Genomic DNA, 72,089 nt, shown 5'->3' with positions numbered 1-72,089 from the left:
TTTATATGACATTATGGAAAAGTAAAAAAGTGTAAGACAGAAAATTGATCAGTGATTGTTACGGATTAGGAAACAGGAGACTCTGAATACAAAGGGACAGAAAAAGAGAATTATTCAGGGTGTTAGAGTTGTTCCGTATCCTGTCTGTCATGAATACAGACCGATGCATACTGATCGATGCATGTGTAAGAATACACATAATTCTCTGTAAGCATAGTACAATACAACATGTAATGCTTTAAAAATTAAAGTAATAAAAGCAAACAAAACAAAACTAAGTGGTATTTAAAGCTGAAAAATATAACTGTAGTATAAGTGGAAAAGAATCTTTTGACTCTCCAATTAAGAGGTGGTCTTAGCAGAAGGGTTTTGGTGAGGTTGGTAAGGGTGGCAAAGTTGAGCCAGTTCTCTAGGATGTGTAGTGAGCTCAAGTTAAGGACAGTGAAAGTTAAGGACAGTGAAACTAGGACCTGTCCTGCCCTTTCTGGAGTATATAATACTATCCTAGATCTTTGATTTATAGGAAGACTATAGAGGATAAGTAGAGACATAAAGCAGCCCCTCCTAACAAGGCTGAAGACGGAGTAGAATAGGTAAATGGCTTTGTGCTGAAGAAGTCAGCCCAGTGTGGATCCTGGATTAGCCAATGGAGGACATTCCCCATGGCAAAGGCAATCAGAAGAATTCATGCTGTACACACAGTACAATGCATGCTCTAGTCTCTCTCAGGCATCTGTTGTGCAGCCCCAGGAAGGGACTCTAAGACACGGTTATCAGGTTGTGGATTACCAAGCTGTATTTTTCAGAGGTGCATTCTTAGGTGGTCTCCATAGATCCCATAACTCCCATTTTAGGGCTCTTTCCATGAAGCCATTTGGTTGCCCTGCTCCCTAAGTATTACAGAGGCTAGAATTGTTCTTGAAGCTTCTGTGATCTGTTGTCTGGAGATAATCATGTTTGTTCCAGGGACTTTCTAAAGGATTTTAAGCTAGGGTGGATCGTACCAGAGAAATGAGTCAGCCTTTTCCAGGATCATGGATTCATCACTGGGTTAATTGCTGTCCTAGGTTTATCATATTCTGTATTCCATTCCTTTTCTAGGAGACCACTTGGAGACACATAGGACAGATGACCAACAAATCACACATGAAGTCAGGAGGTTAAAAACAGAGATTGTGCTTTGCAGAGGATGGAAGTATCAAAGGTAACCTAGATCTTCTATTAAAGGGCTACAAGTCAAAAAACTAGGCTAAGGAATGAATCAAGCCAAGTGTGAGGAGTAGTGGGGGAATGAATATAAGGCATGGTCCTGATCAATTTTGGAGGTAAAATTCCATTTCCAAGATTGGGTCTTTTTGAGCCCCATTCTTCATCAGCCTGGGGAAAGCAAATCATTTAGAGATTCGTGAATGAGACAGATGCAAACAGCTGGGAGTATGGATGGTGAACTAAAAAATTCCAATGGCACCATTCACATAATATTTATATAAATGACACCTCTGCAGTGATGTTTCAGTTGTGTAATACTCCCCTCTCAGTAGATGCATTTCAAGAACATATGAGTAGTCAAGGCAAGAAATACAGAAGCAGGAGAAGAGAGAGTGAGGACACTTAAGTAATACTGTAATCGAACAGTTTATTGTCAAACTAGATCATTTTTTCAAGGAAAAGAAAAACTATTATAACTACACAAGAACAACATTTAAAACAGGGCTGTACTGCACAACCGCCTACCTCAGCTGTCCCCACTAAACAGGGCCTGCCTTCTGTGTCAGGCCACTCTACTCCTGTGTGTGCATTTTGGTTATGACCAGGCATTCTCCTGAGAACTCAGCTCCCTAAGTGCCCCTGCCACCCCCTGGGGCACGGAGGGAGCAGAGAAAACTGGGCACCTTTGTGTGCCCCCAACAGTGAAATCCACCATTGGTCTTGCAGGAGGGAAGTACAAACAGACCACCCACCCCATCCATGGCTGCCAGCCTCCATTGCTCCAGCTGAGGAGTTCTGCCTTCCCCAGTGAAAGGCCATCAGCACAGATGCCCTAGTTTCGTTTGACTGGACTTGCTGATGGGCTCTAGTAGCAGCTACTAGAGCCCATCAGCAAGTCCAGTCCCCACAGGCCTGTAATGTGCCCTGAGGCTCCGACCACGTGAGCATTCTGCTGCTGTCTATGTGTTCTGCCGGCTCCCTCCTGAGAGTTCTGTGGGTGACCCAGGGACCAGACCGACCCTCCCTATCACAGCTAGCACCTGAATTCTGGGGACCTGAAAACAAGTCTACTGACCCACTCCTGGTCCAGTGCCCTGAGGACTTGTATACTGTCTAGTGGGCCATCTAGGGGCCTGGAGATTGGAGGTTTGCCTAGCCCAGTCCACCATGGCGGGCATCTGACCTCTCCCTTCTGGATCTGAGCTCAGGCTGACCCAACCAGCTGACACCCACTTACATGTGCCCAAAGGTGGAGCCTCTCTTCCTCTTTAGAAAAACAGCAGTGTAACTGCATTGGAGAACAGGCGAGCCACAAAAGATGTCTGTATTGGAATGAGTGAGGAGGTTGAACCCCAAAACCACTCTCACAGAGAACTGTGGGACAGGCATGTTCTGTGGCTCTCAGCTACACTGTGGCTTAGAGATGGATGACAGTGTGCATCTGTCGTGAGTCGTGAGTTCTGGGACAGGGACGTGATAGGGAAACAAATGATGTTTTGCCTGTGTAGGACATAGAGTTAGTGCAGCATCCTCACCCCCTGAAGATACCTTGGTGCTTTTCACCAGGAAGTCCTCCAGCCACCCCTGTGAAGGCTGATACCTGTGCTCATCATTGGGGTATTTATGGGCAAGTCAGCCTGTCCAACTCTGTCCAGCTGTGTGTACCCTTCTCCCTGCTGAACAAGAAGTTCAGAGCACCACGCATTCTACTTTCCAGCCCATTATCTGAAACAACAGAGAGTGTCTCATAGTGAACAAAGATCAAGTGCGTACCCACCTACTTTTGCCATGGCTGGCTCTTACCCATAGACACTACCTACTGGCCTGTAGGTCAAACTGCACAACCCAATATAAAACCTAAAGTACACAGGGTTACAGAAGCAAAGCTGGAAGACGCAACCCAACACACTCTATAGCCACACTCTCAAGGATGGGGTGGGAAAGCCCATCCAAATGAAAATAAATTCAAAAGTAAGAAGTGACAGCTTGGGTTGGGCATGGTGGCTCATGCCTGTAATCCCAACACTTTGGGAGGCCATGGCGGGTGGATTACCTGAAGTTAGGAGTTCGAGACCAGCTTGGCCAACACGGTAAAACCCCATCTCTACTAAAAATACAAAAATTAGCCAGGCATGGCGGCATGAACTTCTAATCCCAGTTACTCAGGAGGCTGAGGCAGGAGAATCACTTGAACCTAGGTGGCAAAGGCCGCAATGAGTCAAGATCGTACCATGGCACTCCAGCCTGGGTGACAGAGAGCGACTCCACCTCAAAAAAAAAAAAAAAAAAACTAAAAAAAAAAAAAAACAGAGTGACAGTTTCTACAAACAAGAAGAAACAAACACAAGAACTCCAGCACCTTGAAGAAACAGAATACTATCCTAGCCAGAATGAAAATTTTGAAATGACAGATAAAGAATTCAAAATATAGATTGTAAGGAAGCTCAATGATATCCAAGAGAAAGCTGAAAATCAACATACATACACACAAAAACCAGAAAAACAGTCCAGGAGATACAAGATGATGTAGATTTATTTAAAAACAGCAACAACAACAAAACCCCCAGAAATGAAATATTCACTAAAGGAACTTCAAAACACAGTTGAAAGTTGTAACAAGAGATGAGACCAAGAAGAAGAAAGAATTTCAAAGCTTGAAGACTAGTATTTTAAATTAACAAAGTCAGATAAAAATAAAGAATAAATTTTTGGAAAATGAACAAAGCCTTTGAGAAATATGGGATTATGTAAAGCAACAAAACCTATGACTTACAGGCATTCTTAGGGAAAAAAAGAAAAAGTAAGAAGTTTGGAAAATATATTTGAGGGAATAATTCAGGAAACTGTCCCCAATATTTTTAGAGACATCGACATCAAGATACAAGGAATTCAGAGAACAGCTAGAAAATAAGATGCAAAACAAACATCATCAAAGCATATAGTCACCAGACTATCCAAGGTTAATGTGAAGGGGCAACTCTTAAAAGCAGTGAGAGAGAAGTATCAAATCACCTATAACAGAAATCCCATCAGGCTAACAGTGGACTTCTCAGAAACCTTGCAAGCTAGAAGACATTAGGGGCCAACTTTTAGCCTCCTTAAAGAAAAAAGTCTAAGCCAAGAATTTTATATCCTGTCAAATAAAGCTTCATACATGAAGGAGAAATAAAGTAAGTTCAAGAGAAGCAAATGCTAAAGGAATTCATTGCCACTAGACAAGACCTACGAGAAATGCTCAAAGTAGTTCTATACATGGACATGAAAAGATGATACTCAATGTCATAAAAGCACACATAAGTAGAAAGCATACAGATCCTATAAAGCCTTGTTAGCTGGTTGCCTTGAAGTCTCAAATACACAACTGAGACTTCAAGACAATCAGCTAACAAGACTATGATAGGAACAAAACCTCACACATCAATATTAACATTGAACATCAAAAGCCTAAATGCTCCACATAAAAGATATATACTGGTCAATTGAATAATAAAAAAACAAGAGCCAATCATCTTCGGCTTACAAGAGACCCACCTATTGGCTAAAGACATGTACCGACTCAAATAAAGGGATGGAAAAATATGTATCTTGCAAATGGAAAACAAAAGCAAGCAGGAGTAGCCATTCTTATATCAGATAAACCAGATTTTATTTTATTTTATTTTATTTTTTTGAGACAGAGTCTTGCTCTGTCAAACAATAGTTTTAAAAAAAAAGATACAGAAGGGCATTATATAACAATAAAGGGTTCAATACAACGTAAAGATTTAACTATCCTGAATATATATGCGCCTAACACTAGAGCACCAATTCATAAAACAAATGCTACTAGATCGAAGAAAATAGACTAACAGCAATGTAACAGTAGTAAGGGACCTCAACACCCCACTGATAACACAGAAAGTCAACAAAGAAACTCTGGACCGTAACTAGACTTTAGAACAAATAGACCTAGTAGATATGTACAGAGCATTCCATTCAAAACCCACAACATATACATTTTTCTCATCTGCAAAAAGAACATTCTCAAAAATGACCACATGCTTGGTGATAAAACAAATATGTACAAATTTAAAAAATTAAAATTATGTCAAACATCTTCTCTGACTGGCCATGGAATAAAATTAGAAATCAATACCAAGAGGAACTCTCAAAACTACAAAAGTCCATGGAAATTAAATATCTTGATCCTGAATGATTTTTGGGTAACCAATGAAATTAAGACAGAAATCAAAAAATTTTTGAAACAAATGAAAATAGAGACAAAACATACCAAAATATCTTGGATATAGCAATAGCAGTGTTAAGAGAAAACTTTACAGTGTTAAATGCCTACATCAAAAATAAAGTTATCAAATTAACAAGCTAACATCACACTTCAAGGAACTAGAAAAACCAAGAACAAACCAAATCCAAAGCTAGCAGAAGAAAAGAAATCACAAAGATCAGCACAGAACCAAAGGGGATTATGAACAACAACAAAAACAAAAACAATGATACAAAGTATCAACAAAACAAAAAGCTGGTTCTTTACAAAGATAAACAAAATTGATAGAACACTAGCCAGTTTAAGTAAAAAGGGGAGATGATTCAAGTAAGCACGATCAGAAATGATAAAGGTGATATTAAAATTGATACCATAGAAATGCAAAAGATCATCAGGGTTCATGATGAACATCCCTACATCCACAAACTAGAAAACCTAGAAAAAATGGATAAATTCCTGAAAATATACCTCCCAAAATTGAACCAGGAACAAACTAGGCATCAAAGGATTATAACTCAAAATAATAAGAACCATATATGAAAAATTATAACCATTATCATACCGAATAGAGAAAAGTTGAAAGCATTCTCCCCTATGAACTTGAATAAGACAAAGATGTGCACTGTCACTACTCCAGTTCAGCATACTACCAGAGGTCCTAGCCAGAGCATTCAGGCAAGAGACAGAAATGAAAGACATCCAAATTGAAAAAGAGGAAATCAAATTATCTGTATACACTGATTACATGTTCATATACCTAGAAAATTCAAAAGACTTCTCCAAAAGATTCCTAGACTTGATAAACAACTTCATAAAATTTCAGGATACAAAATTTACATACAAAATCAGTAGCATTTCTATACACCAATAACATTCAAGCTGAGAACCAAATCAAAAGTTCAATCCCATTACAATAGCCACACACACAAACACACACACACACACACACACACACAAAACATACCTAGGAATACATTTAACCAAGGAGGTGGAAGATCTCTACCAGGAGAACTACAAAACACTGAATAAAGAAACCATAGATGACACAAACAAATGGAAAAACATCCCATGCTCATGATTTGGAAGATCAGTATCATTATGACCATACTGTCCATAGCAATCTTTAGATTCAACACAATTTCTATCAAATTACCAACACAATTATTTGCAGAATTAGAAAAAAGAAAACCTAAATTCATATAGAACCAAAAAGGATACTGTATAGCTGAAGCAATTTTAAGTAAAAAGAACAAAGCTGGAGGCATCGCATTATCTGACTTCAAATTATATTACAAGGCTAAAAATAAAGTTATCAAAAAACAAAAACAGCATTATACTGATGTTTTAAAAAAGACACATAAACCAATGGAATGGAGTAGAGCACCCAAAAATAAAGCCACATACCCACAACCAGCTGATCTTCAACAAAGTTGCCAAAAATAAGTAAATAAATAAATAAAAGGGAAGAGGACACCTGTTCAATAAACAGGACTGGGAAAATTGGCTGGCCATTTGCAGAAACATGAAATTGGATCCCTATTTCTCACCATATACAAAAATTAACACAAGGCAGATTAAAGACTTTAATGTAAGACCTTAATGTATAAAGGTCCTATAAGAAAACCTAGGAAAAACTCTTCTGGACATTGACATAAGTGAAAAATTTATGACTAAGGCCTCAAAATCAAATGCAACAAAACCCCAAACAGACATATGGGGCTTAATTAAACTTAAAGCTTCTACACAGAAAAATAAATAATCAACAGAGTAAACAGACAAAGTACAGAATGGGAGAACATATTTGCGAATGATGCCTCCAACAAAGGACTAATATCCCGCATCTACAAGGAACTGAAACAACAAGAAAAAAAAATTAACAAGTGGGTAAAAGACATGAACAATTTCTCAAAACATACAAGTGGCCAAAATAAGTATGAAAAAAATGTTCGACCTCACTAATCATCTGGATATTGCAAATTAAAACCACAATGAGATAATCATCTTACATAAATCAGACAGCTATTATTAAAACGTCAAAAAATAACAGATGTTGGCAAGAATGCAGAGAAAACGGAACACTTACACACTGTCAGTAGGCATGGAAATTAGTACAACCTTAACGGAAAAGAGTATGGAGATTTCTCAAAGAACTAAAAATAGACCTACCATCCAACCCAGCAATCCCACTACTGGGCATCTATCTAAAGGGAAAAAAAGTATTACATTAAAAACTTACCGGCCGGGCGCAGTGGCTCACACCTGTAATCCCAGCACTTTGGAAGGCTGAGGCAGGCGGATCACCTGAGGTCAGGAGTGCGAGACCAGCCTGACCAACATGGAGAAACCCCATGTCTACTAAAAATACAAAATCAGCCAGGCATGGTAGTGCATGCCTGTAATCCCAGCTACGCGGGAGGCTGAGTCAGGAGAATTGCTTGAACCTGGGAGGCAGAGGTTGCAGTGAGCCGAGATTGAGACATTGCACTCCAGCCTGGGCAACAAGAGCTAAACTCTGTCTCATTAAAACAAACAAACAAACAAAAATTGCCTGCACTCATATGTTTATTGCAGCACTATCCACAATAGCAAAGTCATGGAATCAAACTGTGTCCATCAATGAATGAATGGATACAGAAAACATGGTATATATACACTATGGAATACTACTCAGTTATAAAAATGAATGAAATCATGTTCTTTGGAGCAACCCGGATGGAGCTGGAGGTCATTATCCTAATTAGAATAATACAGAAGCAGAAAATCAAATACAGCTTGTTCTTCCTCTTATGTGAGAGCTAATAATGGGTACAAATGAATATCAAGGTCAAGATACCAGGGACTCCAAAAGTCAGAGTATGGGGTGGGTTTGAGGGTTAAAAAATTACCTGCCAGGCATGGTGGCGCGCACCTGTAATCCCAGCTACTCAGGAGGCTGAGGCAGGAGAATTGCTTGAACCTGGGAGGCACAGGTTGCAGTGAGTTGAGATCAATCACTGTACTCCAGCCTGGCTGACAGAGCGAGACTCCTTCTCAAAAAAACAACAAAAAACAAACAAACAAACAAAAAAAACAAAATTACCTGCTGGGTATGTGTGAACTATTTGGGTGATGGGTACACACCAAGCCCAAATCTCACCATTATGCATTATATCCATGTAACAAACCTGCACATATACCCCCTCCATCAAAAATAAAAAATAAAAAGTAAAATAAAATGAAACAGGATTGTTCTGGGCAAACAGTAATTGCAGAAAAATGTTTTCTGTGCTGCATCTGGCCCAGAAGATATTTTTTTTGCTACTTATCACCACAGAAGGTTATAAAATGTCATTCAAAGCAGCAGCAGGACTGGGTGCGGTGGCTCACACCTATAATCCCAGCACTTTGGGAGGCCGAGGCGGGCAGATCACCTGAGGTCAGGAGTTTGAGACCAGCCTGGCCAACATGGCGAAACCCCATCTCTACTAAATATACAAAAGTTAGCCAGGTATGGTGGCACGTGCCTGTAATCCCAACTACTTGGGAGGCTGAGGCAGGGAAATTGCTTGAACCCAACAGTTGGAGGTTGCAGTAAGCCGAGATCGTGCCTTTGCACTCCAGACTAAATGACAGCTTAAAAAAAAAAAAGAAGCAGATGGCATCTGAGAAGCATTGCAAGGACGTGACTAGAATCCTCAGTTCTTGTTCTTTCTGCACTGCACATGTGAGCCCGAGTGATTCACTCTTCTCCTCATTTCTCATAGGTGTGGTTTGCAGATCTTCCACTATCCCCTCACTACTGGGACGAGCTGTAATTTAGCAAGGCTAGTAAAAGTCTGATGCCCAGAATATGTGTCCTTGATTGTCCCTCCCAGGCTCAACCACAAATGGATTCTCATCTCTAACCCTGGGATGCTTAACCTCATTATGAAGAATTGGTGATACTTTTGCCATCACTTCTCTTTTCTGACGTTTTTAAAATTGGGATTTATAACTGGCAAACAGGTTTGTTCTTAATGACTTAATCATTCCAATGCTGTTTTGGCTCAGGATACTTCCCAGTAGGTGATAACCAGGGCTGTCTTTATTTACGGGATCAACCAAATGTTGTTTTAATTTAATGTGACTCTTGCATGCAGCATTTTACTAAATACATGTCAACTGACTGGCATATCATAGGGACTTAATAAAGGTTGCTTGTCATCTGACATGTGATAGGGCTCAGCTGGCTTTAGATTTAAAGTGCCTACTTACCGGCAGGTGAGAGCCATCGAAATCATGTGTGAGGTGCTGAACAAATTAGGGCAGTGGCTCTCCAATTTGAGCGTGTATCTGCATCACCTGGAGGGCTTGTTAAACCATAGATTTCTGAACCCCTGCTCCCAGAGATCCTGATTTATTAATTCTGAAAACGGACTTAGGATTTTGCATTTCTAACTGGTTCCAAGGTGAAACGAATGCTGCCGTTCTAGGGAACCCTACTTTGAAAACCACTCTCTTAGAATTGATGATTCAATAACAGCATCACTTGCCCAGTGTGACCACAGCAATTTTTTTCCTCATTTTGAAAATAATCAGCAGTCATTTTGTTTGAAGACAGCAAACTAAATGATGAGTTAAACGTATTATTTACTATAGTATCAGTTTAGTAGTGGCACCAACATTCTGCAATATCATGCAATTTCTGCCAGGTTAGTTACTTCATGAATGAAATAAAAAAGCTGAATGGGCAAATTAAAGTCAATTCGAATATTTGAGAGCTTACTCTGAGCAAGGCACTATGGTATGAACCCAGAAAGAAGTAAGACCCTGTTTGCTCTTAGGAAAACTTACAGTGTGGAGACCTTACCTTATGGGTCCTCTGAGAGTCACACTAGTAAAATCCTCACCCAATGGATGGGATTCACACCAGCTGTAGGAGGAAACCAAGAGATCATTCAGGACCAAAGGGGCAAAGAGTTTGAGAACATTTGACACTGAATCAGTATGATACGTTAGCAAAGGAGACAGGTGATAATATAGAAAGTAATGCCCTGATCCACTGTATAATCTTCTGTTGGGAGAAAGACCACATGGACAGAAGAAAGATGGCCAGCACAGACAAGGAAGTTCAACAACACTGACTTCCTAACTCCGCCCACAGAAGGGTCTTCTCTGCCTCTGACAGATAAGGCCCTAGAGTAGAGATGGATCAATTTGAGGAGCCTTTGCTAATGCTAGTAATACATTTTGTTAATTTACCTAGTAATTCCCATCTCTACTCTTGATTCATGCAGACTTCTGAGCATACTAGTGTCTGAGCATGCCAGTGTATAATTTATTAATAACTTGCCATTCTGCTCACCTTTTAAAACTTGGTGGAATTGACTGTCATCAGAAAGCATCCTTAAGAACTATGTGGTCTAGAGTACTTAGAAAATTCATTTCCTGGGCCTCTGAGGCTAAGAACCAGAGTCTAGAATGTGGTGACCTAGCTCAGTGTGTAGAGGTGGCAGGTAGACTCAGGTGGCAAGTTGGCAGCTGGCCTGCAGACTGATAATGTCCCAACCTGCCTTATGCTTCTTGAAAATGAAACCCTATTCATAAATAGAAGACACAGACACAAATAGTGATAAGCATCATAATGGATGTTTACAAGTAAGTGATACAGGGGCTCAATAGGAGATTCAATTGTTTCAGAGTACCTGCAAAGACTTCCCATAGAAGATAGCATTTGAGATGTACTGAAAAGGACACAACAACTCTCTATAGGCAAAGATGGAGCTGTTAAGTTCCCAGACAGAGGGACCAGTCGAGCTCTTATAATTCCATTTGCATACTACTTGGTTAGTACAAATGGTTATTTGGCCAGTGTCACACTATGTTCTGGAGGACTTGGAAAGCTTTCTGCTTGAGGGCTACTGGTTTTATCATGAATGATCTCAAGGGGTCTTTTTGAATACCTGTATTTTTCCTTGATCACGCCTCACTCCAGCATGATTTGGAGTGAGGCAGAGAAGGAGAATCTACCAAGAAACTAAAAATTATACAACTCAACTGAGTCATTTAGGAAATTGCAGCCACATTCCAGGAAGTAGATATAACAGGAAAGATTTTAACTAGGAACAGATGCAGATGTTCGTTCTTTATTATATTTCCAACTACAGGAGTTCAACTATGATGATAGGTCCCTGGAGGTTTGTGTCAACTTAGAGAAAGCACAAAACCATTCATTAAATTTCTCTGGCTTAATTTTTAAGAAATTTGGGGACCTCAGCTTGGATCTGTGTTAAAACCAAGACTTGAGGTGTGGGATTCGTTGGAGAAACAATTTCCAAACTGAATGAAATTCTCAAATACTTAAAGGATCTTCTGAACATTTTATTTGGCATCTTTCATCATTTCTAGAAGAAAGTAGTGTAGACCAATGGTTAAAAACCTGTACTTGGGAGTCATACTATCTTGGGTTTAAAACCTTGCTCTACCACTTTTTGGTTGTGTATACTTGAGCAATTTTCATAACCTTTATGAGCCTTGCTTTCTTTATCTATAAAGTGAGATCATAATAGTACCTCCCTCAAAGGGTTGTCAAATTAGTTAGGGTCCTCTATATCTATTAATAGCTATAGTAATTATCTGGGGGAGAGGGAAGACAGCTTGAGATGTCTGTGTGATTTTGAGAAAGTTATAGATATAGGCTTGCTAGAGCTGACAAGGAGCCAAGGAAGCTTTTGGTTCTAAACCTTCAATTTACAGATAACGAAATGAAGTTCAAGAGATAGTCAAGGTCATAGAGATTCTTTATAGCTGGGTGAAGACCAAGATCATAGTACTGAGCAGGATTCTCTTAATTGCTCAGTACCCATTTTGTTAATAGCCTACCTCTTCTAGAAAAAATGCTTGGGCTTTTTAACACTACTATGCAAATTAACTTGGTGCAGATTGATACTGTAACTGCCCCAGGGTGCATAAAGACCGACCATGGCATTTTAGTGGAGAAAGAGTTTAATAGACACAAGGCCATCCACGCCACATGGGAGATAGAGTTCGTACTCTAATCATGTTGTTCAAAGCTTGTAGGTTAGAGGTTTTTTAATGGCAGTTTGGGAGAAGGGGTGGGAATGGCCAGGTAACAGGTGCTTACTGCTGATTGGCTGAGGCAGAGATGAAATCATAGGGGGTTGATGCTGTCTTCCTGCAGGCTGAATTTCTTCTGGGTGAGGCCACAGGAGTGGGGTTGTCAGTCCAGGTGCAGCTATTGGGTCCAGGTGGAATCATGGGGGTCAGACATGCAAAAAATCTGGAAAGATATCTCAAAAGGCCAATCTACAATAGCGGTGTTATTTACAGGAGTAATTGAAGGAAGTTGCATATCTTATAACCTCTGAATAATGTCTGCATTTTAGCAGGACCCAGGCTCCTCTCCTCCCCTCAGCCTGGAGGCCTCCTATTAGTTTTACAAAAGCAGTTGAGTTTTGGGCAAGGCCTGTTATCATTTAAACTCTAGCCTAAATGTCTTTCAAAGTTAGCTTGGCCCTGTAGCCCAGGAACAGTTAAGGAAAAGGCAAGATGAAGGGTGGGTTAGCTTAGCTTACTGTTATAATTTTCTCACTAATATAACTTTTGCAAAGGCTGTTTCAATACCCTAAAAAGCCACAACCCTTGTCGTGTTCCCTTTCAGAGCCCTTCAATTGCTATCTTGAAACTTACATCTCTTCCTCCCACCCACCCTGAGCATCTAGTTGTGCTTCTAGTGTGTATTTCACACACACATACAAAATGCTCAAGCCATGAAACCTTTAACTTTATGGCCTTTTTATAAACTATTCTGCACTGGTTTTCCTCTTTGCCTCTTCTCTTTTTGCCTCATTTGCCTTTCTGAACTTTTCATCTCTTTTCCATGAAGGAGGAGGGAGTAGACAATAGGGTCTGATACTGGAGTGAGGATCTAAAAACTAAATATTGGCTGTTGGCTTTTGTGTTCTGGAAGTCTTAGTTTGGTACTCAATTTCTTTATCTTATTTATTCGGCCACCGTCAGAGGCTTTTGAACCAGAGTGACTCCATCTTGAATAGGGGCTGGGTAAAATGAGGCTGAGACCTACTGGACTGCATTCCTAGGTAGTTAGGCAGTCTTAGTCACAGAATGAGATAGGAGGTCAACACAAGATATAGGTCACTTTTATCAAACCTTGCTAATAAAACAGCTTGCAGTAAAGAAGCCAGCCAAAGCCCACCAAAGCAAAGATGGTGACGAAAGTGACCTCTGGTTGTCTTCACTGCTCATTATATGCTAATTATAATACATTAGCATGCTAAAAGACACTCCCACCAGCGCCATGACAGGTTACAAATGTCATGGCAATGTTTGGACCTTACCCTAAATGGTCTTAAAAGGGGAGGAACCCTCAGTTCCAGAAATTGCCCACCCCTTTCCGGGAAACTCATGAATAAGCCACCCCTTGTTTAGCATACAGTCAAGAAATAACCATAAAAATAGCCAGCCAGCAGCCTTCAGGGCTGCTCTGTTTATAGAGTAGCCATTCTTTTATTTTTTTTTTGTTTCCTAATAAACTTGCTTTCTCTTTATGAACTCCCCGGAATTCTTTCATGAGCAAGGTCCAAGAACCCCCTGTTGCCGTCTAGATCAGGACCCCTTTCCAGTAACACCACTAACAACTGCTCTTGCTAAACTGTGGTGTTACCTCTGCAATCTTACAAACACTTCCTTCATCTGAGTAGACTACTCTGAAACATTTGATGCTGTTGGCAACCCCTGCTTCTCTAAAGTCCTCTTCCCACTTCATCGGTTCTGTTTTCTTCTTACTTCTCTGACTGCTTGTTTTCCATATCAGCAATAAGGCTGTTTTCCTTTTTATCATTCCTGTGTTCACTGGAATAGCACTATTCATTTCCTCCAGTAACTTTTCTTTGCGTTCACAACTTGGCTAACTGTTTGGCACAAGAGACCTATCATTTGGCCTGTCTTTGCTTTTGACATGCCTTCCTTAGTAAGCTTAATCAATTCATGGAATACTATGCAGCCATAGAAAGATCATGTCCTTTACAGGGACATGGATGGAGCTGGAAGCTATTATCCTCAGCAAACTAATACAGGGACAGAAAACCAAACACCACATGTTCTCACTTTTAAGAGAGAGCTAAGCAATGAGAACACATGGACACAGAGAGGGGAACAACACTTACTGGGGCCTGTCAGGGGAGGGTAGGGGGTAGGAAGGGCATTAAGAAAAAGAGCTAATGGATGCCTGGCTTAATACCTAGGTGATGGGTTGATAGGTGCAGCAAACCACCATGGCACACATTTACCTATGTAACAAACCTGCACATCCTGCACATGTACCCCAGAACTGAAAAAGAAAATAGAGATGTGGTATTCTTCCTTTCGCTTGAACACTTAATTGGCCTAATTCCAATATTGTTATATCTCAAGGAAGTAGGACACCTGCCTGGGAAGAGGGAGACAGAAGGGGCAACAACCCCCATTATAATATGCACACCATTCATCATTCACCTTTGCTGTCTTATATAGGCCTGGTTCGTGGCACCTAAAAACAACTGCAATAGTAACATCAAAAGTCATTGATCATAGATCACCATAATGGATACAATAATAATGAAGAAGGTTGAAATATTGTGAGAATTGCCAAAATATGACACAAAGACATGAAGTGGGCAAACGCTATTAGAAAATGGTGCCAATGAACTTTCTCAATAGAGGGTTCCAACAAACCTTTAATTTGTAAAACACACACACACATACACACAATATCTGCGAAGCAAAATAAAGCGATGTCCAATAGAACAAGATATGTTTGTACTCATTTTAAACACAAGTTGGATATTGTCTCTCTCTGTGCAAATGCCCTGTGGCTCCTTTACATGATGAAATGTCCACTTTTTGGCAAAGTCTACAAGCCTGTGGATGTGGTTCCTTGCTCCTTTGGGCTGTTTCCATTTTTGTTCACCAAAAACATAGTAGTCCCTATAGATTCTCAGAAATAACATGCTCCTGCATCCCTTGGTACCATTTTGCATTTATTTTCTTTACTTAGAATGATATTTGCCTTCCATTCCCACATGTCTGCCTTGCAAGTACCTGGATCTTTATATACTGTTGACTCTTGAACAATGCAGGGGTTTAGGGGCACCGAACCCCTTGCAGTTGAAAATCTGCATATAATTTTTGATTCCTCAAAAACGTAAATACTGTTGACCAAAAGCCTTTCCAATAACATAAACAGTTGATTAACAAATATTTTGTATATGTGTTATATACTGTATTCTTACAATAAAGTATGTGAGAGGAAAAAAATGTTATTAAGACAATCATAAGGAAGAGAAAATATATTTGCTGTTCATGGTAAGTGGAAGTGGATGTGGATCATTATAAAAATTATCCTCTTCATTTTCATATTGAGTAGGCTGAGGAGGAGGAAGAAGAGGAGGGGTTGGTTTTATTGTCTCAGGAGTAGCAGAGGTGAAAAGAAAATCCACAGATAAGTGGATCCATGTAATTCAAACCTGTGTTGTCAAGGGTCAACTGCATGTCCCTTGAAAGCCACTGTGTTCTCACTGGAGAAAACTTGTGGAGATCCCTCTTCTGCTACCCTTTGGACACTCTCTCATAATCTAAGTTGCCTTTCTTACTTTAATTGCATGCTTGTGTCTCCTCATTTAAGAGTGCACATCTTGAAGCAATGAGAGCTGTTTAATTTGAAATCAAAACTAACTCAGCACACTGCACCTAAACACTCAGCAAATTTTGAACACACAAATGAATATAATCTAGTGCCACTGGCTGGCATGTTACCCAGGTTCATGAATCAGAGTGCTCACCAAGTCACCAAATGGGTTCTTAAAAATACAGATATTGGAGATCATCCCGAGACACACTTAATCAGAATTTCTGAGCTGGAATCCAAGACACGGGTTTCTGACAAGCACCTCCGTTGATTCTCAAGTCGCCAGGAAAAAACATTTGAGAATCATTAACCCAAACCATTTCAGATGCATGACTGCGTTCTCTTATTCTCGAAGATAACTGGTTCTCAACTCTCTTGGGTAAAAATCTGCATTTGTTTGTAGCACCAAGATTCTATGACATCATAGACATTGAACTGGTAATGTTGCAGCTATCCATAGATAATTAGCCACTGTTAGCAGTCGCATGTGAACCATTTGGTGGATATTTCCATAGAAGTTTCGGGCCTTTGAGCTCTTTGGTACACTTCATGCAGTCTTAGAATAGCCCACAAGATGGCAACATAATTTCATGAAATGGTGCTGGGGCTAGTTCATGGATTTAACCACCAGGTGACAGCATTGCACGGTGTTCTGAATTGACTAGCCGGCTCCAAAAACTACTTAAAGACTGTTTTTTCTAGTTGAAAAAGCCTCATAACCCAAGTTGATTTAAAAGCAAGCTTTACTTTCTCAGAATTTGCTAAAGGTGACTGTTTAAAAGATCACATCCACTATGGGATTTGTGTTGTTTCAGGTAAAATAGTATGTCTCTTGACAGGTTAGTACCTGAAATGTGAGCAGAAATGTTTTTACAGGTTTGCTTTCTCATAAAATGAAAAATTTCCATAAATAGGATGACACAATCCATCTTTGTCAATGGTTAATGACTTCAGATGAGGGCTAGATGCAGGCTTTGAAAGGTTTGTAAGGTTTGTAACGATTTGTAAGGCACAAATCCATTCCCCCAGGGTGCGGTCCATCAGGGGACCCCGATACCACGAGCTGGAGGCCTCCTGTAAAGCAGCCAGCAGCTCTTGCCCAGGGCTCTGACTATTCCCAAGCAAGACTACGGGTCAGCCCTACCAGAGTCTCCAGATTTTTAAGAAGACTGGATATTTTCTTGTGGAGTCTCCCAAATCTCCAATATTGGCAACTAACACCAGTAATTTACAGCAGGACAAACAAAATACGACTGTGAGCCAAATTCAACCTCAGCCTGCCAGCTAGCAGCTCCTGTGTTCCTGGAAGAGTTAGGAAGACCAGAAGTTGGGCTGGAAGGGGTCAGAAGGGGATGACTGGGGGCCAGGACAGCAACAGTTTGCCTTTGGTTTTATCCCGGGAAAAGTACGTTTAAATAATCTCTCAAACATTCATCACCATAAGATAACACAGATTTTAATGAATGTATTATTTTATTCAAAGGAGTCTACAAAAGAAGTATCCACTATTTGAATTTTAAAATAGTATTAAAACATCTCCTTAGATTATTTTCCTTGGCTTTACTGTTGGGGGAATCATGCTTCTACTTGTGCCATAGAAATATTTTCATAAGTAATAATTGCCTTAATATTTCTATGTGACTCATTTAATTTATTGTCTGTATTGGAAATTTGTCATTTTTCCTGATTATGAAAGTAATACACGTCCCTTGAGGACAGGAAGTGGGGGGATCTCAGAGAATATGTAAATACTTTACAAACAATAAAAAGTAATTAATATTCCTTTGCAGTGCTCCCCCTCTCTCATCATGGTAACAAGTTTGTGTGTGATTTTTCAGATTTTTTTCTGTGCATATAAAAAACACATCAATATGAGATAAATATGCAAATCTAAGTTTTCATAGTTTTGGGGTTTTGTTACAAAGCATATAATACTGGTTTTTAATCTGTCTTTTCACAAAATGGTATCATTAATGAATTGATTGATATATTGATTTGATTCTTCTTGGAAATCATTATCCACAATAGACAGAACAGATCAGTGTTCAGATTGGAGCCCTACCATTTACTGGTAGTGTTAGATGAAATCCTCACCTAGTTTGTATCTGTAATGTAAATACTTCTGATATTTCACAATTAAACATAAGGCTGGCTTTGGTTTAATATGTATAATATTTTTAACATGTTGAGTAAGTGTTCACCTATCTCTATAGAAATAAAATGATTAATTTAATTTTAAATTGTGCATGACCATAACTCATTAAATGCCATCTTGATGTCTGTTGATTTATTTATGACTTTTTCTTGAACTTTCAATATGGTGACTTCTTTTAAGAGATTTCCTGTTAAGAATCTATTCTTGCATCTTGGTACAAACTTTTCTTCATGGTAGCATATTTTTCGTATAATGTTCTGCTCAATACTTTGATAGGATATGAGACTGCACCAAGTTTTATTTCTTCAGTTTTTATACAGACCTTCTGTGATTTGGTGTGATTATTATGCTGGCCTTACAAAAATGATTTTGGATGTTTTTTCTTTTACAATGAAACATTTAAAATGGCATCAGCATAACCTTTTCTTTAATAATGTGAAAGGAATTTGTATCAGTGGGCCTGGTGCTTTTTAGGAGATAAAGCTCTTAGACAGCTTTCTTAATTTTTTAAAGAAATTTCTTATAGAAGTCATCTTAAGCTTTGGGGCATATTGCAATCACTTAGAGATTTATTTCAAAAATGCTTATGCTGAAGCTCAACATAAACAGTTAAATTAGAATATCTGGGGGCATGTGCGTACACTAGTTTAGTTTGGTTAAGCTTTTGTTTTTAAATGAACCTCCTCCTACTTCCATAATTCTAATGTGCAGCCAGGATTGAGAAATGCTACTTAGATCTCTATCTCTTTTGAGTCAATTTTAATAAACAAAGACTTGATCTACATCATCTATGTTTAGTGGCTGTTTTTTTATGCGTACTGCTGAATATATACATGTATGTGTTATATTTGTATTGCAGATTTTCTTTCCAAGTTAGATTTGTCGGTAATTGATCTGGTTCTAAAGATAGAACCAAGCTGGGCATGGTGGCTCACACCTGCAATCCCAGTGCTTTGAGAGGCCAAGGCAGGAGGAGTTCAAGACTAGTTTGGGCAACATAGCATGATCCTGTCTCTAAAATAATAAAAATAAAAATAAATTAGCCAGGTATGGTGGCATGCCCTGTAGTCCCAGCTACTTGGGAGGCTGAGGCAGGATTACCCCTTGAATCCAGGAGGTCAAGGCTACAGTAAGAGATGATTGTACCACTGCACTCTAGCCTGAGTGACAGAGCAAAACCCTGTCTCTGAAAAATACATAAATAAAAATAGAGCCAGCTCTAGGATTGATTTCTTCTTTTTACTTTTTAAAATCTAATTTATTATGTACCCCAATCTTAGATTTTTCCTTCTCCTTTTCTTATATTTATTTTTTGTCTTTTTCTTTTTGAGCTGGATATTTAGTTCATTTACTTTTTCACATTCTTATTCAATAATGTCAGTGTCTAATAAAAATTTGCCTCTCCACACAGCTTTAGTCATATTCTGGTGTTGTCATTTTTATTTTCGTGATATTTTGGAATTTGAGGTTTAACATTCTTATTTCTTATTACCTGAGATAAAAATCAATTTTTAAAATTAATGGTTCAAAATATTTTGTTGCATTTAAAAAATTGTATTCAAATTTTATATTACTTGGATAATTTGTTCCGTGGTTCTCCTTTTAATAATTTTCTGTTCCCTAATATGGTCAGTTTTTATAAATTTTCCATGGATACATAGAAAAATATTATATTGTCGGTTTGCTATGCACTATAATTGTGTTATTTCTCTTTCATAGCAAGTGCTTTTTCTATTTCTCCTTTTATTTATATCCTATAGACATTGTCTCAGGTATTGTGATGTTCTTGTAACTTGGTACTTAAAGACTCATGTTCAACATACTTGTGCTATATATTAAATAGTTTATCATTATAAAACGTACTTGTATGGTTTACTTTTTCTTATCTGATAATAGTGTTGAGATTCTTTCTTCCTTTCATTTTTTTTAAGCCTTCACTTACGTGGAGTATCCACTTATTGTTATGTTTTCAACATTTCTCATTTGTTTTAATTTACCTATGTTTTATTTAATTTAATGTATTTAATTTAATTTATTTTTTTGAGACAGGGTCTCACTCTGTCACCCAGGCTGGAGTGCAGTGGCACGATCTCAGCTCACTGCAACCTCCACCTGCCAGGTTCAAGCAATTCTCCTGCCTCAGCCTCTCAAGTAGCTGGGACTACAGGCATGCGCTACCAGGCCCGGCTAATTTTTTTGTATTTTTAGTAGAGACAGAGTTTCACCGTGTTGACCAGGCTGGTCTTGACCTCCTGACCTCAAGTGATCCTCCTGCCTCAGCCTCCCAAAGTGCTGGGATTATGGGCATAAGCCACTACGCCTGACCTTTTACTTTCTTATTTATATATATATTGGGATATAAGTGCAGATTTCTTACATGCATATATTGTGTAGTGGTGAAGTCTGGGCTTTTAGTGTACCCATAACTCAAATAGTGAACATTGTACCCAGTAGATAATTTTTCAAATGTCCCACCTTTCTGAGTCTCCAAGGTCTATTATTCCACCCTGTAGGTCCATTTGCACCCATTGTTTAGCTTCCACTTAAAAGTGAGAACGTGCAGCATTTCACTCTGTGTTTCTGAGTTATTTCAATTAAGATCATGGCCACCATGTCCAAACATGTTGCTGCAAAAGACATGATTTCATTCTTATTCCTGACTGAATAGTATTCCTTGATGTATATATAACACACTTTCTTTATCTTTATCCAGTCAACCACTGATTGACACTTAGTCTAATTTCATGACTTTGCTATTGTGAATAGTGCTGCAATAAATATATGCATGCAGGTATCTTTTTGATGTAGTGATTTCTTTCTCTTGGGTAGATGCCAGTAGTGTAATTGTTGGGTCAAATGGTAGTTCTATTTTTAGTTATTTGAGAAATTTCTGTACTGTTTTCCATTAAGGTTGTAGTAATTTCCATTTCCACCAACAGCGTATAAGAGTTTTCTTTTCTCCATATTCTTGCTAACATCTATTGTTTTTTGACTTTTAGTAGTGGCCTTTCTGACTGGTGTAAGATGATATCTCATTATGGTTTTAATTTGCATTTCCCTGATGATTAGTAATGTTCAGCATTTTTTCATATGTTTGTTGGCCGTTTTTCTGTCTTTCCTTGAAAAATGTCTCTTAATGTCTTTTGTCCACATTTGCATGGAGTTATTTGAGTTTTTTTGCTGAGTTGTTTGAGTTCTTTGTAGATCCTGGATATTAGCCCTTTGTTGGATGCTTAGTTTGTAAATATTTGTCCTCATCTGTACATTGTTTGTTCTGTTGATTATTTCTTTTATTTTGCTCCGCAGAAGTTTTTTAGCTTAATTAAGTCTCATCTGTTTATTTTTTTTTTATTGTGTTTCCTTTTGAATAAATTATTTGCTTAGGTCAATGTCCAGAAGAGTTTTTTCCTAGGTTTTCTTCTATGGTCTTTATAGTTTCATGTGTTACTTTTAGGTCTTTAATCCATCTTGAATTATTTTTTGTGTATAGTGAGAAGTACAAGTCCAGTTTCATTCTTCTGTATGTGGCTATCCAATTATCCCAGCACCATTTATTGAATAAGATGTCCTTTCTCCAGCGTATATTTTTGTTTACTTTGTCAAAGACCAGTTGGTTGTAGGTATGTGGCTTTATTTCTGGTTCCCTAGTCTGTTCCACTGATATATGTTTCTATTTTTATACCAATACTGTTTTGGCTACCATAGCCTTGTGGTATAATTTGAAGTCAGGTAACAGGATACCTTGAACTTTTTTTCTTCTTTGAATTGCTTTTGTTGTTCATGCTTTGTTTTGGTCTTACATGAATTTTAGAATTTTTTTCTAATTCTTTGAAAATTATGTTGGTAATTCAATAGAAATTATGTCAAATCTTTAGATTGCTTTGGGCAGTATGGTCATCTTAATGATATGGATTCTTCCAATTTATGAATATGTGATCTTTTTCCATTAGTTTGTGTCATCTACAACTTCTTTCATCAGTGTTTTGGAGTGCTGCTTGTAGAGATCTTTTGCATCCTTGGTTAATACATTCTATTTTTTTGTAGCTATTATAAATGGGATTGCCTTGTTGAGTTGGTCCTCAACTAGATTGTTATTGGTGTATTAAAATGCTACTGATTTCTCTACATTGATTTTGTATGTTGAAACTTTACTGAATTCATTTATGAAATCTAAGGATTTTTTTTTTTTTGGCAGAGTCTTTAGGGTTTTCTAGATATAAGATCATTAAGATGGAAACTTTAAAAACGTCTAAAATGAATGAAAATGAAATCTTAACATACTCAGACCTGTGAGATATAGCAAAAGCAGTGTTAAGAGGTTAGTTCATGCCATTCAATACCTACATCATGAAAGTAGAAAGATCACAAATTGACAACTTAATGTTGAACCTCAAGAATCTAGAAAACAAGAACAAACCAAATCCAAAATTAGCAGAATAAAAGAAATGACAAAGATCAGATCAGGACTAAATGAAATAGAGATTTATAAAACAATAGAAAAGATGGATGAAACAAAAAGTTGAGGTCATTAAAAAAGATAAACAAAATTGATAAACCACTAGCCAGACTAACCAAGAAAAGAAAAGAGAAGATCCAGTAAACACAATCAGAGATGAAAAAGGTAATATTACAACTGATACCACAGAAATACAAAAGATCATCAGAGACTACTATGAACAACTATGTGTTCACAAGCTAGAAAACCTAGCAGAAATGGATACATTCCTGGAAACAGACAACCTCCTGAGATTGAAGCAGAAAGAAATAAAACTGAACAGACCAATATTGAGTAGCAAGATTGAATTAGTAATAAAAAAACTCCCGACAAAATAAAAACCCAGGACTAGATGGATTCACAGCTGAATTCTACAAAACAAACAGATAAGAGGTGATACCAATCCTTCTGAAACTATTCAAAAAATTGAAGAGAGAGAATTCTCCCTATCTCATTCTACAAGACTGGTATCACCCTGACACCAAGCCCAGACAAGGACACAACACAAAAAAAACTACAGAACTACAGATCAATACCCCTGACGAACATAGACCCAAAATCCTCATCCAAATACTAGCAAATTAAATCCAACAGCATATCAAAAATATAATACACCGTGATCATGTGGGATTTATCCCAGGGATGTAAGGATTGTTCAACATATGCAAATTAATAAATGTGATACATTACATAAACAGAATTAAGGACAAATACCATATGATCATTTTGATATATGCAGAAATCACCATTCAATAAAATTTAGCATCCTTCATGATAAAAATCCTCAACAAACTAGGTATAGAAGAAACATATCTCAATATAATAAAGGCAATATACAATAAATCCACAGCCAATATTACACTTAATGGGGAAAAGTTGAAAGCATTCCCTTTGAGAACTGGAACAAGATAAGGATGCTTATTTTTCACCATTCTTTTTCAACATAGTACTAGAATCCTCACCAGAACAATCAGACAAATGAAGGAAATAAAAGGCATCCAAATTGGAAAAGAAGAAATCAAATTATCCATGTTCACTGATAATGATCTTGCACAATTTAAATAATTTGGTTTTAATTGTAGATAAAATCTGAAGAATTGTAAAAACTGTTCAACAAATTTTATTTAATGATTTAATAGATATTCTTGATCTGAATAAAAGAAGATAGTGATTATAAATTTTTATGTTATTTAGAAAATAACAGCAATGAGATACATTCAGGTGATTATAAATTTTTATAAATGTTATTTAGAAAATAACAGCAATGAGATACATTTAGAGGATAAGTTACATTCTTAAATGCTTTCATTCTTATCATGACAGAATGAAATGCAATGAATTAGGTAATCATCACAAGTGCTTCATCAAACCTACAAAGTAAATGTAAGGAGAGCAGGATGAAGGAAATGATAAAGATAATGGCAGAATTTTGAATTGTTAGATGGTTTAGGGGTGAAGTGCACAGGCTCTGAGGCAGGCTGCTTGACTTGAAGCTCATCTTTATTGTCTACTCTTGAGAAAATTACTTTTGCTACCTAATGGCTGTGTACCTCAGTTCCCTCATCTATAATACGGGGATGAAAATAGTACCTAGCGCACAGAAATCTCTGGAGAATTATATATTATTTTTATTAGGTTAAGAGTTCTTTGAAAAAAATTATAAGAAGACAATAAAAACACAAATATTTTTGTTGACAAATGAGAAAAACTATAATAACATATGGAAAAGTTTCTTTTAGTTAAAGGCATAATTTTTAAACCAAATTAATGTAACATTATCAAGAAAACAATCCTACATAAAGCAATGAGAGTTGAAAAACAGTTGAAAATTTTGTCAAAATATTATCTGTAATAAAGTTTTCCATCTAACTGCTCCTCCCCATACTTCCCTGCTCTCATATCTGCAAAATACTTTCTTGTTTGTACATTTCCATCACATGTGTTGCCTCACTGCCCTCACAAACATTTTGGCAGTCAGGCAAGTAAGTGTATTTCTCATTTTACTAAGAGGAAAGCAGAGGATTGAGAAATTAAATAATTTGTCAACTATCACACAGCCGAGAAATCTCTGAGCCTAAACTGTTTGAGCTCTTAACATACTGCTTTCAGTAGAACGATACCAATTTAGACTTGAATTGTCACAAAAGGTTAAGTTTATGTTTTAAATGCTGTGTGTAAGGAAGGCAGCAAAATGCACATACCACCTTAGAAAAATCTTAGGTAAAAGTTTATAAGCACTTAACACTTGCAGTGTTAATTGAACTAAATCTGGGACAATTCAGTTACTGGAAACTATTCAAGTTTAACTTCATCCAATAACATTTTCAGGGAGAGGGGCTGAATGGTTAACTTATATTTCTGACAGTTACAAATTATACTTAAATGATTTAAAACTCTGATTCACTAGGCCTATCATTTCATGCTTGTCGGATAAGGTAAATTAAATAATTCTCAGTTATTTTAGACCAGTAGAAAATGTTGTAGCTGTACTCATAAGTTGTAGTGAGCAATCAACTCAGACCTGGTGTAAAATCTGGGCTAAGGAAGATGTTCATTATGTTTTACTCTTTTGATTTTCATGAAGTAAGACCATTTTTGCCTTTAAAGTCTTATGTGTTTCTCATTCTCTACTTGTCAGTGTTCTGACTTGCCTAAATCAAGCAAAAGCTTCTGCATCTACAAAACCAAGCAAGCCCCAACCATGTTTACATTCTTTTCTGCATATTTCTTTGCCCAGCAGCACCTCAGCACTGAAGAGTGTTCAAGAGTAAACATCATTCTTTATATAGACTCCAAGAAGAGGTAACCCAAGCAAATATCATGTGACTAGAAGTCTTTGAAAAATAATATTTAGTAACCTCTTGTGTTCTTCACTTTCAAAATATTTGTCTCTGGAAATAATGTGAGAACGAGTTTGTCAAGGGGAAGTCAATGTGGACAAAACTCAAATATTTCCCTCTATGGTGCCTAAGTAGGGGCTGTGAGTTGAACAGATCAAAGAGACTACCTATAGCACCTGTGGTTCTTTTGCAAAGAACAAAGACTGTAATCCGAGATTCAAACTCTATACCTCAGTCACGTTTGGTAGAGGAAGAAAACCTTAGGGTTTTAGTTTGGGGAATTTTAGAAATTTGAGGAGATAAAATTATGTGACATCAAGACAAAAGTACACTTTGCCAAATTTAATTACAATTTTGGTATTTAAGTTCAATATTTTAAAAGTAAAAAGAAACCTTTTGATAATAATAAAAATAGACACTTGCTGTCAGACTTGTTTTTAGGCAGTGAAATGTTGAATGTTGAATGTTTAAATAAAGCAAAAACATTACATTTACATCAAAATTTAAATAACTTTTTAAAATGGATGATAGAATAAGTTTAATAGAACACATTATTTAAAGCAAATTAAAGACTCATTAAAGGATTATTAAAGTCTGCTTACCTAGATGGTTGACAAATTCAGAATTACAACCAGATATAGACAGGTGGTCAATTATTTGAATTGCAAACTGAATTGAAACCCATTTATATTATTATTCCTGATGGTAAAGAACAAATGTTACTTACATTTTTGAGAGGAGAGTTAAATTTATCTTCCCAATGTAAATGACGAGTTAATGGGTGCAGCACACCAACATGGCACATGTATACATATGTAACAAACCTGCACGTTGTGCACATGTACCCTAGAACTTAAAGTATAATAAAAAAAATTATCTTCCCAAACTTAATACAAGTTTAAAAATCAAAAATAAATCCAGGCCGGGCGCGGTGGCTCAAGCCTGTAATCCCAGCACTTTGGGAGGCTGAGACGGGCGGATCACGAGGTCAGGAGATCGAGACCATCCTGACTAACACGGTGAAACCCCGTCTCTACTAAAAAATACAAAAAACTAGCCGGGCGAGGTGGTGGGCGCCTGTAGTCCCAGCTACTCGGGAGGCTGAGGCAGGAGAATGGTCTAAACCCGGGAGGCGGAGCTTGCAGTGAGCTGAGATCCGGCCACTGCACCCCAGCCTGGGCGACAGAGCAAGACTCTGTCTCAAAAAAAAATAAATAAAATAAATAAAATAAATAAATCCAATCTAAATACATACTTATTATTACCACTAGAGATATAAATCATTAACTAGTACTTTGTAACTCAATAATTCACAATAATTCATTCACTCAACTGATCTTTAATGAGCACCTACTATATGTCAGATTCAGTGCAAGGGGCATGGGTAGCATGTTGAATGAAGAATATAAAATCCATTTTCTCCTGGAGTTGGGAGTCTAGCTGGGGAGGAACAAATAAGAGAGAGCCACAAGACAGAGAGTTAAATGCTATGATGAGAGAAAGACTGAGTTTACTGAGGATACCCAACCCATCCTGTAGAGTCAGAGAAGTGGCAGACTAGTGAACTGTTTGGGTCTGTGGGTTGTCAGGAGGTAACCAAGTGAAGGGGAAAATGTTTCCATGCTTTATGTCCTTTGGAAGGGCTAACACCAGCCTCATCATTAAGTGAGCTCTGTGAATTAGTAAAACGGCCTTCTCTTAGTCAGGAACTTGGTGCTGATACACTATGGCTCTGCTTTTGACCAAGAGGCTTATTTAGATTTAAGCAAGAAGAGAGGGTGCAAAGAGAGATGTAGTTGGGTCCTCAAATGCCTGGAGTTAGAGGGATCTGTATCCTCAAAGTCTCCTCTCCAGGCATGGAAAGTAGGCTATATTCCAGATGTTCATGTTCAAAGGGGCTTGGAGAATTCTGTCTGATATGTAATGAGATGATAGTAACAAAGAAGCACATTTATCTTGGCTTCAGTGAAACTCAACAAAAAGAGTCTATTGAACAGGTGCAGTCAGCAACTGGGAGACGTGAAGCATTGATTGTAGGGAGAAGGTAGAAAGTTCTAGACTGTATAGAAAGGAGATTATCAAGAGCTGTACAAATATCCTTGTAACAATATCCTTACAAGGGTTCAGTGGATTCCTCTGTCTAGCCCAGAAAAAGTCAGCCACCAAGGATCATTTAAGAGCCCTTGGGAGTCTTTGGTGGGCTTGGGGAAGGAAGAGAAGATGGGACAAATCAGAGGGAAGCTGCTCAACTTTGTTCTATTTTAGTTGTGTTTTTGCTTACGCTTCATTGAGCAAAAGCTGATTTGGCTTTAAAATTTTTTGAAAGCCTCAAATGGTTTTCCAGGCATATCTCTTAGCTTGGTTATCTAGTAGCTGTGAATCCTTGGGGAATGTAACCTCTCTGTGCTTAGTGTTCTCTTTTGAGAATTTAGATAATAATGCCTACCTGAATGTGGTTATTGTGAGGATTATATGAGCAAAGCCAGGTAAATTGTTTCACAAATGCTAGGAATGCTACCAGGTGTGGTTGTGTAGATTGGGCACCGTAAAACTCTGGGAGGAGTCTGTCTGAGGGTGCCTTGCTGAATTCTGAAGTTCAAAATCTGCATATCTGTGTATGTTGGCTCTGGCAGGCATGTAGTAGGAAGGTGATAACTGGTACCCATTGTGAGGATGACAGGCAGAAACCTGTTATAGAGTAGAGTAAGCATAGAGAAAAGATAGAAGACAGCTATAATTGGGTGGTAGGTAGTAAAATGATGGCTGGGGCACAACCCACCCACACCAATACTGAGCTAGGCTGAAAAATGAAACCCAAGCCTCATGGGTTGGTGTATCTGAGCCCAGCTCGAGAGTGATATAGAACAGAGCTGTTCCGGCAATGCTATGTACTCAGAGGCCTCAGTGCTTGCTTCTAGGTAACTTTCTGCTAATCTTCCCTTGGGAAAAGCTGTGACACATATGAATGATTTCTTTCTTTCTTTTTCTTTCTTTCTTTTTTCTTTTTTTGAAACAGAGTTTTGCTCTTGTTGCCCAGGCTGGAGTGCAGTGGCACAATTTTGTCTCACTGCAACTTCTGCCCTCCCAGGTTCAAGCAATTCTCCTGCCTTAGTCTCCCAGGTAGCTGAGATTACAGGCACCTGCCACCACCTCCAGCTAATTTTTGTATTTTTAGTAGAGATGAGGTTTCACCATGTTGGCCAGGCTGGTCTCGAACTCCTGACCTCAGGTGATCCACCTGCCTCGGCCTCCCAATGCGCTGGGATTACAGGCGTGATCCACTGCGCCCGGCCAATATGAATAATTTCCATTGAGCTTTGAAACCTTAATAGACAAGGGTTCTATGGAATTGAAAGCTGGAGCAGTGGCGTTTTTGATGTTGTGGGGGAAACCAAGACATGAAAGGTGACCCTTCTGAATTCAGTGTCAGCAGGCTAGCATGGCTATCCAGATCACAGGTATCAGAAAGCCACTGCCATGATGAGCACTTTGTGGTTTACACTGGCAGGTTACCAAGGCCACTGGTAGCAGATGCATTAGGTCTTTGACTAATGACCTGGCTTCTTTTACAGGAATCAGCAAACTTTCTCTTGCAAAGTTTCTATTTCAACAAATTATTTCACTCCCAGAACAAGTTCACAACAAGAGTGAGGGGAAAAGATTAAAAGTAAGGAAATTTTCAACAGGGATTAAACTCGCAGGCTGTTTTCCATGTATTTGGATTAAAGAAAATGCATTTACAATTAATCTGAGATGGTAGAAGAAGAAATAAGATATACGTGTTGCTTCAATCACAGCTCAGTTTTCCTCCTCATATCACCTTCCACTTTACTGGGCTTTCCCACAAAAAATTAGAAATGAAACATCACTCTTGTGGAGATACTGATACTTTAAATTTGTGCGTGCCTGTGTTTAAAATGCCAACCAGCAGTGATCATTTGAAAGCAAGCATGACCTTCTGAGATTACAAGACCTTGAAGAGCAGAATCTTCACAAGATTGGTCTTTAAAAAAAAAGAAATAATCACTTTATTTTTGTTGCCACGAAATGACCTTAAATTTGATCCAGTTTAATACCTTTATTTAAAGATATGAAAATATAAGATCCAGGAACGGGAAGTAATTTCTGTAAAGTTCAGACCTAAGACCTGCTAGAAGACAATCTTGCCTGGGTACTTTGCATTTTTGCACATCTTGTGGGAAGAAACATTGAGTGTCTTCCTTTTGTACTATTATTGAAAGGATGTTTGTTCAGCCTTAGAAGAAAGAGATAGTAACTTTTCACAAGCAAAGGACACACATTCTTACTCCTCATTATAAAAAACGTAGGTATCTCCAGCTCAGGGTTTCTTTCCTGTGATAAGAGCACCTTATGTGCATGAAGCTATCTGGTCTTGTTTACACTGCCCCATGGGACTTGGTGGACAAGGGAAACTGATGCAAATAATCCTGCTGATGATGATGCTTGCTGTGCTGTGAGTTAAATAGTCTTTGTTTCTGACCCAGGAATCTTGTGTTTTCTGTCAACATCCATGAAACTGTGTAGGCTAATTTGTTAGCTTTCAAGTAGGATAAAATCTCAGACCCTTCACAATTATTGCTCGGAGTAAAGGCCTAGAGCAGGAATTCTTATTCATGACTGGTGCTGTGGTGTTCGCTATTTGATATGCGACTTGCAAATTGATGTTTTTACTGAAGAATATTTTCTAAATGAGTGAAACATGCCCACCCCCAAAACACACAGGAACATTCAAACCTAAAACAGGACACAGATTACGTGATTCTATGAAGAAATAAAGATATTTTGAAACTCATTCTAGTGTCTTAGGTTGCAAACCAAGAAAGAAATGGAGATCCTGGTAGTGTTTCCAGGATTTCCTCATTGGAATTGAAGTCAGGAGCCTGTACTACTTCCTCTTCCTTCATACCAACAGCACTGGTATACTTTATTTCGATGGAGAGAGTCTATGGTTTATTTCTCTTTTCCCCATCCCTCCACCAGAAACTCATTCTCATGTATATTCAATTCAAATTCTTTTCAGGTCACTTTTTGCTCCTAAGAACATATTTATCTCCTCCATTGTTCCACCTAGCAGTGTTCATTCTGGGTTTTTCTTCGTTTTCATTGTTGACCCCAATGCTGCTGCCACTACCATTGCTGCCCTGAGTAAGAAATCTCCTCCTCCTGATTGCTATTCTCCTGAGCACACCTGTCATAAATCCTGTGGACTTCATTTGCCTTTGATCCTCTCTGACTTCCTGCTTGGTATTCAGAGCAGCAGAAGTGATGCCTTTCTATTTCATCACCTTCATCCTGTCTGCTCAAATAGGAACGCACCCTTTTATCAACATGCCTCACAGCTTGCCCCGACTCTGTCATTTCAGGGAAGAGATCTGACTCGTGACAGAATAAGGAAATCAGAGCTGCTGGGCTGAGAAAAACAAGAGCTCTTGAGGTGATTGTAAGGATCTTCTAGGAATAATGAGGGAAGATTGGATTGTGCACAGGCGACTGTTCTCCTTGGCATTCAAGAAACATCTTAGTCAGGGAACATGCACCCGCCCAGGCTAATAAACGCTTAAGTGTCAGTTTCAAGGACAGACAATAATTCAGGCTCTTGTACCCAAAAGCAAAATCATACTGATCATTAGTTTTGGAATTTCTTCCTCTCTTTCAAACCCATTTTTGAACAAGTGCACACGTTTAGCTTTTCTGTATCTCCTGGCTCTGTTAAGAGCTATGAACATTTAATAAACAGACAGAAAACTCAGGATTGCAGATGATGTTAGGGCATGGTCACTGATACCTCAAAATACATTTTTACATGAGCCAGGAATATTCCATGGGAAACAAAGGCAACTACTTTTTTACGTGTGGTAGTAATTTTATTCATTTTACATGGAACTTTTCTCTCCAAAAGAATATATCACTCTCCTTGCCAAAAAGAATGGATAATCCTTTTGGAGAGAAGAGTTACATATAAAATGTGATTTTACATGTATACATTAAATATATATTACTGCTATCTCCTTTTGCAAAAAGGAAGTTCAATAGATGTTGCTAGCCTGGATGACACCACAAGGTACAGTTCAGGGTTTTCCAGGGTATCCCTGACCAAGTATATTGAGGGGCATTTTGCTTGCCCCTTAAGGCATCCCCCACTTTCTCTTTTATTCAATAGATAAAATGTTTCTGGGAAAGCATGGCAATGGAATCCACCAAGGATTGCACACAGAAATACCCCTCAAGACACAGGCCTCCTAGAACTGCAGATTATCCTGTTGAGACCAGATTCTCTGAGATTCTCACTACAACTCAACTGCCTGAGCTACCCATAACTTGTAAGTAGCCAACCCTGCTCCATAGGGTCACAGTTCTATGCTATATCCTTTGTGCTTTCAGTCATAACACTGTCACACACATCAGGATCATCTTGCAATATGTGCATTGATGCTTACCTAGAAGATCCAGCCCTCCCTCTTCCTCCTGTGCCTTCCTACCAGCAAAAGGAGTATGTAAGAATTTTGAGTTTTTGTATTACTCCTTTCTCATGCTACTATAAAGACATATCTGAGACTGGATAATTTATAAAGGAAAGAAAGGTTTAATGCACTCAGTTCCACATGACTCGGGAGGCCTCACAGTCATGGTGGAAGGTGAAGGAGGAGCAAAGGCATGTCTTACATGGTGGCAGGCAAGAGAGCATGTGCAGGGGAGCTCCCCTTTATAAAACCATCAGATCTCATGAGACTTATCTACTATCACGGGAACACCACAGGAAAGACCCACCCTCATGATTCAATTATCTCCCACTGGGTTCCTCCAACAACACATGGGGATTACAGGAGCTACAATTCAAGATGAGATTTGGGTAGGGATACAGCCAAACCATATTAGGGATGCTCCCATTATCTATCTGTCTTCCTATCCTCCATCTTCAACACACACAGAGACACACAGACACACAGACACACACACACACACACACACACACACACACACACACACGCAGAGTGTGCTATTGAATTCCAGGCATTCTGAGGACAAGGCTGAGGTTATTCAGGACCCTGGTACATAGACTGTGCTTGTGATTTATGGCTTCTCTTCCTCACACTTCCTGTTGAAAACCTCTTATAAACCATCTTACAGAATCATCTGTTTGAAAAGAAATGCAAACAGTTCTGATTTATTTTATTTATTCCTCTCTTTCCAGATGAGGAATGGTTTAAGCTGCATCTCATGTGATCTCACGGGACACAGCATCATCTCTAGAAGTTGCTTTAAAGAAAGGGGATTATGCTGGAATTATCTACTTTCTTAGAACCCTTGAGCTGGAATCCTATCATGTCACAAACAATGCTGAAGGAATGTGCAAACTTCAAGAAATTAATCCCTAAGAGATGGTCTGCATTTCATCCAGATAACCTCCTAAGTTATACCTAAGGCACCCAGGAACATGGGGCAGTATCAGTTTTTTGTTTTTTTGATGAAGAAATTCTCCCTTGGCTTAATCCAGTCTCTTCCACCACCAAACACCATTTCTCCTGTTCTAGACATCCTGGCAATAGAGGATGACAGGTCTGCCTTCTCTTCTTAGAAGTCATTGAACTTGTGAAGTAGGGCTTTTTCTCTCTTTGTGCAATTCCGATTCTTCCTTTGATTACCACACCATGGGCATGAGCTCCACATCCAGAATTCAGCATCTGGGTCCATTTTCTAGAGACCGAGAACGTGTCTAGTGTCAGGGAGAGGAGTTCATCACAAAGAAACTCTGCTGGAGACTTTAGATGTGATTCACAGGCAAAAGAAAGAAAAAGAAAGAAAAGAAAGAGAGAGAGAAAGGAAGGAAAGAAGGAAGGAAGGAAGGAAGGAAGGAAGGAAGGAAGGAAGGAAGGAAGGAAGGAAGGGAGGGAGGGAGGGAGGGAGGGAGGGAGGAAGGGAGGAAGGAAGGAAAGAAGGGAGTGAGTGGGAATTTCAACAGCAATTCTTAGAACCATTCCAAAAACAGTCTCCTCAGATAAATTATGCACAATTAGTCCCCTAAGCATACACACAAGGCATCTCTGTGAACTGTGCCTTTTTGGCTTCCATCCATTGCATGCATGCCTGCTAATGGAAATCAATATTGCAATTAAATTGAGGAAGGGCACCTTCCCTCTAACCCTGTCAGCAATCATAGAACTTTGTTTATTCGCTATTTTTTCTTCTTGATTCCTCTTTAGTATTCATGTATAATGATGATTAGAGGGGCTTCTGCCTGCCCCACTGATGGTCATGCTTTACACTAGGCTACCTTTCTTTCTTCTTAGAGTTGATCCTTTAAGATCCAGTTCATTCATTATCCTTTGCATCATGTTATTTGCCCAGCAGACAGTATTTTGCTTTAACACTTCTAGTGATAGAAGATCTCCTGTTTCCTTATGGTGTCTTTTCACTATATTCTTAGAAAGGTTCCTATATGTTCAGCCATATTTAGACCTCCCTATATCTTATGCATATTGATTCTGATTCTACTCTTCTTGTTTCACAGGTTTATTTGTTCTGGAACCAATAGCACAGCTTTGTGTTGAGTATGGTTTTATTTCCTTCATTAGATTCAGCTACATAACCAAGAGTCAAATTTTTCTCCCTAATCCATGTCATTGGCAAGTTTGGTCAACATAAAGTCAACTTATTTATTTTGTCATGAATAAAAATGCTGATCAATGCAAGTCTGAGAGCTGGATTGGGGGTAGGTTTGGAGTTGTTCAGCATTGCTGGAATCCAGTGAGAAAGAATGTTCATTACATACAGACGCCTGTAATGAGAGTTAAAGAACTATGCTAAGCATAGTGGTATGACAGCATCTAAGGGAATGAGACTTCTGAGTGAGTGACCCTGGAATAATTGAAGGAAGTCTTTTTCCCATGATTTCATAAATGGTTGAGTGGAAATTATTCAAAATCGGCAGCACACCAGTTAGATTCTAGGAGGCGTTTGTTTGATGATTCTTAAAGCCATATTAACTGAAACCTAGCACTTTCCAAAGTGTGCTTAATGGATTCAATACAAATTCCCTGCAAAAAACAAAAACAAAAAAATCAGCCAAAATTTTGTAAAGCGTTGGCTTAGGCAAAGTTAAGCAGATTGCTTTCATTACTAGACTTCTTAAAGTTTAAATAGAGAGTTTTGACAAGTAAGTTTCTTAATGGTGTATAATTTATGTAACATTTCTTAAATTTATTTGCTGAGAGGACTTATTTTTTTCTCAGAGTGACTTGAAGGGTTATTGTTCTCTCGGGAAATTCTACACTAATCAAGGTGGGACTAGGGTGAGGCAAGTGAGACGCTAGCACCTGCACAATGTGAGAGCAAGCACCTCCTTAAATTGCACACCCTGGGTGCTTCATGGCTTGTACTTGTTCCAAACCTGGCTCTAAACCATGGGCAGTGGCACAGCCTAGCCAGGGAGAGACTTTTGGGTTTATGCATGAAGATATACCACAACATGTCTGCTGCAACCACCCAGCTACTCAAACATTTCCTGAACAAATGAATTAAAACTAAAATGAAGAGGTATTGTCCCTGACTACCGGGATCAATAAACAAACTGATATCATGGAACAGAGCACTGTGAAACAGTTACCAGTCCTAGGGAAAGACTCCAAATACATGGAGAATAGCGAAGATCATCAACACTATGCCAACCACCAGGAATAAACATCCAAACACTTCTGTCCATTGCATTTTGGTACTGACATTGCCAAGGAAAACAAAGCAGTCAAGCACCAGATGGAACAACACTTTACTGACACAGAGAAGAGACCGAGCCAGATCAGCTTCAATGGCATGTCAGTTCTCCATGGCCAGCAGGTTCCAACCCCACAACCTCTGGCGTACAAGTAGAGCAATTTACCTAAACACATTCCTTTCCCATCACAACAGAAGGACTCTGACCCCTACCCCCAAGGAATATACAATACAGAAAACTAGAGACATGACTGAGCGTCATTGACATATATACTTAAGCCGAGCTAAGGAATACTCATTGAACCTGAAACAGGGAAAAATAGTCCCACACTTGGTAAGAAGTGTTCCAGGCTCATGGCCCATTCTTATGTGGCCAAGCAGGGTCAGAAGACTGTACACATGAGACTGACTTTCTCACAGATATCAACATAGTTATTCTGTGACTAAGCCCTTTTAAATCATCCTGTGGTGTGTGCATAAGTACATATACACACACACCATCTAGAATACGAAATTGCAGGCTTTCCTTGGTCCAGCACAGTCATGCGTGACTCTTCCTGGCTAAATACTGATGAACCTAAAGGGAGCATGGCTCATTCCCCACAGGGCCCCTGTTATATGCCAAGACTTGAGGAATGATTAGAACCCTGAATTCAAGCTGAGAGGAAGTTGCCCTCTTCTCTAGAACATGCCCTTGGCTTCTACATCCCCATGGATGGAAGGTAAGTCCTCAACAGGGTGCCACTTCAGGACCAGGAGACCTTGTATCTGGGAGAGGCTGCACTCCACAGTTCCCCACCACTCCTACCTCTATGTGGCCTATCCATTCTTTTTCTTTCCTTCGCCTCCCGTGGAAATATCCCCCTGAGAGTTAAACATCATGATCTTAAGCAAGGCGCAAAAATGGCACTCCATGTTTACCCTACCATGGCTGAAAGTTCTCTCTGCTCACCAGTTTCTCATTCCTCCACTTCCTTTAACTTGTTCCCCTTCCTAATTCCTTTAGCAGATTTGACTTGTTTTATCATTCCTAAGGATTTGCACATTTCCAAGTGAATATTGTAAGTAACAAAAGTGGTGAATGTGTGTGTACATAGAGTATATATCTTTCCTATTTGAAATAGATATATGATCAAGATATAGATTTGCATCTTCAGAAAGCTGTAATTGACTATTTCTGTCCTGGTCAGAGTATCACATTTTCCTGGGCACCATGTAAGATTGCTTGATTCTGTATTTTTAAGCCCTGTGGTGGAACAGGGACTCTTTAAGATGCCACAGGAAACTGAGAAGGGAAATTGCGAAGGAAAAACCCCGACTCCTTCTGAGTTTGGCTATTGGAGTCTTTATTGCCATTCTGCATCCTGTAGTGCCAGCTGTTAAACACCAAATAAGGGATATGCTCTCTGAACCCTGAGTGCCAGTGATCAGGCTGACAGCCCTTAAATTCCAAGCAAATAGATTAAATAAAAGCCTTGCGTAGAGTGATATACACTCAAAGGGATGCTATCACTCAAAGTGATATACACTCAAAATTAATGCGAGACTTCTCAAAAGACTCAGCCAAAACAAACTCAACGCAGAAATCCTGGCTTGCCAAAAGACTGTAAATGTGTCCTCAGAATAAAACTGATGGGAAACAAAAATTTTGCTCAACTAATTCAATGGGGACAAAACAGTACTGGGATAAATGTTTTCAGTCGTTGTTTCTGCGTTTCCAGGGTACCACAAGGAGATGCTGAAGAGAAAGAGACCAGTGATCAATACTGGAATCTTCTAAATAGGCCTCATTAAATTGAGCTGAAAATGTTTCCCACAAGTTTCTAGGGTAGGAGTCTTTGGGTACAATCCTTACTGGATTTAGCCCAATAAATTTCATCAATGTGTTCTTGGTTATACTAACAAGAAGTGGATAGACTTGATATTTGATGTTACGTACTAGTACTAGTTCTGATTCTGGTCAGTGTCTTCATTGCAAGTTTCATAGAAATGGTTAGAATATAAATAGTATTCAGCTGACTCTTAGAGCATGTAAGTGTAACTGAAAACAAATGAGGTACATTGTAGGAACAGAATATCACTCAGCTGGGAATCTAAATATAAGAACCATTTATACAAAGGAAGCGTGAGCCAACAATCGGGTCTGTGATGTCAAAATCCCTTAGTCATTATGATATGAACTTGGGGATTTAGGGTTACTTCATGTTGTGAATATTTCATAAATTTTGTGTTTCAAAACACAGATATAGCAGAAACAAACAGATGGTAGAACTTACGAAGAGTGATCATTTACGTACTTCTTTTGTTTGTACAGATCAAACTGCTTCATTAACTGTACATCAACAAGAATTTTCTTAATTGCAGAGTAATCTGTTGGTCACAATTAAGGCAATGTGTTTATTATATAAATTCAGATATTCTGACTGAAGATTTCCAGTTATACGCTAATTTTTATATAGCTAAATACTAAGATTTATGTAATATGTTATATCTCAATTTTCAGAAAAATCAATCAGAAAAAATAATGATAGGTCTTCAGTACATTATCTGGTTTATTTATATGATTTATTTTTATTCAATGACTATTTTAAAAATACATATTTTATAAATCTTATATAGATATTATTACATTTTATACCCCATCTTCTGGACTATGTATTCCCTCAAAATCCCTGTTTTTTTTTACCCTGTCCTTCCGTGGTTTGTATATATACATTCTAGACATATCATTAATCAGGCAAAGCTTAGAGTCTGGAACTTGTTAAGAGGTTTAGTCAGGTTGTAGCAGAAAACTGTTGATATACTCAAAATGTGTAACTTTCAGAGAGCTTAATGAAAAGACTATTTATGAAGATATGGGCAAGCCATAGGAAAACCACAAAAGATAGTGCAGCATCCTAGTGCAGGTACCGTCTGGAAGCCATTACCCCTTTAGACCTGCATTCTACAAGTATGTCATCATAGGATGTGGAGAGAGGGAGAAAATGGGTTCAGGAGAGGAACTGAAGGATCAAGAGTTGTGGCAAGACCATGCACCTTTTGGAGAAAGAGCCAAGTGAATATTTGACTAGTTTTTATTCTCCTCGCCCCCTCCAGTCACTCTTTGGTGCTCCCCATTGGCAAAACCAATGGTAAGCTAAAGTTGATGCACTCCATAGAGGTCAGCCTCCCAGATTATGCCACAGGCTAGAGTGATGTGAAGACTGATCTAGAAACATAAAAATGAAGTTCTCTGTAACATCATATAAATAGTCTTCTGTTATCTTAAACTTTTTGCTGCTAAATACTTATCTAAACATTGTTTGAGATTGTATGAAGGGTCGACAATTCGTCCATTCCTCCTCTGATCTGTGTTCTTTATTGTTGAATGTGCATAGGAATCTCATTGTGAGCTTTGTCAAATCTCCGCTCCTTTTATCAGACTTCTGATTTGGGAATTTGACTTACTGAGTCTGAGTGTCTTAGGATAGCTCTGATATACATCTCAATTAAGAATCATTGATTTGGACCTTCTTATATATGTGCTTAGATTAAGTCTCCTATAACCAAGATCCATTTATGGATACAATATTTTAACATCTCCCCTTCCACCTCAATTCCTACCCATCACTCATCCTCTTAAAGAAATATTGCTGGCCGGGCGCGGTGGCTCAAGCCTGTAATCCCAGCACTTTGGGAGGCCGAGATGGGCAGATCACGAGGTCAGGAGATCGAGACCATCCTGACTAACGCGGTGAAACCCCGTCTCTACCAAAAAAACACAAAAAACTAGCCGGGCGAGGTGGCGGGCGCCTGTAGTCCCAGCTACTCGGGAGGCCGAGGCATGAGAATGGCGTAAACCCGGGAGGCAGAGCTTGCAGTGAGCTGAGATCCGGCCACTGCACTCCAGCCTGGGCGACAGAGAGAGACTCCATCTCAAAAAAAAAAAAAAAAAGAAAAAGAAATATTGCTTCTACTGTTTTGTGTTTTGGTACTTAAGAAACAATATAAAAATAGTCCTATGAAAATCTGTGACTGTTTTTACTGTAAAGATATTGTTGTAGACGTTGCTCAATAGTGACTTCTTAAATGACCCATGTAAGAAATGCCTCTTTATCTTAATTTAAGAAATAGGTTTCTCTTGAGCCTCATTGATTTTTGTCATATAGATCCTGTGAATTATTGTGATGATTGCACATAATTTTCATTATTTTTGTTAATTAGAGGAAATTCTTACAGCATTTTGGCACACTGTAGCTATCCCTGTCTACTTTTTTCTAAACACCTTTATAACATTCACTCCATTGAAATACAATTAATTTTTATCTTTCGCTGGTGTTTTGTGAGTATATTTTAAATATCCCTTAAACCCAATTAAATGCAACTAGTTTAACTTAATCAATTAAAATACTGAAAAAGAGTAATGTTGAATAAAGAGAGGGTGGAAATCCTTTGCTTTCTATACTCTTTAAAACTGATTTGCATATACTAACCCTTCCTTATCAAGAGTTATTTAATATTTTTTCTTTGGATTTTCCTGTTGATATCTCACTGTGTTTTAACAATCATATTCTTGATGTGTACAGTTAGAATCCACAAAGTACCTTTCCATCTATTTTTGCATTTGACCATCATGACATTCTGAAATAGGCAGGATGGTTCATTATCTTAATAATAAAGAAGAAATATCATGATGAAATGTCTACTTGGAGTATTAAGAACTGTTAATTTCCTTCTTATTTCCCTGTTACAAAATTTCAATTATTTTTATTCTACCAACTTTCAACCAGACTAATGGCAAGGTTCAGAAATGATTCTCTGTTTTCATGTTGTTGTATATTTCTTCTGGTCCTACATGATTTTGGTGAGAAATATTCTAACATCATGAATTATTATAAGATGAGAGATCAAGGCCCTCCTTGGTTGTACATATATTTATTACCAAAGTCTCTTCTAGGTAGGTAGAAAGCCATGTTAATATATTCTGCACAATCTCCTACTGCCCAAGACAAGTCATTCTAAGATATATGTTTCAACTCATGCACACCAATGTTGCACAAATGTTTCTGATTCAAAGGGGACAAGTCTCTTCTAACTTGAAGTAACTTTAACTTTGATTCTAAAAATAAGCTGTCAACCAGAAAAAGAACACACAAAATATTTCATAATCTATACAACTAAACTATTTGATTCAGGAATCTTGGGGCTAATGAATAGTGCATTAGTAGAAATAGGTAATAATTCAGAGCGAGGGAGTTAGCTAATTTTCAGCAACTTTATTTCTTGGCAGGCAAATTGTTGATAGTAATTTTTGCAGGTGATCTCCCTCATACTTGCCTCCTGCCTCTCTGTTTTAGATGAATCCAAGTCAGAACATGCCATTGGACAAAGTTACTAAAGGAGCTTTCGTTTATGGGAATCATCCATTATATTTATGATATCCTGTGGCTGTTACTGCATGCTCATTTGCAGATGTCATTGAATGTGATCACTGTTATCTCAATGAGACTAATTAATTCATCTTACAAGAGGAAAAAGTGAAAATAAATCAAATTAGAAGCACGATAAGCACATCAGCTGTTTAGATTAAGATGAGAAAGGGTGAATTAGTGAAGATGTCAATTATAAGTGTTTTGAAAGAGAAATTTACTGTTATGGAAGATGGAATCTACTTGTTTCTTTAACCAAGGACAGACTGCTAAATATGTTTTAAGAAACTGTTGAAAAAATTACACTTGAAGCTATTGTTAGGATATACATGGTTGCTTTTAAAACATTTAAAAATAGTTTGAACTCTTGAGGAATTTAGGTATTTTCTCTTTCACATTTTTGCATTATTCTATTGCTTATCTTTTCTTGTTTTTGTTTTTGTTTTTGTTTTGTTTTGTTTTAAAGATAGTACAAGAGAAAATTGAGTAGAAAGCCTTACTACTCAAATAGTGGTCCATAGGCCAATGGCATCAATCTTAGCTGGAAACTTGTTAGAAATGTTGAACCTTGGCCGGGCACAGTGGCTCATGCCTGTAATCCCAGCAATTTGGGAGGCCAAGGCAGGAGGATCATGAGGTCAGGAGTTTGAGACCAGCTTAGCCAATATGGTGACACCCTGTCTCTACTAAAAATATCAAAAAATTAGCCAAGCCTGGTGACACGCACCTGTAGTTCCAGCTACTTTGCGAGATTGAGGCAGGAGAATCACTTGAACCCAGGAGGTGGATGTTGCAGTGAGTTGAGATTGTGCTACTGCACTTCAGCCTGGGCAACAGAGTGAGACTCCATCTCAAAAAAAAAAAAAAATTGAATCTTGAGTCTCACACTAGATTATAGAATCATTATTTTTCTTTTCTCCTTTTATTTTTTGTTCTTCAGGTAAGATAATCTGCACTGATTTATCTTCAAGTTTGCTGATGATTTCTTCTGTCATCTTAAAGATGCTGTTGAGACCCTCTAGTAAATTTTTATTTCATTTATAGTACTTTTCATTTCTAAAATTTTCATTTGTTTTTAAAATAATGTCTATCTCTTTATTGACATTCTCTATCTAATATATCATTGCTATCATACATTCTTTTAATGTGTTAAAGGATGATTTCATTTTAGTTCTTTAAGCATATTTATATGCACTTCTTTGAAATATTTGTTTGATAAGTCTAATATCTGGGTGCCCTCAGAGATGGTTTTTATTGATGAATGACCTTTTCCTATTTCTTTACATGTCTTGTAAATTTTTGCTGAAAACTAGACATTTTAAATAATTAATTACAGCAACTCTGGATTTTGATCTCTCCCTTCTAACCCTTTCCCAACTACCTCCTTGGGCTGTGGTCACTTGTTTGCTTATTTTATTGACTTACCTAAATTAATTCTATGGAGCCTTTTTTTCTCACAGTGTGTGGCCTCTACTGTCTCTGCTCAAAATTTTTTATTCCAGTTTTTATTTTGTAAGACTAGCTTTTAGGAGTTTTCTCTAGCTTGGTGGTCAGCCAATGACTAATCAGAAGTTGTGCTTAAACACCTTGAGCCAGTAAATCTTCCACCCTTTGCTATTAGATCTGTGTGGCTTTGTATATTAGTGATCTATTGTTGTGTAACAATATTACCACAAACCCAGGAACTTAAAACAACACACATTTATTATCTCAAAGTTTCTGTGAGTCAGGAGTTTGGATTTGGCTTGGCTATATTTTCTGCTTTAGAAACTCATAAATTTACAATCAACATGTTGGCTAGGGCAGAAGTCTCACCTCAAGGCTCAAGTGGGGAAAGATGCACTTCTAAGTCGACACAGTTGTTGGCAGAATTCAGTTCCTTATGGGTTACAAGACTGATGGCTTCAGTTTGTTGCTAACTAAAAGCTAGAAGCCTTACTCAGTTCCTTGCTACACGGGCCTTTGTACAGGGCAGTGTACAACACAGAAACTTATTCCATCAAAACCAGAAAGGGAGAGAGTTTCCTAGCAGTATAGACATTAAAATGTTATGTAACATAATCAAGGGAGTGACATTCTGTCATTTTTGCAATAGTCTATATGTTAGAAGCAATTCACAAGTCATACTCATACTCAAGGGAGTGGATCACATAAGAATGTGAATACTGGAAGTTAGGGAGAATTGGGGCCATCTTGGGGAATGTTTTCAAAGTTGAGGGAGCTTACAAATATGCCTTGGTTTATATGTTCTGCATTTGCAAGGTCTTATTTTAAGCCAGTGGTAGGTAGCTCACTAGAGCCTTCTGTTGTTTCTCCTAAGCAGGCAAACACAGCTTTGTGCATGTGTATAGCCTTCCAGATGACCAGGTGTTAAGTGGAATCTCAACAGGGTTCCTTTTGTCTATCTCATTTCGCTAAATCTTCCTGTTACGTTTGTGGCTGGTATGCTCTTCTGTTAAATCTCCTAACTAGGATGGACCTGAGGCTTATGTTATCCTTCCCTGTTTATGTTATGTTTGCCACTCGTAGCTTTCTTGTTTTCAACAAGAGGATTTTCCACTATCTGCTCCAAATGCTGCAAGTTCTCCTCTGGTAGGGAGCAGAGCTTCCAGGCATTATGATCTTTCCTGCCTGTCTGGATAGAACGTCTGCTCCATACTATTGGTGAGTGGGGGTGCAGAGATGGGAAAAATTCCTAGCTAAAATGTCACAGTAGATTTTCTTAGATAAGTGCTTCTAAATTTTGTTGTATGTTCTTTGGTCAATTTCCAAAGTCTTTAAATAGTAATTTTTGGTAAATTGTTTCAGTTTTAACACTGCTTTATGCAACAGTTTTTCAACCTTATCACTCAGCCATTCTGAAATTCCTGTCTCCAGACCTACAGAATCAGAAACCACATTTTAAAAATAGTTTCATGTGATTTGTATGCATAATAAGGTTGAGAAACAGTAGTCTAGGTGACTTTCAGAAATTCTAAATGAGAAGCATTCAAATATGTACTAATATCCAACATTCTCAGTTTGGAGGTTTTAGTACTATTTATTGTGGGATTAAGAAAAATTGAAAACACAATGACTTGTTTCTAGAATATTAACTAGAAAAGTGTAACTATTTTCCCCGTATATTAGAAAAAATACTGTGCATATAACACTTATCCCAAATACGTAAAAATAATAATGTATAGTTATAAGTGGGATATAAAGGAGTATAATCCTGTCACCATAGGGGATAAAGTACATCAACTCATAGTCCAATGCAGTATCCTGAAAATGAAAACAATAGCACTGTAACGATAGGAGTCCAATAAGAACCGCACTGATTGAATGTTTACCCAATTCGTTAGAAAATTCTATTGACTCTACCTTTAAAAGCGATCTTGAATTTGTGGATACAATTGGCGTATCCATCCAGTTGCCATTTGGTTGGATACATCTGAAAGGCAACATGGTGGAGTCAATCAAATTACAATTGACCCTTGAACAGCATGGGGATTAGGGGTGCCAACACCCCTTGTAATTGATAATCTATGTATAATTGTTTTTACTTCCCCGAAACTTAACTACTAATAGCCTCCTGTTGACTGGAAGCCTTACTGATAATATAAACAGTTCATTAACACATATTTTGTATTTTATATGTATCACATACTGTATTCTTTAAAAAAGTAAGCTAGAGAAAAAATGTCATTAAGAAAATTATAAAATTTCCTAGCTCTCCGTGTTCAGTTCGTGCAGCAGCACCCAGTGGGGACCTGTTAGAAAAAGGACCTGGTGTGCGCACGTGCCCAGCAGGAAAAGCTCATCTTCAGGTCGGCGCTGCTGTCCGGGAAAGGCCCTGGAGCCTCATGCCGTCGAGGCTGCTCCCAGGTGCTGCGTGTCGCCAGTGGCCCCCGTCGCCTGCCGAGCCCAGGGCGTCTGTTCGGGGTGGGCCTTGTGCTGTGGGGGCACCAGGAGGGCCCGGGTGCTGCGGGCAGAGTTCGACGTGGGGCTTGTCCACCCTCCCTTAGCTCTGGCTCAGTGCATCCTACTGTGGGGACATCTCGTGGGGGACACGAAGTGACTGACCTCACCCTTTCCCAGTATTCGGAGCTGTGAACCCGTGTGGCGCAGGACTGGCCTGTGTCTGTTATTTTGGTTGTAAATCATTCTCCTGTGGAATTGGCAAAAGCTACATATTTACTGTCCTTACCAGCAACGGTTCGCGTCGTCACATGCTGTGAGTGTGGGCTGTGGTGTGTCCGTGTGTGTACATATGTGTATATGTATATATCACACAGCAAGCGTGTCATTTGTGCTGCTGTCCCGTGGTGAAGCCACAAGTACAATTTAAGGTGGCTCTGAAACGGCCTTTGGTTTCTTGGGAGTCGGGCAGGGACCTGCAAGAGGCTTTCCTGGCAGGTGCACAGAAGGAAGCGCTGAGCCCACTGTGTGCAGAGGATGTGTGCCCAGGGCACTGCCACGGCCCCCACCGGTGTTGGCCTCTGCTCTGCAGGGTTGGGTGCCCATCCTGGGGGCTCCGTGTCACGCCCACCTGACCCAGGTGTGTGTCCCGGTGTGAAATCTAGGAGGTGACTGGAAACCCTTCCCTCCCTTGAAACATTAAAGCCGATTTTCTAAGCAACACATACAATCAGTGGCAAAGCTGCATCTGAAGGGCAGCCTGGGGAGGGGCCCTGTCCTGGCCCCAGGTCCGCCCCAGAGGAGGATACACAGCAGCACCTCCAGAAGGGGCTGGGCCGGGTCCTGCAGGCGGCACCTTTTGGTAGATATTGTTTCTCTGGAAAATGGGGAAAATGTTTCAAACCAGGTGAGGGGAGGAAGTTAACACTGAAATATGTCTTGTTTTTAAAAATCAAACGCAAACGCATGGAAGCTGCTTGTCCATGCACTGGTTTTTTCACTGGCGTCCTGGAGTCCGACCGTGTTGGGGTGCAGGCGCTGTCAGACTCCGGCTGATCCTGGCTCGAGCACACACATCTGAGGGCCAGGCTGGTTCCGCATGGTGATCTCCGTCTTGTATGTCTGAATGTTGACCTAAAATAAAGATTACTGTTGTAAAATAAATGTTTTCACTGCAGAAAAAAAAAAAAAGAAAATTATAAAAAAGAGAAAATATATTTACTTTTCATTTAGTGGAAGTGGATCATCATAAAGGTCTTCATCCTTGTCTTCACACTGAGTAGGCTGAGGAGGAGGAGGAAGTGGGGGGTTGGTTTTACTGTTTCAGGGGTGGCAGAAGCAGAGGGAAATCTACATACAAGTGGATCTGTGTAGTTCAAACAAATGTTCTTCAAGGACCAACTGTGGTTGGCATCGAATCACCTTTATTCTTTCTAGCTTTGAGCAAGTTAGTAACTTCTCCATGTTTGTGTCCTCATTTATATAATGAGAATAAAAGTATTTCACTTATAGGGAAGCTGTGGGAATTAAATGAGTTAATATGTAAAAGGTTAAAACAGGGTCTAGCCCTCAGAAACACTATGTAGGCATTTGCTTTTATTACTCTCCATTGTTACCACTATAGCATGAGCCACTTTGATTTATTGTCTGTATTATTTAACGGCACACTGTCTACCTGGGCTTTCTGCTTCTACTTTTGCTTCCTTATGGTCTATTATCCATCCTGTTTTCATAGTGATCCTTTAAAAAATGTATAGGCCAGGCATGGTGGCTCACGCCTGTAATCCCAGCACTTTAGGAGACCAAGACAAGCAGACCACTTGAGGTCAGGAGTTCGAGAGCAATCTGGCCAACGGGGTGAAACCCCATCTCTACTAAAAATACAAAAATTAGTCGGGCATGGTGGTGCAAACCTGTAGTCCCAGCTACTCGGGAGGCTGCAGTGGGAGAATTGCTTCAACCCAGGAGGCAGAGGTTGCAGTGAGGCGAGATCGTGCCATTGCACTCCAGCCTGGGCGACAGAGTGAGACTCTGTCTAAAAAAAAAAATTAAAAAAAAAAAATTTATATACCTCTTTTTACTTTCTTGTGGCTGCGATGTGCTACAACTCTTTTTACTTTCTTGTGGCTGCGACGTGCTACAGCTGGCTAGCGCTGACGTGGGAGAGAGCCAATGGTGTGCATCTCTTACTAACCACGCCTCCAGTGACTTCACTTTAGTATATTGAAATTGGCCATGGTAGGATATACACACCACCGAGTTTGGCAAATGCTACAATCACTTTCTTTTCCTTGGAAAGCTGTTTTTAAAACATTTACCAGCATACCACGACTGATACCCTCCAAGGCTTCTCACAACACTTCCAATAAGATCTGAATTCCATCCTCTGTCCTAAAAGGCCCTGAATGTTCTGAACCCTGCCAACGTCTCAAACTTTATTTCCTTTCTCTTTGCCTTGCTAAATGGTCTCTAGGAAAATGGTTCTTGATCCCATCCCATCCCATCCCAGGGCCTGAAAGCCTCCTCCTCATTCTCAGGGATTTCTTTTTTTTTTTTTTTTTTTTCAAGTTTCTCCTCAAATATCTATCCTTTGAAAAGTCTTCCCTGACCATTTTACCTAAAGTAATACCTCTGTCACTCTCTGTCTCCATATTCTTTGTTTTTCTTTATAACTCTTATAATTCTTTTATTATATTACCTATGTAAACATTTATTTACTACCCATTAGAATATAAGCATGGTGGTTCACCCCCATAATCTCAGAACTTTGGGAGACTGAGGTAGGTGGATACCTTGGGCTCAGGAGTTCCAGACCAGCCTGGGCAACATGGTAAAACCCTTTCTCTACAAAAAACACCAAATATTAGCCTGACATTGTGGCTCGTGTCTGTAGTCCCAGTTACTTGGAAGGCTGAGGTGGGAGAATTCCCTGAGCCCAGGAGGCTGAGGCTGCACTGAGCCGAGATCATGCTACTGCCCTCCAGCCTGAGTGATGGAGTGAGACCTTGTCTCAAAAAAAAAAAAAAAATTATAAGATCGAGTACTTCATCCGTTTGTTCACTGTTCGCTATGGACCACTCACTGTTCAGAGGAGTCCCTGTTGCATGCAAGTTACCCAATAAATCATCATTGAATAAATGAATAAATTAGTGCTTCAGTATAAATGTATGGGTTTGTTTAAGCCCTAGCACACTAGGAGAATATTTCCCCTTACTCTCACCAACAATAGTAAGCTTTTAATGTTTGCATGAGCAACAGAAAATGCTAAATGGCACTTACCATAGGCTGGGTACTGTTATAGGTGCCACATATATGTAAACTTATTTCATCCTTACAACAATCCTTTTACTGATGACAAAACAGAGAGGCTGAATAACTTGCTAATGGCCCATGTAGCTAGTACATGGTAGAATGAAGTTGCAAACCTTAAGCCCATGTTCTTAACCATTTTACTTTACGACTTCATTATTTCATTAAAAATGCTACCTATGACCAGGCATGGTGGCTTACGCCTGTAGCCCCAGCACTTTGAGAGGTGGAGGCGGATGGATCGCTTGAGGTCGGGAGTTCGAGACCAGCCTGGCCAACATGGAGAAACCCTGTCTCTACTAAAAATACAAAAAACAGCTCGGTATAGTGACAGGCTCCTGTAATCCCAGCTACTCATGAGGGTGAGGCAGGAGAATCCCTTGAACCTGGGAGGCGGAGGTTGCAGTGAGCTGAGATCGCACCATTGCACTCCAGCCTGGGCAACAAGAGCAAAACTCCATCTCAGAAAAAAATGCTACCTATTGTTTGCATTGCTTCTACTACAGTTGTGTGTGTGTGTGTGTGTGTGTGTGTGTGTAAGAGACTTTTGTATATTTAATGACCATTTGTGTATTTTAATATAAAATACAACTGCAGGTTCTTTGCTCTCCATTTTTTTTCCAACATAACTTGGGATTTTAATCTTCCCCTGATTTATTCATAAGAATCTTTTTTTTTTTTTTTTTTTTTTTTTTTTTTGAGACGGAGTCGCCCAGGCTGGAGCGCAGTGGCGCGATCTCAGCTCACTGCAAGCTCCGCCTCCCGGGTTCACGCCATTCTCCTGCCTCAGCCTCCCAAGTAGCTGGAACTACAGGTGCCCGCCACCACGCCTGGCTAACTTTTTGCATTTTTAGTAGAGGCAGGGTTTTCACCGTGTTAACCAGGATGGTCTCCATCTCCTGACCTTGTGATCCTCCCGCCTTGGCCTCCCAAAGTGCTGAGATTACAGGAAGAATCTTTTATATTTATGTTTCAGGGCTTCTAAATATTTGTCAGTGGTCATTTTTCTTTGACAAATAAAACAATTTTTATATAGTCAAATTGAGCAATTTTTTTTCTTTTAGACTTTCAGGCTTTAACGATATGTTAGCAAATGCTTCCCTATAATTTAATTTTTACGTGATAATTTCATTTTTAAAATAATCCTTTGCCTTTAAAAAATCTATAATGTGACTTTTATCAGACTGACTATCCCAGCAGTCTCCACTGCGGCTGTATGTTAGCATCTCCCATGTGTCTGAGTCAGATCCTGAACCAACTGAATCAGAATTTCTGGAGTTAGATCCTGCATAGCTTTACATTTCAGATGTGAACCCCGACGATATATCTTTCTTTCTGATGTTTCTTTTTTGTATACCAGTAAAATAATCACCCAATCAGGGATATGATGTACTTTAACCTTTCTTCACCTGACAATATATATTATGTTTTGTTATCAGCATTACTGTGTTGTTGTTAAAGTTGTCTGGAAGTTTTCTTCTTCTGCTACCTCCTGGAACAATTTAAGTTGTAAAATGATTTATTTTACTCTTATTCATCTCTACACTTAAAAATATCTCTTGTGTTAATTCTGGTAATTTGTATTTCTATATAGAAATTTTCTCCATTAAAACTTTAAAATATAGTTCTATATTTTTTGATTCCCCCAGTATTTTTGGTTTTCAGTTAGAGCTCTAGCAAGTCTATATAAAATACACTGAGGATGGTAATCTGATAGGGCTATAGTAGGAGCTATTCTTAGACTTGTATGGAAGCTCTGTTTGCATAGCATTTTATCTGAATTTGAAGAAATATCCATTGTCTGTGTCAAATATTAATATTCCAGAGATGTACACAAAGCAGATTTTCATGTATTCACTGTCTCCTTTCAAGGATATGGCTTCGCCGCCCGCATAACTCCTAGATAGGATCTGGAAAGGAATACAATTCTAGTCCCTTAACAGCATTAAGAATAGGAAGAAAGATGTTTCAAAGTGAATGAGTCATGTAATGCTTGCCATTGTTTTTACCCTCACTTTCTATAATACGTACCATAAATCTCTATTTCACTTCGAGATGAATTGTGTCTTCTATACATTCTTTCCTGAATGAAGAAATGCCTGTCTTATTAGCACAGATTGGCTCTTTGTGTTGTTGAACCTTTGCAAAAAAGAAAAAAAAAAGAATCTGTAAGACTCCTTTCAGCTATTATTTATATGCAAATAAATACCTACAATTACTCCTGCAAGATATAAGGTGAAGAGTGTTAACAAGCATAGGACCATAAAACTCAGGTTTTCAATGCGGAAATTGGGATAATCTGATCCTGGGAAAACTGAGTGACACTATTAACCAGATATGATGAAAGTGCAAACCAATTGCAATAAGCCACACAATTCGTGCAAGATAGAATAGCAAGGCCAGGCACGGCGGCTCATGCCTGTAATCCCAGCACTTTGGGAGGCTGAGGTGGGCGAATCACCTGAGGTCGGGAGATCAAGACCAGTCTAACATGGAGAAACCCTGTCTCTACTAAAAAATACAAAATTAGCTGGGCGTGCTGGCACATGCCTGCAATCCCAGCTACTAGGGAGGCTGAGGCAGGAGAATCGCTTGAACCTGGGAGGCGGAGGTCGCAGTGAGCCGAGATCGCATCATTGCACTCCAGCCTAGGCAACAAGAGCGAAACTCCATCTCAAAAAAAAAAAAAAAAAAAAGAACAACAAATTATATATCTGATAGGAAGTTAATATCATATATATATGGTATTTTTATATATATATAATCTGAGATATAATGTGTGAGAGAGATATATATCTCAACTCAGTAGCAAAAATAAAATAAAATAATCCCAATTAAAAAATTGACTAAGGACCTGAATAGACATTCTTCAAAGAAAACATGCAAATGGCCAGCAGGTATATAAAAAGGTGCTCTACATTACCAATCATCACAGAAACACAAATCAAAACCACAATGAGATACCATCCCACACCTGTTAGATAGGGGTTATCAGAAAGACAAAGACAAAAGGTAAGTATTGGTGAGGATGTGGAGGAAAAGGAACCCTAGTACACTGTTGGTGGGACTATTAAAATACAGAGTCAATATAGAAAACAGTATGGAGGTTCCTCACAAAATGAAAACTAGAACTACCACATGATCCAGCAGTCCCACTTCTGGGTATATTTCCAAAGGAAATAAAATCAGTAAGTCAAAGATATACTTGCACTCCTGTGTTCATGGAAGCATTATTTACAAAGTACAGAGGCAACCTAAATGTCCAGAAGTAGATGAATGGATAAAGAAATTGAAATTGCAGTACTGTGTGTGTGTGTGTGTGTGTGTGTGTGTGTACTGATTAACCTTGAAATAAAAAAGGGAATCTTGCCATTTGCAGTAACATGGATGAACCTGGAGGACATTATGCTAAGTGAAATAAGGCAGAAACCGAAAGACAAATACTACATGATCTCACTTATATGTAGAATCTAAAAAAGTCAAACTTACAAAAGCAGAGAATAGAATTGTGGTTGCTAGGGTGTGGAAGAAGGGGTAAGTGGTGGAGGTATTGGTCAAATGATACAAAGATTCAATTACTAGAGATGAATAAGTTGTGGAGATCTAATGTACAGCATGGCATCTTGAGTTAATGATACTGTATTGCATACTTGAAATTTGCTAAGAAAGTTGATCTTAAGTGTCTTCACCACTAAAGAAAAAAAAAACAAACTATTTGAGGTTGATAGATGTGTTAATTTGCTTGATGTGATAATTATTTCACAATATGTACATATATCAAAGCATCACATTGTATACTTAAATATATACAATTTTTGTTTCTAGAGTATACATCAATAAAGCTGAAAGAAACATAAAAGATAGAATACTCAGTATTGTAACTTTCCGTAGCATTAGTGCATGATTTTTTCTTCTCACTGAGGCTCTAGTATCACCCCTTCCCATGTCATATGTTCAAGGATGCCATGATGTCTTATTTTATCCTCCCAGGGTTGTAAGATGTGGTTACTTTAGTATTTATAAGTAGAAAGCTTTTTGAAGTACATAGTCTTCCTCTATCGATTATGGAGTATAATATGAGGATTGACCGTAGCACTCATCCTTACCAATACTTATCTTTTGTCTTTTGTCTTTTTGATAACATCTAGGTATTTCTAGTGCCTAGCAAAGGAGAAAAGAATGAATAATCCAAATAAATGTAATCATTTTTGTTGTTGTAGGATACAGGTTTTTATTATGTGCGTGACTTTAACCATACAACAAGGATACCTTCAGTGTCTCTAATTATCCATCTCTCATTGAATAGACTCAGCCAATGATGATTAAAAGTAAAACCACCAACCATAAGAATAGCTATCTCAGTTTTCATAATAATTGAAAAGTAAAAATTACCTAGAATGGTGTCCCCAAACAGGAGGTGGTTTTGACTAAATTATATCACAATAAGTAGTGAAATATATCCATAAAAATTGATATGGGAGACTATGTAACGTCATGAAAAGATGCTCGCAATATGTAGTATAGGGGGAAGAAGGATGAAGTACAACATATTCTTTCAGTATTGTAAAAACACAAGAGAAAAAGAGAGAATAAGACCAAACCATAAATACCAACATGAAGAACAACGACCAACATGCTAAATTACCTCCAAGTGTCACGACTGAGAAGTAAGCTTGAATTTATTTTTAGTTTACATTTACCTGTTTTCTAAATTTCTAACTAGACATATTTCCTTTTAAAGAAAAGAGTTCTTGTGAGCACTTCTAATGGTTTTCCTCTGCCTTCCATTTTCATCAGCTTGATGACATCACATTCTCCTTCTCATTGTCTTTTGTAGCTCCTTTCAATTTACTAGCTCACCAGCACACCCAGTCAGCAAACACTCATTGAACTCTTGGTAATCTGTGTATGCAAGAAATAGAGCTTTGCTCAGGTGATGTATAGAGAAATTAGACATAATCTCAAACCTCAAGGGGTTCACTGTTCATGCCATGGTGCAGATTAATAGTTAAACATAGCTCTACAATGAGTGCTCATGGAAGAGACCATATGCTTAGAGTACAGGGCAAGGGCCCAGGTGTGTGTCAATAAGCAGGAATCAGAGACTTGCTTTATTAGAATTGTGCCTAAAATGAAAAGGAACACACGCAGGGTCCTCCTATGCAGGGCCTCCGTGGTATACTATAGGGACAATGGGGTATCTGTGCATCCACCTTAGAGAAAATGCTTTACTTGCTTTAGCGTGATTGAATCTTTTGCTTAAATGGCACTATGATGCTGTTGGGTGTTACCAGAGTTTTGCTGTATGGTCCTTCTGCTGATCTTTGCCTTTTTGGGGGGGGGAAGAGCTGTTTTCACCACAGCTTTGCCTCTTCAAATTAAAGGGAAATAAATACAAGTATAGAATGAACCCAGAAGAGGATTTGTGAATTCTTAATTTTAGAAATACATACTTTTTAGGATAGAGTTAGTAAAAACATAAAAATTAGAGAATTCTTTTTAAACAGTTAGAATTATTTCTTGTATTTTAAGGCACAAATGTAACCCTTTAACCATCTTACGAGATGTCATATAATCTATGTTTCAGCTTTAATTAAAACATAAAGTGATATATCTTTTTGATAATGCTACAAGTTACCTTTCCCCACAATAGTTACTCCTTTTCAGTCTTTACTTTTCTGATCGTGCTAATACAGTAAACCCCTGAAATGTCTACTCCATTTTTCAGTTTGGATTGATTTCTTATCAATGCTTGGCAAATACCTCTTTTCTATTGCCTGTTTTTCTGTGAGGCCAACCTTGAAGAACATGTAGATCTTTCTTTGAAAGTGGTTGATCAGAACTCTGCATCTTTGTAAGTTCACTTGTTTCACCTTTATACCATATGTAGAATGCTATTAAAAGATGTTAATAAATTTGATGACTGTTGGATGTGTTTTCTGGTTGATGTGAAAAATAATACTGTTGAGGAATGTGAACGTTCATTGATGAGTATTTATTAAAGTCTCAGACCCACCAAGCCTTTAGCTTAAGAGGTCAATCTTGGCTGCAAAAGTTGAAGAGAACCCAATTTGCTGATAACTAACAATATTTTATTATTGCATCAGTATAACAGGTACCAGGAAACTGGCATACTCACATGCTACACAGTATTTTGTGCTTTAAAAATCTCTGACATGGTTTTCTTATTTTAATCTTTTTTTTTTTTGGTGTCTAGAAAAATATGAATGTGTGTTTTTGCTGCAAACTTAAGGTGTGTTTAACTGAGCTATCTTTCTTAAAAGAGAAGGTGGCCATTTTCCTTCATTTAGTGTTGTGTAGTATACAGTTTCCTGAACTGCTAGCCCTCGAAATGTTACATTTGACAGAAGCCAAAAGAACATGCTCTGAAAACAATATCCAAGTAATTAGGCACTTACATTTGAAATACACAAGCACAGCTATGATGGCCATGGTGAGGAAGGATAACATGCTATTAAAGGTGACAGGTGCTGGGGCCACACTTGGGTTCAAGTCTTACTTCTCTCACGACTATGTACTTGGGGAAAAATCCTTTATCCTCTATAAGAGTTCATTTTCTCATCAGGGACATAGAGATTATGAATATTATCTCACTGTGATAGTGAAGATTAAATGATATGCCTATATATAATGCTTGTAGCCTAGAGCGAGGCACATTGTCAACAACCCTGATAACAGTTGGCAAATATTGTTTTATAAAGGAAACTATGTAGTAAGTAGTTCTGCAGCTCTATCTTGTTTTATTCTGGTTCTGTCCCTTACTAGTTTGTATGCTTTGGGGCATGTCACTTCACCTTATTGCTCTTTAATTTTTTATTAAAATGATGTAGATACCTAAGCCTAAAGAGCCTACGTCAGTTTCCAGGTTTACTTGCAAGCTCCTATCAAATCTGGGTGAAAAGTGACTTTCTCAAAAAGATCCAGAGGCTGGGAGCCGAGGTAGACATGGAGACACATTGCCCTGCTCCTATCCAAGCTGCTCAGCCACCAGGGTTGTAGTTACCCGAGAGCTGAGGCCTTGCTATTCTCAGGTGTCCCTGGTCAATGACCCAGCAAGGCAGGGATAGCCAAGGGGAGATCCTTTGCAGGTGATTCCCAACCAATGCATGAGGAAGTCATGATGCAAGGGGCTGTCCAATTCCATTTATGCCCCTCAGGAAATTTCAGTCTTTGCTTGAAGATGCTTCAAGGCTGGTGGAGACCTGCCCAATGCTCTGAGAGCCCCACCCACCCAATCCTGCTTCCACCCTTTTCTTTTCATAGGTATTCTTCCCCAATAAACCTTTCTCACACCTACTTTAGTCTTGGTGTCTGTGTCCTAGAGAACTCCACCTCAGACAGGAGCCAAGAGTAAAATAAATCAAGAACATCCAGCCATCATCAGAATCAGACAGGGTGACCAGGCAGACCCTGATAAGCATTGAGGCAAAGAGGTTCCAGCTAGACCCAAGCACCAATGCTCAGCTGAGGCTGTGCAGAGCAGGGAGATGAGCATCAAAGCACCTAACTAATGTAAAACTGCCATCTAAACTCCTAAAGCACTGTTCAAATGTCAGCAATTTTTCATCTGTGTGGCAATGCATTGTTTTGTGCCTTGCAGCATCGGGACACCTACCTAATAAGGCTTCTGGGGTGTTGAGCACTGACTGCAGTCTTCTTTCAATTGGCAAAGTTGGTGTTATTTTAAAAAGCAGTTCTGTACTCAGAGGGCTGAGGCAGAGTTAATGTGACAGCAATAAAATTCAGGATGTGTGGAATGAACACAGGACCTTTGAGGCCGATGAAGTTCAGGATTTTTCTCTGGGCTGCCAGCTCCAGATTCTTACCTTAAGGGAAAACATGCTTCTGTTGAGGATTTTGATGACCTGTGTTTAGGCAACATAAGATAAGAATATGGAATTGTGAGAATTTGCTTTCAATAATCCCAGCTCTCTATATTGGACCTTTATAAAGAAGTTTGTTGTTGAAAAATAAATGGATAAATTGTTAATTATAGCGCAAGAATGGAATGGATTTATGGCATTCAGCACACATTTTAATGGACATTTGGTAAAGGGTGTACAGGGAAAACTGCACTGCTAAGTTCATTGCTTTTGTGCCCTTAGGATGGAGGCATTCTCTTCAAGCTACATAAGTATCTTGGTTTCACTGTATCTGTAATAATAAATTCACCTGCACTTTTTTTTTTTATTTTTTGGCCAGAATTCCTTTATATGACCAAATTTTATAGAACTTCTTGGTTTAAATGTGTAGCAGGACAAATTGGCTGTAAAGGTGTGCCACATATTCACGGTGCCATGTTTTCCACTATAAAGATATACCTCAACACTTTCCACTAAGCACCTAAAACATATAGAAATGTTCAAGTGATGAGGGCAAAGAAAATCTGTATTTTCAATCTTGAGAAGTTTGGAAAACATGACGAAATGGTAAAAACTATTGTGTTCTCTAGTTAGAAATGTAGAAGTTGTAAAATTTGGTTTCCTTACTAATATTGGGCATATGGAATTTAGAAGTATAACTATGTTTCAATATATTGTTGTTTATTGTAGTATAGCTTTTCCAAGTGAACTAACTTTTCATTAGATTTCACTTTTGTTATGCTGGAAGCCTCAGTCATATTCTGAGAATCAAAACTGAATTGTAGAGGCTGGGCACAGTGGCTCACGCCTGCAATTCCAGCACTTTGGGAGGCCAAGGTGGGTAGATCACCTGAGGTCAGGAATTCAAGACCAACCTGGCCAACATGGCAAAACCTGTCTCTACTAAAAATACAAATATTAGCCAGGTGTGGTGGCATGTGCCTGTAATCCCAGCTACTCGGGAGGCTGAGGCAGGAGAATTGCTTGAATCCAGGAGGCAAAGGTTGCAGTGAGCCGAGATCACGCCATTGCACTCCAGCTTGAGCGACAAAGTGAGACTCTGTCTCAAAAAAACAAAAAACAAATACAAACAAACAAACAAAAAAACTGAATTGTAGAATATGTCTGGGGCATCGTAGTTTAAGTAACAGTAAAGTACTCTGAGCTCTGACCTTTTCTCTTCAGTGTTGTGTAGATGTGTAAAACACCTTTGAGTAACAAAATAAAGTTTAAAAAAGAAGGAAAAGTATATAAACTTAAGCCACCTTTGCCTAATCAGCTTGAATTTTTAGCTATTGCTATCGAAGTTTCTGTTTGATGCATCTTTGCAATTTTTATCGATTTCTGATATACAGTGTTTTATTTGATAGAGGCAAGGTACACAGAAGCTTTCTGTGAGGGGAGACACCTGGAATCTAGTTCTATACCAGTGGGTTCTGTGACCTGAGCCCATCCCTAAAGCTGAGAACTCTTGGTCTCCTTATGTTCAAATGGAGGCGCTACATCTAGATAGGCTGAAAAAGTCTCTCTTACTCTAACCTTTAATTATCTACTCTTCCCCATGCTTGTTATTTCTTAATTTTGCACTTTCACAAACACAAATAAAAATTTTGCATGAAACAGAAACTGGAGGTCTCTGAAGTAAAGTAGAAAAGGAACCCAAGACAATTATTAGGTAAAATCTCTGCTATCCCGGGCCAGCTGCTTTCCTGGGTAGACCCCTTAGAAGTGTCTAACAGTTGTTAACCTTTGAAAGTAACTTTCACAGCATCAGATCCTGAAAGGTCCTGCCTGTTCATAATCCCTTCAAAGGTGGTAGAAGTGGAGGCTCACTTTCATTACTTCGTGCCTTGAATCCAAGAGATTTGCAGCAGTATGAATTTTCTGACAGCAAAATTATTCTCTTTTCCTAATAGGCTTTTTACATGGTTTTGCTTTGTACTTGTAAAAAGAGATGCACTTGGATTAGCTGGGTCATTTGGGGAAGAATGTCTGCCAGATGTACACTCTATGATTCAGATATTGTTATTGCTGAAGACATACCATTTTTTTTCATCTTCAGGAAGTTGGACAGTTGAATCCAAACACATTGTAATTGATTGCAGTGTTTGTTATATTTCCATATACTTTAAGAATCCCAATGATTACAGTTTCATGAAGAAAGTTTTTTTTTCTTTAGTAAGCACCTGCCCTCCCCCAGCCAGTGTGACTCTTCCCCAAGGAGTTCCTATAGAGTTTGAGTGATGGTGAACGCTCACCTTGTTATTTTCTTGCCCATTCTTGAAGACAACTGCTAGAAAAAGCATCCAATAGAAGTTCACAAACCAGAAAAAAACTGGATTTTTTCTTCTGGTTTCTCAAGTGAAAAATTCAGTACTCCCCAAAGACCAAAATTTGTTCTGCTTTTGATATTAAAAATAATATTTTTTTCTGTTCATCTTCTACCTTGGAATTATATTAACCTATTGCCATACATAATTTTACAATCACATGGGGCCATGGTATGATTGATATATATGACATAAACATGTATTATGGAAATTGCACGAATACTAAAGAAGAAGGACACTGATTCACTGTGGGACATTTGGGAAGCAGCTAGCTGACCTCTTGGAGACTCCAATCCCTCATCGGTGCAGGAGGCTCTACTGCCCTCACAATGTTCCTGTAAGAATGCATGTGCATTGCAGCATAGCACAGTGCCTGGCAAATAGTACACTCAACAAATTACATAACAATTTATTTTCTCCTGGAGAAAGATATTTTCAATTTCTGAATCATATTAACCACTTTAAATAATATTTTATAATCTAACTTAATAAATGCTTGTAAGTGGGGAAGAAAAGTTTGACACAATATATTGCTCTGGGAACTTTCCTCTTTATTCTGGGAAACTACACACATTTATGACCAACTGATGAGTGAATTCGGTCCAGGTCATTGGAAATGCCTTTCTCCACGCCCCCCATTCTTGGTAAAGAACATACGGTTATGACATTAAGAGACATTTTAAACTGCTTCCTTCTTTTCTTTTTAAGCATCTTAAAGGCAGGTGGTCTAGATTTACTCATTAATATTTGCAAATTGTCATGTAAATGCTTATTACCAGTACAATTATGGCTTATCACATTGACAATAAACTGAAGAAAAAAAACAAAATATCTAAATCCAGTAGCAAAGATAAGAGCCTCCTTCTATGGATGACTCCAGGGAAAATACTTACATACTAAATAGAAAGAGATATTAGTTTAAGAATTAAAAACATCAAGGCATACTGTTAGAGCTGATGTGGATCAAATATTACCAGAATCCGTGACTTTTTAATCACTCCAAAACACAAGTAACATACTTTCACTTTCATAGAGCTGGAGAATTTTAGAAAAGCTAAATTGGTCTTTATGGGTAAACTTTTTCAGGTTTACAAAGTTTTAGTCAATAATAAAGCTTGAAGGATTATGAGATAACCAACACCCTGCAACCATTCCTAGAATACTGTCTCTCTGCCAAATGTCACTTGATTATGTGCTTAAGGTGGACAGAGAGTTCATGTGTTTGACTTACGGATCAGAGTTGCCATAGTGCTGGCTCCCAGGTGAGTCCATGGCATGACAAGGGCAGCTTTTATGGGGTATACAAAGCAAAGATTCATTTCAGGGGAGTGATTATGAAAATAAAGATATTTTAAAGTAACCCTAGTCCCTGACAGAAATTGGAAACTTAGGGCAAGAGGTGGCTAATGCCCAGAAGTGCTTTGGGTAAAGGCTAAACAATTGGCTTTTAGAGAGGATAGGCGAGAGGCCAATTTCTGTGGTGTAGAACCCACCATGGCTGATTTCAAGGTACCAGCATGAAAGTACTGAACACATAGACGGGTAGAGATACTAAGAATTGGCCCTTGCAAGATGGGCTCCAGCACACCACTGACTCTCTCAGTATGGCTGGCTCATCTCTGCCTTATTTTCTTGTTGGCTTATCATAAAATGGAAAGTCTTACTGTGGTTAATCAGGTTTTAAAAATATTTTCTTTCATTTTCTTACAAGGGACATAAGAATAAATTTGATCAAAGTACATAAGGAGAAACTGGATAAAGGTGGCCCGTGGTATAACCTGGAGGGTGTCATTTATGCCATAGTTTATGTGGATGCTGCCTCCAGGAGTTGTGCAGGACAGAGCCTGCACAGTTATATGTGGTGGCCCTGCCACACCTTCATCTGCTTGACTTCACTACCTGTCACACATACACAGGTGCACACACACACACACACACACAGACACACACACGCACATGCCTAGCAACTTATGATGGATTACATCATATCTCCTACTCTGTGCTAGGCAGCTATTATTCCAGCTCGTTCCCTTCCTCCAATCTAAACTTGACCTGTGACTATTTCGGCTCCTTCTGATGGTTCTCCTCACAGGATACCGGAGCAAGCCTAGAGTGGAATCAGGAAGATGGAAACGGGGACCTCTGAAAGCAGTGTTCATCAGTTTTGTGCTGATGTGTTTCAGAACACAGTCTGGGAGGAAAGGGTAGAGAAGGCGCAGGATTACCCACAGTTCTGTCACTAGCCCAGGAGCACTTAGGCACAGTGTTCATTATCTGGAGGAGGAAAAAGAATAAATCAGTGCTTCTACATTCAGCTAAATTACCCTTAAAAGACCTTGCCACTCAGTTGGCTTCCCCAGCTGAGTCATGGCTTCCTGAGCAGCCAGGGGGCCTAAGGAAGACTCTGTGGGTGGCTCTGAATGGGGCAATAACACAGTGCTAATCCCACCAACTTGGACATGAGCTTTTAAAAAAGAACAACAAGCCCAGTTGATTGATGGTGTTATTTTGGATTTTTGTGGGAAGGAGTTTACTTTGGGAGTATAGGGAAACAGACACTTGTGCTGCTCAGAGCTTTCAAAATGCAGGGAGGATTTTGGAGGAGAGAATGTCATGTTCCCAGACTTTTAGGGCACACCTGAGAGCATCATCTGGCAGACCAGGACTCAAGGGACTTGGCAGCAGGCACAGTCGGGCTCTGCCTAGGCACAGCTCTAAGCATGGTCTATGGCTGTGTGCACAATACTGGTGAACTGGTGCCCTCCTCCCCCACATACACACTTACACATGCTCATCACTTCTTCCAATCCCAAAATAAATAAAAATAAATCTGGCTACCATGTTCTTTGCTGCCAAAAATAACTAATAAAGCAGTCATTTTAATTTTTTTAGGATATAATGGATCTTTCCAACAGAATGCCAAACTATAGAGATGTGTGGAATACGAGCACAATATACACTATGTGAGTGAAGAAGTTACAGGCTGCGGGTAATAGGAGAACTACTTCAAGGCAGCTATGGGAAAGCTCAAAGGAGTTAGAAGTAGGGGAAGGTTATTAGAAGGTCATTAGGCCATTTCACGGAACCCAGTAGCAGAAAGGCCATGGATGTATGGACTGGAACCTGGATTGGAGCATGGGGGAGCCCTGCATGGATTGGTGACTTTTTCCCCAGAGTGTGGGTTCATGACTCTTTAGCTGCAGATCAGTACTCTGTACATAGGTCTACAGGACAGAAAAGGATGGCCAAGAGCTCCTGAATTTTACATCTTCCAGACCAGGGACTAAAGAGATTTCTCTTTCCAACCCAGGTGACAAAATTGATGAGGAAGAAACAGGAGTTTCCCCAGGTCAGGTGTGACCCCTGATCCATCAATTGTGGATGGGCATAGAGTCTGGGGAAAGATTTTGATTCACCGGGCTCAGGTCTCCTCTGCCTGCAGAAGTGAATACTATTTTGCCTCCTTCTGGAATCCCTCTCCATCCATGAAAATACACAATAGATCAGCAGGGTCAGGGATTTGGAGTCAGGCAAATCTGAGTATCAGACCTCACTGTCTCACTTATTAGTTGTGCGGCTCTGGACGAATCACTTAATTTCTTCAAAATTCAACATCCTCATCTATAAAACTGGACTAAAACTATCGGCCATGCAGCATTGTCAATCTAAAAGGATGCTGGGTGGGACTTTTCCTCATGTCCAAAAATGAGGCCAAAAAGAACTGTGAAGAAATTGACATTCTCTGGCACAGTGGTTCTCAAAGTGAGACCTGGGACCACCATCATCAACCTCACCTGAGAACTTGTCGGAAATGCAAAATCTTGAACTCTAGCCTAGACTTACTGCATCCGAAACGCTGGACACAGCAACCAGTGATCTGTGTTTTAACAAGTCCTCCAGAGGATGCATGCCACAGGTTGAGAACTTCTGCTCTATGGACCTAGAAGGAACCTCCAAAGAGCCCTCCAAAGTGGACCACAAACTCCTGGTGGCGGCCAATTGAATCTACTCCTCCCAGGCACCCTCTTCTCAGACAACAGTCTACAATGCAGGCTATGGGGAGGACAGGCACAGGAGGGAATCTCTAGGGTCCAAAGTGTTTGGGATATCGAGGGTCTAGTGTGGTTTACATGGGAAGAAATAAGGTTTCTCTACTCTAAGCCAAGTGAAGATTAAAGATTGGGGGTGTTTTGAAACAATGGGAAATTAAGTCTCCCCTGGCCAGGTGCTGTATAGCTGTGGAAAATTGTAGACCTGCTTTGATGCCAGCACTGTTGGAAGAAGTTCTTGGGAGACTATTTCTCCTCTCTGAGAGCTTCTAGACCCTGAAGAGAGAGGGGAAGCAAAGGGAACTAGCAGACCATGTCTCCTCCTCACTGAAGGATAGGCCAACCAGATAGGCAGGGGAGGGTAGGAGACTGTGGCTTTAAATGGGAGGAGCTAAGCCTGGCATACTGTAAAAACACTGTTCCAATAACTGGAGGTAAATAGGTGCCATAGGATGTGATCCATATGGCACTGCATCATTGCAAAGAGTGATTTTAAAAAAGAGCTGTGTTGAAGGCAATTAGGAGAAAATAAATTTTAAAAAGTACTTAAGATGCTGTTTGGAAAACACATAAGTGTCCAGGATGGTTAATAAAGCATTGTCATTTATTGAGGGCCTCCATGGTCCAGACTCTTTGTTAAGCAACTAAAAAAAAGAATCACGTTACATTTTTATAACAACATTGTGTGGTGGTTATTATAATTCCCACATTACAGAGAAGAAAACTGAGGCCCAGAGGAGGGGAGACAAGTTGCCAAAAGCACACGGTGAGTCAGCAGAACCCAGCTCCGGCCACCATGCACCTCTCCCTGACACTGAAGCCTCATTGTAACCATTGCTTGTTTAGGGTGGCTTTTTAAATAACACATTAATCCCTAAATCGGGGATGTTACTCATTTCCTTCTGGAATGGAATCCCTGAGCATTCCAATTGCAGATCAGGGTAGGGAGACTGTCTCTCTGTGCTTCACTAGTTCTTGTGGATCCCCACACAGGGGTCCTGGCCAGGGAGAGTCTCAACGCTGCTATTTCAGAACCAGGAGTCGGCTTTTCAGAGCTGGTATGTATTAGGTTGGTGCAAAAGTCATTGCGGTTTTTGCCATTACTTTTAGTGCCAAAAATCGCAATTACTTTTATACCAACTTAATACATGACTCTGTTTCGCAACTTAAAACTCAAGGCAAAGATAGTCCAAGTGCTAACTTTAGTTTCTCAGACAAAGCTCTAGATAATGCCTATGAAAGGGCTCTTTAAATCGTGAAAGGACCAACCAGTGTGCAGCCTCACTGTGGAGTCACCTGGACTCCACTCAGAAAGACTGCAAAAGTCTTTTACTTTGAGAGTGGCGAACGGTGCTTTCCGGCATCTTCCAGCCCTGAAAGTAAAATCGAAGCCATTCAATGCCTGTTTCTCCCTTGCACACACACCCGTTTATGAGCATGAATCACAGATTTCCAAATAACAAATATGAACTTTTAAAAAAAAAAAAGACAAGAAAACACCCACTGCATAGCCCAGAGCCTTCCAACACCCCCTTTCCAGCTGTCGATCAAGGCGGATTCTGACTAGCCCAGGAGGAGGGGGTGGGGAGGGGGGAGCTATTAAATCAGGCCCCAGGAGGTTCAACACTTGCAGCAATTTGTAGTGAAATTACCAGCTGAACTTGGTTTAGAACCTGGCTGGAGCCCTCCCTGAAGGGTGTGGTGTCAGAGCTGAGCAATTTGCTGTGGGTGAAAGCTTTGTGGTTGATTACTGAGCTAAGGAACAGGTCACCGAAAACCACAGGAGCCGGAGGGTGTACCAGAAAAGCTTCCAGCTGCAAGAAGCCATGCTAAGGTCATTTTCATTCTTTTCTAAGCATCTAGAAATACACTGCTGTTAATTCTAATGAAACTTCAGCAGGTCTTCAAATAACATCTTTTCGTTCAACGTCTTTGGATAACATGGATGAGAAAAAAATAAAAAATATCAATTCCTGGCCAGGGCTACCATCTGTGTTTGCAAGTCCCATTTCTGCCTGGGTTTTCTCTGGGTACTTTGGTTTCCTCCCACATTTCAAAGATGTGCATGTTAGATCAGTCTAAATGGCCCCAGTGTGAGGGAGCGTGGGTATGGGTGTGAGTCCGCCCTGTGATGGGACGGTGTCCTGGCTAGGGCTGGCTTCCACCTTGAGCCCTGAGCTGCAGGGATAGACTCCAGCCACCTGAGACCCTGAACTGGGATAGTTGGGTAATCAATCATCATGCTTGTGTTTATTAATCTTTCATCAGTGTATGTATAGCTCGCATGTATTTCAGTGTTGAATATTATAAGTGTTGTAGTCTTTATTTAGAAGTTTGGGGATGTTTTTGTGACCTGAAATACGCTGTAGAGACTTAACTCTTGTTTATATCATTTAGCCTAGGGTAAAACTGGTTTTGTTACACATGATTTTGCTTAATGCTGTGGTTTCCAAGAACCAACAGATGACATTAAGTGACAACTTTATTAGATACGCAAGCTGACTGGCTTGCAAAAGAGCTCCAACAACATCCTATGTGGAATGGAGACCAGTCTCACAAGGCAAATCTATAGGAGCTTAGCTGTTGAGGAGTCAGCTCTTCCTTCTAAAGACCTGCCTCTCCTTGTCCAGAGAGCCTATGCCACCCAGAGGGACTGTGTCCTGACAGAAAGGCAGGCTGCCTGCCAGAATAAGGATTAAAGCACAGAAACTCAGGATCCCTCCCCCAACTTTATGTGGCTCACACAATATGAACTGATGCTCACACTTTATACTTGTAATTGTGTCTCTACATTTATTATTGATAAAGTACTATCTTAGGTATGATCTCATATAATATTTACAACTAACCTGGGTGTGGTGCTTTTAAGCCTCATTTGACAAAAAAGCAAAAGAAAACATCCAAGTGTTTGTGCCAACAGGCATAGTAATGAATGGCATAAAAATCAATGTTGAGAGATTTGTCCAGTATGTTTATCCATACCCCCTAGAATATACTTCATGTTAGATCTTTTAGGAATTTGTGCGCAGAAAAACATCCTACAAGAAATCATCTGTTCTTCAGAGTCAGGGTTCCTGTCTCTAATGATTACGGGTCATAGGGCTCCTCAAGCTCCCCTTTTTCTCTAGGCTTCCAGGACGACCAGAACAACCAACAGAGGGCAATTCGTGCAACTCTGTGAGCCTTCATGCATGGTATATTGGCTTTCTCTTTTCTTTGAGCTAGTTTTTCTTTTCTTCTAATTAACTTGTCTATATACAGAAACTTTAGATTCTTTAGGAACTGAGGACAGCCATAAATGAATACATAAATATAATAGAAACAAGCAAAAGCATGAGTGACAGAGCCGGCCTCCAAGACAGACCTCCTGATTGCAAATTCATTTCCACATCACCATGTGGTCTCTTCTGGCATTTCCACTAGAGGATCCTTGGGACAAGGTGCATGTGGCTTCTGGAGGGATGATATATTAGTCCATTATTACATTGCTATAAAGAAATATCTGAGACTGAGTAATTTATAAAGAAAAGAGATTTAACTGGCTCATAGTTTTGCAGGTTGTTCAGGAAGCAATAGTGCTGGCGTTTGCCTCTGGGGAGGCCTCAGGAAGCTTGCAATCATAGCAGAAGGCAAAGGGGGAGCAGGTGCCTTACATGGCAGGGGCAGGAGCAAGAGAACATGTGGGGAGATGTCACATGCTTTTAAATAACCAGATCTCACGAGAACTCACTCACTATTGTAAGAACAGAACCAAGGGGATGGTGCTAAACCATTCATGAGAAATCCACCTCCATGATCCAATTACCTCCCACCAGGCCCCACGTCCAACATTGGGGATTACAATTCTACATGAGATTCAGGTGGGGACAAAGACCCAGACTGTATCAGATGGGAAGGTAAGGGATACGGAACACTGCAACCACATTACTATGCCCTCACCTGTCTGGGCAGCCGGGATCTCAGGCCTCATCAGAATAAAATGGTCTAGAAGTTGCTGGCCACATGCCACTGATTTTCTCTCCCAGGAGCAACCCAGCAGGCTTTCCTTGAGGGGGAAATTTAATTACAAGAAATTTGCAAACATATTTGTGAAGAAAGGTAGGGCAGTTATCCTTTAATTAGATAGAGGCTGGTTTTAATTGCCTTCCTGGCAGTGTGTCCCCTTGGGGAGTCTGGTGCTTGTGCAAATGAAGACTTGAGCAGAGAATTAGAAAAGAAGCTTTGGTTTGGACATTCCTCACTATTGGACTGGCTACCACATTCAGTCCTGATAGAGCTATTTTCAGATTTCTTTAGATGGAAACTTACTTCCATCAATGTGATGTTGCTACCAGTCTGCCGGAGCCGAGGGGCAATAGTAGAGCAGATTATTTGGTCTGCAATGGCCCTAGGTCAGAGCAAGGCATGCTCGACAGTCTTCTGCTAGAAAATTCCAAACTCCTCAGACCCACTTTCCATATAAGGAGTCTGAATGTAAGTGTGTGTGTTCCAGAGTATTTGTACATGGAAGTGAGAGTGTGTGTGAGTAAGCGTGTGTTTGTGTGAGTGTGTGTGTAAGTGCATGAAGGTGGGTGAGTGTGTAGGCATGTGTGTGTATGCATGAAGAAATATGTGTTTGTGTGTGTGTTTATCAGAGTGAGTCAATGTATGTGTGCATGAGTGAGCATGTGAGTGTGAGTGTATGAGTGTATAAACATGCATGTGCATGTCTGTGTATGCATGCCTAAGTGTGTATGAGTGTGAATTGCATGAGTGTTTGAATGAGAATGTGAGTGAACTTTTGAGTGTGCATGTGAGTTTGCTATGGTCTCTCTAGTTGCATTAGGAGGAGGAATGGGGGGAAAGAGAATGAAACCAGAATGGGCAGATTGCTCGACCTCGCCCTGACCTGAGGGAGACAAAAGCACACAGCTGAAACTTTTGGCTATAGTGAAAACACAGCTTATCTCCCTCTCACACCTAACCATCCTTAAATAAGTAAGGGAAAGGAGACAAACAAGATTCCCTAGAAAACAAGATAATGAAGTAATCTTCCCATTCGGCTTCCCACACAGGGTCCACAGAGAGACAGACGTGTGGAACAGCCTGCAGGCGGGTTCACAACACATTCTATGTCCACCCAAGCTTGTTCTGAATTGCACAGATGGGATGCTCGAGCCAGAGTGATTTTAGCGAGCAGCAGAACCAATGACATCATTTTGGCTGTAAGACAGTGGAGTCCCTAAGGAGGTCTTGTTTCCCTCATTTACTGAAAACACAGAACGCATCAAGGGCAGAACTGGGGCCAAACCCCAGCGTTCTTGATGTGCATTTAGAAGATAATTTATCCTGGTTGCCTCAGAGATGCCTGCTTACGCACATATTGTCCAGTCTTCATACTAATCCCTTCTTCCCATCCTGTCAGATGCCGTCTAGCTCATGTCTGGGATATTTATGCTCTTTTATCACTGGTCTCCTTTTTCACCCCATTCTATAAATCACTGCCTCTTAATCAACTTTAAAATTGCCATGAGGATGTCACTCCCTTGTTCAGAGATATTTGCTGGCTCCCCATTAACTAGAAAATAAAACCTGAGATATTGAGTTTGCAGCCAAGATTCAGTGCAATCTAATTCTCACCTTATTTTTGACATAGCTTCTTCCACTTTATCAAAACTTGTCTGCTAATTGCATAAGTAACACACTCTATTCATTCTTTTATTCAAAAAAAAAATATTAAGCACTTTTCATGTCCCAGTCAGCACACTAGAGACCATATAACATGATGCTTAATAAGCACCTGCTATGAGCAGCTATGCTACTAGATTCTCTGTAGGAAATATTAATATACAGGGCTTCTGTGTGTACCACTTCAGGGGTGCCATATACAGAGACGACGATATGATGATGCCTTTTGGATTTTGTAGCATGTCACCCCTATGTGTAATTTTTACAGCCTTGAAAGGGGAGTGGTTATATTACATTCATTGTATGGTTGAAAAAACTAAGGCACAGTGTGGGCTTTGAAACCAAGGGACCTGGATTCAAAACCATTATATATAATTAACATTGTTCTCTTCTGCAGGTTCTCCCAGAAGATCCATGATCATACACTTTTCTGCTTTTAATTTTTGTTTTCATATGCTAGAGTTGATGAAAGAATTAACCAATCAACCTTCATCAAGGCAGGTTTGCATTTTCTATTTCTTCTGTAGCTGCATCAGCCTATCTAAATTCTAGACTAGAGTCAATGTGCTGTCATTGAATGAGCATGAGTTTTGGGATCTGACTATTCTTAATTCAAATTCCGGCTCTGTTTATTAGCCTAGGTAATATTTACCAAATTAGTTAACCCTATGAATAAATGTATCATTCATTAAAAGGTTATATTATAGATATTAAAATACATACATATACATATGTGTATGTTGCAGAATTTGTAGGTAGATTGAAATACAATGGAAAGCAGAGCCTTTAATATAGTACCTGCTATACAATCTAGTACTCAGTGAACGTTAGCCATTGCTTTCCCATCACGGTACTCAGATTAGGGGTAGGGAGAGGCTGCCATTCCTGCTATGAGAGTCTTCTCTGGGATGAATGCTTGAAACAATTCTCTGCCATTCTCAGGGAAATAAGGTAAGAAGTATACTCTCAAAGGTGTGCCCCTCATGCCTCTGTCAAACCAGATTATTTCTGGGTCAGCTCTGAAACACACTTCCACAAATTATTTCTAAGCCTTTGCTTGTAGACAGTTTTGAACGACAATCCAGGGATCTAAGAGGGAAATTATGTCCTCCAATGCCTGTATTCCTGGGAAGGAACTTTCTATACTTTTCCTATTTCTGTCTGTGTAACTTCCCACACCCTACCAAGGGCAGTAGGACGGGGTCTGAGGATTGCAGGGTGCTGCCCAGTATGCAATTGAGATACATCACAAGTGCAGAGTTTCTATCACACAGTCACGCTGCATGTGATAACTGCCAAATGGTCTCTTTCTGTTGCTCCAATCAGCAAGTACGCTTTTAAGCCTGAAGACTTGGAGGTTATGAATTTCATGTTGATTCTATGCCTGATGCCAAATTAGATTAGATTCTACTTTTGGCCTAAAAAAAAAAAATAAAAAAAAAAAAAGCTTTTCTTTGGTAAAAAAAAATATTTTTTGTCCAATTTATATCTTAGGTTTACCATGGAGGCTTTAGTTTAAAGTTGTTTTCATTGGAGATTCTTGATTGGCTGGAAGCCCCTGTGCTGTGCTTGTAAGAAGTGGCTGAATAACAGTGGAATGATACCAATAGTAGTACTGGGTAATATATTTAAGCATCATGTTCATTGTTTTGCATTTATTATGTCACTGCCAATGACTCCAGACCACATACCAGACACACTAAAGGAGCCTTTCCTAAAATACAGATTTCCAGGCCACAGCCCGTACCTCAGAACCTAGTGTAAAATTCTGTATTTTAAAAAATATTTTATTAGTGATTCTAGTGCATAGAAATACAGCAAAAGTGTAAAAACTCCCAGGGGTGATAACTACTATCAATGATCGGAGTAAGAAAAGTCATTTCCCAAGGTCAGTTAGGAAGTGGTAAAATTGTAGACTGGAACTCAATCCATCCTGATCTCAGAGCTTGAAAACATAACCCGTACTTTGTGTGAAAATGGTCCAAGAGCGCAGACCAATCCTGTGGGATGCTGAGGGTCGCTACCTGTGTACTCTGACTCAGTGGGTCTGAGAAAAGGCCCAGGAATCTACATTTTACAGAGCCCTCTGTTACCCTACATGATTTTGATGCAGGTGACCTGAGAACCATATTTTGGTAAAACTGCTCTACTTTCTCCAATCTAAAGAAAAAAATGCAAACATGCTTTCTCCTAATTACTTGGCCTATTTCTTAGCTTACCTAGTCAAATCAGCTGTTTCCACTGACATGTCATGAGACCCTTTTTGTTTTTCCATTTCTCAATCTTTCTTATCTTCCTATGAGCAGATTACCAAATAATAGATCTGTTAATTCTGGAGTCTAGAGTTCTGAGACCTTCTTGTTTCCTTTTTTTCTTTTTTTTTTTTTTCGAGACAGAGTCTCACACTGTCACGCAGGCTGGAGTGCAATGGTGCAATCTTTGCTTACTGCAACCTCCCCCTCCCGGGTTCAAGCAATTCTCCTGCCTCAGCCTCCTGAGTAGGTGGGACCACAGGCATGTGTGACCATGCCCGGCTACTTTTTTTTTTTTTTTTGCATTTTTAGTAGAGATGGGGTTTCACCATATTGGCCATCATTCCCACTCTGTACTAGATCCAATCTTCTCACTTCAGTAGAAATTTCTGTTCACAATTTTTCGTAGGATCTATACATGTTTACCTAATCTGTGCCCTCGCTAAGTCATTTTCTAGCACTCTTGCTCCCATTTGCTAAGATGACTACACTGGCCTTATTCTGTACGTATTACACATGGAGAGTTCTCAGGCAATTTATTTAAAAGGTCTTTCCATGCACAAAGGGAAACTTCTCCCTTATGTGAGAGGCTGTATGAGGAAGTGGAAGGTGTTGGGCGTGCACTTATCATGACTATTAAGAACCGAGCCATGGAGTGGACTTGACAATGTGAGAATTCTAACTTTGCCAGGCAGTAGCCACAGCATCTTAAACAAGTTACTTAATCTTTTGGGGATCTCAATGTCATTATCCATAAAATGAAGATAATATCAGGACTATAACAAGAATTAAATGACAACACATGTAAATGTCAATTAGAATTACATTTAAAGTCAGACAGACTTAGATTTGAATTCTCCTCTGCCACATGCTTGAAGTTAACCTCAGCAAGTCTAGGGTGATAAAATAAATTTAAAATTGTCTACCTCATGGGGTGTGGTGGGGAGTGAGTGCAAATGCTAATGTTTAGAAAATTCCCAGAACATTTCCTGGCACATAGGAAATGCTTCATAAAAGTTAGTTATTATCCTCAGCTCCACTCCCAGAGGCCTGTTCAAAGAATCCACATTGCTAACAGGCCCAGATCATGTTAACTCATAGAACCCCTGATGTTCCAGGTACCTACAGTGAGTACCACAGAGAATGGGCTCAATACAAGGGGGGAAGCCTGAAGAGTCTTCATCTTCATCTAAAGGGCTGACTATGGGGGTCCCAGAAAAACTCTGCGTACCCTGCAGTCACATTACAGGAAGTTTTTCCTTTTAAATTCAGGAAACTGCCTATAACACGTTTCAGAAAAATGACCCTCAACCATGGCTGTCTCCACTCTCATGTTCCCACTGAGGTTGCAGATGCACAGTGCCTGTGTCCACCCCACTGCATATCATTCTTTAGGCTGAGTCTGTTAGCTGTGGTCTCAGAATCCTTCTTAACATGGCATGCACGTTGAAACCTTATTTGCTCTCTCTTCAAGAAAAGATCCCTGAGCTGAGCTTAAACTTCATTCCATCACATACCCTGCTCTGAGCCTGTCATCTCAGAGCAGTGACTCTTGACTTTTTTTGGCTTCACATCTATCATATCTGTAGTGATTTTATCACAGTTACTATTAACTTTGCATCAGCCCAAAGGGCTCCACAGGTCCAGATGAACCAGAAGTATTTTGCCCCTTTATTTTCTTCAAACCTTTTTCTAAGAATAGTAACAAAACCAGAAAGCCCTGGAGCCTTCATCCTCATTTATTTTACTGCCTGGATATAATTTAAGGAGATGCACTAAAAATGTCAAAAGTGAACAAATTGAAAAGAGTGTTTCAATCCTCCAGGCATGAGACAAACTCTCCAGGAAACTAATCTTTAAAATATTTGGAACTGACCAAAGGTTAATTTTAAACCCTTAAGTGAAAAGTGATGATTTTTGTCCTCATCTGCTGGGT

This window comes from Macaca fascicularis, chromosome 7 (genome assembly GCF_037993035.2).
Source record: "Macaca fascicularis isolate 582-1 chromosome 7, T2T-MFA8v1.1".
Classification (NCBI taxonomy): Eukaryota; Metazoa; Chordata; class Mammalia; order Primates; family Cercopithecidae; genus Macaca; species Macaca fascicularis.
The sequence above is the reverse complement of the archived record's forward strand: the minus strand, read 5'-3'. Positions refer to the sequence as shown.